Raw genomic sequence first — 72,089 nt, forward strand, 5'->3', positions numbered from 1 at the left:
ATCCTGCAACGCAATGCTAATACACATTCCAGTATATTATCATGTGAATGAACGCAAATAATAGAGTGGGTTCATACAGGGACAAGTTACCAAATCAAGACACATTGAATTTTATGAATAAGCATGTTAAAGAATTCCAGCCAAACTCTAAGCCGAGCAATTAACTTTTGACTGCCTATATTTGCACTGAGATTTGAAATGGATAGAGAATTCTTTATTTCATGGGCTAAACCTTTTCTTGGCTGTGAATTTGACATTCATGAAACGTGTCAGATTAATGACCTGGAGACTAAAATCCCCTTTATGCACAAGCAAAGTACCTATGGGCAGGAGCAAGTTCCCTGCATTCGTCCAGTTACACACTACATACCTGACATGGACAACTTTTTTTTTTTAAAGGTTATAGGGTATCTCAAGACACATTGGATTAGAAAACAGTACATACGAAATAAACACAATGTTAAATATGAATCAGGCTCAGACTTGAGGACTATTATTTAAACACTATGGCAGCTTGAGGCTAACCTAAACACTGTAAGATTAGGAATGATCAGCTGACACAAGGTTAAGTGGTCCTTATCTATACCAATGTTTATTTCTCTGAATCACCTTATTTATAGGTGTTCTTTGCTGATATGCTTTTGTTCTTTTCCCAAAACCCTAAGTATCTTTTAAAATAATAGATTCTGCTGAAATATTGACCAGCATGCTCTTTCAATGAATATAAATCAAACACCAAGGAATAAAAATAACTGATAAGGGAAGCTAAAAGTATGAATAAAATTCCATGATCAATAGGTGGTTAATTGCAAAAATAAATACTTCTTGTTCCACCAAGTATATAAATCAGGTAGAAAAGGAACATTAACAATATATCAGTTTAAATTCTATTCATAGTTTTTCTGTCAGCAGTAATGAGAAGAAAAGGCAAATGGGTATGATAAATATTTCTCTTCTGTATTTTTCCACAGGAAAGAAAATGTGAAGATGAATCTATGTTTTATAATGGATTACCTTCTATTGCAGAAATAACTTTAGAGGTTATTTTCCAGAGTCTATTTGTGTTAACCATCTCTAGGTCTCACGCTTTTTCTTCAAGCACTTTGAAGGAGTTGGCTTCAGTGCTCTTTTATCCTACAAATATTGTTTTTTAATATTTGTAAAATAAAGGAAATTTTCAGATTATTAGGAAAAGAAAAAGACCTAGTTTTATTACAGTCTGTCTATTTCTTAAAGGTTCTAGAAATTCAAGCTTTTCCTCTGTTTAAAACATGTATGTAGGGTGAGAACTGCTTTACGCTAGACATTGAACCAGGGCAAAATAACTGCTTTTATAAACCTTCAGTTAAAAAACCAAACAAACAAACAAACTAATACAGTCCACTAGATTTCATGGAATACCATCTAATAACTGGAATGCAGAAGACACTTAAGAGGGTTTATACCTAAGTAACAGCGGGTTCGTAAACATAACTATTCATGAGGAATTGCTTAAAAAAAATTTGTTTCAGTGAATCTTCTAGTGCCACTGTGTTATTTAGTATAGTGATCTGAATACACAATATGGAATAGATTATTAAATCATCACTGTCAAGAGCTGAAAGTAATATAAGTTTGGCACAATGGCAATTAGTACAATAACGGCAGATCATTTATACAGAGTGCTCATTTGAAAGTGATCTATACACATGATCTGTCTTATGTGGTGATCCAGCTTGAAAAGTGCTGTTCAAATGCACGCTGGATGTCGTAGTAGAGTAGAGAGTAGTGCTATACATCTTGGAACAAAGAATGAATATATGCTGTATCCACGGGATGTGGTGTTTTATGCTGCGCGGGTAGGAAGAAGACATGTTACATAAGCCAAACGAGCAAAACTTTTTACTTGGTTTTGTAAAGGAGTAAGAAACTAGTGTTGCTTTAGTACAGATTTTTACACTTCAATTTTTTTTTTCTAAAACAATATTAAGTTTCCATTTTGATGATAGCTTACAAAGCCCCTCATGAAAAGAAGGTATCAGATAATAAAAGCATCTCTATCTAACTAGCAGACAAAGGCATGTCAAAGTAGAGTGACTGGAAGCTAAAGTTAGCTAAATTTAAACAGGAATAAACATATACCTTACTACTAAAAATGGCAATTAATCACTCAAGTAATTTACTAAGGGTTGCTTCTCTTTCTCCATTTCTTTTATCCAGATTCAACAAATCAGGTTCATGAGAATTTAGGAACTTGGAATGTTGTTGAACCTGGTCCTTAGGATCACTGTTATCGAGAGTGGATATAGTTGTAAAAGCTAGTGTCTAGTCACATTGCAGAGGTGACAATGCAGATACCACTGAGTAAAATTTTCTACATCTGCAGTAGAAGGTGAAACTGGATCATATGGTGCTAAATCTATGCTTTTGTATGAGATTTTTGATATATATGATTTTTGTATGCGATTGTGATGAGATTGTGAGGAACTCCCTAGTTTATGTGGAATAGTGCAGAGACCATGGTAATTGTATCATCTAAGTTCAAACAGCACAAAGCTGAGGAGATGGAAATGACTGTTGACTGTAGCCAGCATGGTTTAAGCTTCACAAATTAAGTAAAAAGTAAGTTTTGCCATTGATTGTGATATAAATGAAATCAGATCTTCAGAGAAAGAAATGGAAACATCCGTGTCAGATTTCTAAGCGTTCTGTAGAAATTCTCCTACCTGTACGTTTTACATTTCTGCCTCATCCTTCCCCTTCATGCAGCCATAGCCACTTTTTCTCTCTTTCCTCTGTGGTTCTGTCTCTGATATGACTAACTCAAAAGTCCTGCCATTTTTTTTCCTTCTCTGGTGTGTATGCGTTGCTTGCCTTATTAAAAACAAACAAATGAACAACAACAACAAAAAAAAACCCTTCTCCCTCACTGTCTAATTTCTTCTCAGCTACCCTTCTCTTGATGTAAGAAGGTACCTTTTAGCCTCAAAATCAGTGACATATGTAATTAAAAGTGCAAGATAGACACTGTTTCCTCCTTTGTCTTAGAAACCATGCATTAAGGTCAACAAGACTGGAAACATATGGGATTATTAGCAAATCACAATTTAACAATTCATCTAAAATGAACAACAACAAAAATGCCTTTGAAATAAGGCACACATTCTTTTTTATATAGCTAGAGGGACAGACAAACATTTTGTCCTATCCGGAACAGTGGCAGAGCAGATAATACCTAGGAATGCACCTACACTGAACGCAAAAGCATTTCAATATATCATACTGTGGAACTTGGTGTTTTCACTACAGTAAATATCACTAATGTTTTATATGACGAGTGATGTCATCTCAGGAGAGTCCCATGGAAGGTCACAGCTTCCAGTTAAAGATGTTCTCTTTCTTCCCTCTGAATAGATTACCCCTTCAGCAGGTTTTTGAAATAGGCAGAGGCTTGATGCCTCATATAAGAAGGAAAAAGAGGATGATGGGTTAGATATGGAAAGTGAGACCTGGCAATTATTTTTGTATGACACACAAGAGATGTTATAGTAAAGCTGACTAAAGCCAAGCATGAGTTAGTCCTCTTGAACAATGATCATCATTCACTCCCTTTTTGCTTTCTCCAAAGTTATGATTAATAAAAGAGAAGGATTATTACAGTAACTTACTCTTAGTGGGCATAGGGTGACATCAACAGCAGCTGAGCAAACTGACCAAACTTAGTTGTGTGTTGAGTTTTTTTCTTCAGTAATGACTAGCAAGGGGCTAACATCATCTCACAATACAAAGAGCCCTTGAAATTGGAAGGATGCTTCTGCTTTTGAATAGGAGCCACCATTTTAATTCTTCTGCTTAATTTTACAGTTGAAAGATGTTTTGGTTGGCCTAGAACGTGCTCTTGCCTTTCTCTGTTCATGAAACATACTCAAACAGGTCAAAAACCCTTGAAACTACCCTTGAAACATATGGCTGTATGATCTCCATTTTCTGCCTCATCTGCTGACATTGTAATAACTTTTCTTTGCAAGAGGAACTTATGCGTCTCTGGAGCATGGATTATAATAACAACAATACTAAAAAGTTAGACATGGAATGCAGAATGCTGAGCCCCCAGTTAATCTCTGGAAGAATGCTGCATTTAATTACATTTTCTTTTTCCAAACTGATAGAGAGACTTACAGAAATCCTGCCTGCTATTTAACCTTTGCGAATTTGCCCTCCCTAAAATTAGAGCTGACCACCTGGAAATATTTACCAACTGAACTGAAATGCTCTTGTGAAAGCATTGCCAGTGTAAATTGAATTCTTACCCCTGTACAGTAACAGCACTTGCATTGTGCAGTCCGCAATATATAACTATGAGGTGCCCTGAGAGAAGGTCAGATACTTTGGACTCTTTCTATCAGATTAACTTTTTTCACGTGAGGTGGACAGCATTTGCACTGATAATAAAAAGGGCATATGGCACTACTTCCAACCCCTCCTCTGTCCTGCAAGCTCTGCTAAGAAAACATTTCCAAATGGAAGCTACAGAGATTTGATGTTACATTACTAAAAAGTTATGTGAGCTGGTGCTATTCAGGAGATGTCTTTTCTGAACCTGAATCAAACACAAGATGGAGTGCACAAGCTAACCATTTACTTGTCCAAACACTAATAACATTATGCTTCTTATTTTCACAAAGGCATCTTGTGAGGGAAAGAAAAAGAATTTTCTGAGCTGAATCAGTGAATAATGGTCCCGATGGTAATATCTGGATACTCAGCCAGAAGATGAGATGAAGAGTACTACAGATACTGAAATGTTCAGTCACAGACCAGCTAACTGTATCCTAAAGATTTTCTGTTGTAGGCTTTGTGCAGCTTGGAACAGTTTTCCTGTTCATGAGCAGGCAGCAATGTGTTCTCTCAAGTAGTGACAAAAAGCTTGGGAACGACGACAGGTTCCTATTTCCATTCTCACACTGACTCCTTGGGTAGCCCTAGACAGCTGATCAAGTCTTGTGTGCAAAATCTCACCTTATGTCTTCCAACCTGAATGAGGAAGACCCACAGTTAACTCACAGGGATACAGCAAAGATGAATCATGTCATTTCTGAATAGGTTTTTACCTGTCAAGCACTGTCCAAGTACCAAGTATTCATGCTAGCAGTGATCACTCTTTTTATCCCTTGTACTTAACATTACGGCCAGCTCACTTTTAAAAGATTAATTTGTATTCTGTGTAGTTCTTAGCGTATTTTAGCCCATTCATTATTCTCAGAATATGCTTATGAAGTGTTTTTTTTTTTTTTTCCTAGAAGGACTAGATTTTCAGCAGATGCCTAGAAATGTCTTGCAACATTTGTAAATCTAGCATAACTTATGTTCAAAAACACCTAAATCTGCACATCTAAATATTTCACTGTATGTGTAGATCAGGCAGCAAAACACCAAACACTCACCTATGCAGTTACTTCATTCCCAGAAGCTGCAATGGTCAGAGGAAGCTACTGGCAGAGTTTCATGTTAAAGAGTCACCTTCTAACTGTCATCCTTCTTTCAGAGCCATTCTGTCATTCTGCAATACCAGCCCTACAGCCCGTTTCTATTTCCAGCCTGTGACATGCAACAGACTTCCCATAATCAGTAGGACACCGAGCCATACCTGGATAACTCAGGACTGCTTTGCAGCTAGACAGTCTTTCCCAGTGATTCAGCTCTGAGACTATGAGAAAGCCGTCTAACATATACAAAGGCAGTTTTCTTAACTTTTCATCTTAACCAGAGCTTGACGTCCTTCTTCAACATTGCTAGCTGAGGAAATGTTTCCAATTGCTTGTAATGAAAATTAACCAGTGATCATTCCAATAATACTGAGCTCCGATAGAAATGCTTTCCATTGCAAAAACTCACCAAAATGACTGGTGTGCAGGTGAGGTGGCAGGGGGAAATGAGTTTTTGTACATGACCCTTTTTTTTCTCTCAGTTTTAGACCAGCCATTCAACCCCAACTTGTGCCAGTTGTGACTAACGTGGTTATTCACAAGGCTAACCTTCGTCTGGGGAAGATTTGCAACTGATGGCGAGAGATAGGCTTTTCCAAGGGGTGATTCAGGGCAGGAACAGTTGGGTCCTGTTCTGAATCACCTTCAGGAGGCTTCTCCCTCCTTCCACAGAGCACCCAGGGGTCCGTGGAATGGGATTGTGGCCACCACAAAGGGACATGACCAAGGCCATGTGGGGCCTGGCTGTTGGCCCCTACAACTCCAAATTCTTGCACCGACAGAAGCAATGGCAGATGCTGTTTAGAGAGAAAATGTGAGCCTGGCCACTTTCCACAGGCCATTCCCTTCAAACTCCCTAGCATCTGCAATTGTTATATTAAGGATGTCAAAGGATATGTCCCTGCCTATTCCCTCTGGTAGTTATTAATGGACCTTTTTGAGTCTGCTGATACTGTCTGTCTCCACAGCCTCCTGTGGCAACAAATCCCAGAAGTTCAGTCTCCATTGTGTAAGCCCTGTATCTGTTTTAAATCTTCCCCTACTAGTTTCAACGAGTTCCCCCTGGTTTTAGTGTTGAAGAATTTGGTGAATAACAGTTCTGTATTCATCTTATCTACCATTTTTATGATTTTCTAAACCCCAAGTGCATCTTCTTTTTGCCTTCTCCTATCAAAACTGAAGAGTCCCTGCCCTTTAATCTCTTCCATCACTTCCACCACCTGCATCATTCCAGTAGTTCTCTAACTCCCCTAAGTCCTTCTGGAGATGCGAGAACTGCACACAACACCCAAGCTGTGGGTGCACCACTGGCAAATTGCCTTGTTCCCAGCACCCTTGCTAATAATGCCCAACAATTTATTGCCTTCTTTGACTGCTGGTGCACACTAAACTGCTAATTTTGGAGACCTCTTCACGATGCCTCCAAGACTCTATCTCCCACTGGCCTCCTGAAGGGTACTTCAGGAACACTTCCCTGAACATCACTTTTAGGTTGGCTTTTTGCTGACTTGTAGGAAATGCCTCCCTTCTCTCAGTTCATCTCCCAAAGAGCAGGTGTTCATATCAAGAAGTCATGACACGCAGCTATGCTCACTGAACTGAGGGGATGAACTAGCGTTTCACATCCTCAAGAAGACGGGTGAGGAAGTCTGTCCTGTGGCTGTCCCTGCTGTACCTCTCTTGGGAGCAAGCAGATTACATTAGTTTCAAAGCTGTCAATTTGGCTCTGATCACAGGAACTAAATTCAATTTAAGGAGGAAAAAAAAAAAAAAAGAATCAGAACTTACTCCCCACTCCCCAAAAAAACCTGCTTCATGAAAAAACCTCTGAACACTTCTTTGTTGGTTTTATACAGCCTAGATGCTTCGTTACTGTTCCTGAATGGGCAGTTTCAAAGAAGCAATTAAAAAATGTGTGCATGGGTACACAGATGAGCCCTGTTTGCACACAGAAACTTTATTCTGAGCTACCTTATGTCACCCCTTTCAGCAGGAGTCATCACGAGGGCATGACACCAATAAGCAGACAATGAATAAAGAAAATAACTGTTTATAAGTTCATAGTTGGCATACAAAAGTTATTGAAGAGGAACTGATATGCTAGGCAACTGGCCATCATTGCTGTGTACCAACCCTCTCTTCCTCAACTGTTATAGGGCATTTTAAAAGCTGATTTTAAAAGGACTTCTACAAGACCTTTGAGCTTGGCAGATAGAATTTTGCCCTCACTGGTAAACATGTTTACACCCTCTTGAGGATGCACACTGTCTTTAGGCAAAGGCAAAAGACAAGTAGATATTTAATCTACTTCTTGCACCTCTCACCTGCACTGAACTACAAGTATAACATTTCAACCATAAAATGTGAAGTCACTTGAGAAAAATTAGTGGAAGAGGATTACCGAATTAAATCCAGATTTGAGGACCATATATCCATGCTGAAGGCTTAACCACAGCACTACCAAGTAAAATCTCAACTGTTACAACCCCAGATTTGAGAAAAAAATCTGAGGTGAATTCTCAAAACTTTGTCAGGTTTAAATTTGACACTGGAAACTCAGGGTCATTTTCAGTGTCTACTAGAAACTGTGTGTGCAGGAAGCACCTTCCTCACATACACAAATAGTGACTCAACTGCCTTTTTTTTTTTTTTTTTTAACTATCTTCACCTCCCCAGCACAAAGTGCTCTCAGAAGTCTCATGTTCCCCTGAAAACAGTTACTGAACCGCAAACCATCCTTCATGTAGCATGAAGAAGCTTCTGCACTGAGTGGATAATGGCAAGAAGGGGTTGGCTTTTCAGTGGAGACCCAGGTAGTAGTTGTGTGTTTGTGTCTGGGGAGCCCTGGCATGCTCCTCCTGTGTGACACAAAGCTGGATGGACAGAGAAGGCAATTTTAAACGGGAGGAGGAGCATTTCCAAAGGCTTCCTCTGCCATTTGTTGAATGTATTCAATTGAAAACATATGAAATAATGGATTAATAGAATTAGTAAAGGAGCTGAAGGAATATAACAATAGTAATTTGCAGTGCATTGAGATGTCAGAACTCGAGTATCACAGCAAAATTGCTCTTTGGCTAGAATTTGACTCTACTAGAAGATCACTGGTGTCTCAGAAAGCAATATTGATGGATACTTCAAAAAGAACCAAGCAAAGGCCAAAAAAGAAAGAAAAAAATAAAAGAAAATAAAAGAAGAAGAAACCCCTTTGTCTGACGCTTTATTCTGCATCAGACAAGCTGTAACTGGTCGTTACATGCCCTTCCCCACACCTTCCCTCTGTTTACGATGTCTTTACTTCAGACCCCAAAAGGCAATGAGAAACTAAACAACTTCCTACTCATTGTTTCTGATCCACAGACCTCAGCATTTCTTTAAATCTTTTCAATTTCAGTGTTTCCATTTTACTTATGAGGAAACAAGGTACCCAGTAATCGGAGCAGAGCCAAGGAATCCAGAGACTTGGATTTCCCAAGTCTCTACTATTCTATTCAGTCGGCAGCAGTAATCAGACAAGCTTCCCCAGACCGTTTGCATTGTGGGATATATTTACTTTTCCTCAGTGATTTGTTCCACAGGGAATTCACAATGGACAAAGCCGCAGTGATGCACTAAATCAACATATCCTTTGTAAGCCACTTGTTGGTGTCCTCAGTATTTCATTTATGCCAATTCTTGGCTGGCCACTCTCACAGAGAGGGAATATCCGTCAATGCGTGACACTGCAGCTTGTCCCAATGGCCTGTGCATGATGACTACCTTGGAAGGTTTGCCAGCGTAACCTCTCGTTGAGTTCAGCTCAAAGAAAGTGGCAAGCTTACGAGCTTCATTCAATTCCCTCCCACACGTCAGCAGATTTAGAAGTACTCAAGACATAATAGACAAAATGTATCCCCATCATCAGGGGAGCTCAAGCAAGATGAAATTGGACCTTTCTTAAAATATGAGAACAGGGACCTATTTTTAAAAGGAAAAGCCAAAAAAATAGACAATAGTGCTTAAAAGTTACATAAAAAATAGACTTCATACCAGATCTTCTGCTGATGTAACCTGGTTTCTGAAGTCAGGAGAGCTACACCAATTTATAACAACAAATGTTCCATTCCCTCTCTACAAATAGTCATAAGTCTTTTTAAAATCCGCAAGCGTTATTACTTTAGGAAGTGCATCAGTGAATAATCTGAACAGTTTTTATGTAAGACCTTATTTCTCGTTGCTCTTTCCATACACTGTTGGTTAATATTAACCTTCAGAGTCAAAGCTGGACTCAACTGAATTCTGGTCCCACAAACAGCACAAACTTTAGTGGCACTATGAACTGGCCCTAAAAGCTAAAATATAGCAGAAGCCTGTTCTTAATTGTTGTATATGCTGTGATTTGATTAACTGTAGTAAAAGAAACACAAAACAGAGAACTCTGGACTTGCCAGAGAAATAAAGCCATTACCCATTATTTTGCAGCTGGCCTAAATGTATCCTTGATAAAGCTCTACTGAGCTAGGTACAATTACATGAGGAATGATTTTGATGTATGCTTTGTGCAACAGCTAAAATTTTAAACAGCATGCAAATTAATTTAGTGTAATCCTCTCTTTTTCAATAACAGCTTTAATTCCCCTATAAATGTTAAGCACCGCTCCAACTTTGGCTATAAATTATTCATCCAACTTGGAACCAAATAGGATCTGTAGTCTGGGGCTCCCTCCTTGTGTGGTTTAAATCATTTGACATGACTGTAATCACAACCTCTGGAAATATCTTTGAAGCTGTTATCACTCAAGACATTTTGCACACTGAAGAGCTATTTCTCGAGAAAAAAAAAAAAAAAAAAAGTCCAGTACTGTAATGAAAATCTTCCTGCCATACAAAAAGCAAAGAAGGACACCAGTTTGCACGAATGCCTTTAGTCCTTCAGACTACCCTCTACAGTCTATAATATACCTTCTACTATAATATACTTTCTATAAATTCAAGAAAATTGCCTTTGTACATAGAGTTGCCTGCACATTCAATGTTTCAGGCAAGCACTGATTATAAAACACATTTATGTCATTTCATCTCATGCTAGTAACATCATCTGTATCACCTGGCTTATGCATTTGTATCTCCTGTTTTCTATTTTTAAGTGGAAAACAGCAATGCACATACTACTGTAACATGAACATAAAAATATTCCTTTTAAAGAAGCAGGTCATTGTACAGTGCATTGGAAAAAAGAAGATCAATGAATAGCACAGCAGATGGAGGTATAGTTTGGGAAGGAGAAGAGCATACTTTCATTTATTAGTCAGACTGGCTTCATATGAGGACAGATCCTCCTGAAACAGAACATTTATACTTAACCTGCCCCCTTGAGAAAAGTGTCATCCATTAATGTAAAAAAAGGCAAGAACTTGAAAGCTATTCTTTACCCCACCCTCCAGACAGAGTTCTTATCCTTAGACGAACTTTATTTTTTGACCAGTTCACTAATTCTGGTTGAAAACAGTGCTCCCCCACCAGACAACTCTAAACTCTAGGTTTTAGAGTTAGCAGTAGGAGAAAGACTGGCCCTAATTATACCATTTACATAAAAAGGGGAAACACAGAACTTCTAAATATAAGTTTCTGGTACATCCTTTTTTTTTTCTTTTCTCTTTTTTTTTTTTTCTCCTCTTAAAGTAAACAGAGCAAGAGTCCGGCTGATTTGCACAGTAACCTGTGTCAATGTGTTTTCTAGTGGCTGCTCCTCAAAGCAAGAATGAAGACACAAAAAAAGCGCTGTGCACCACACCAGATTCCAAAATAGCCAGTAAATCATACAGCCTCCACTAAGTGAATAGTGAGGTGGCAATGGGCCATTTCTAAATGGTTTGTAAGATAAAATCCACAAACAGGAGAAAGAGACAAGTGGCTGCTCTATTACCCTCACAGTCCCTTTCTTTTCATTATTTTTGATCCAGCGGGGAGCTTACATATGCCTGCAAGCCAACTCAACGGGCTTAGCATCACTCTGAAGTTTTATGAGGCCTCAATCACTGGCATCAGAATTTAAGTTATAAATCCCTACTTCACTAAATGAACAATGATTATCTGAAACTGCCAGGAAAAAAAAAAAAAAAAAAAAAAAAGGAGAAGGAGGAGCAAAAAAAAAAAAAAAGAAAGAAAAAAAAGAAAAGAAAAAACAAAAAACAGGCTACAGTCTTTCCCAAGAGCAATTGCCCTTTCTGGCAGGAAGGGGTAAAAATAGAGGCAGCTCATTAATATGGCTTGGCAGTGCTTAATGGCAGCTGGTCTGAAGAGTGAGATCCGTGGGTCTTTCCAGCAGTACTCCCGGACCACTGCCAGCAGGTGTTGCTGTGTTCAACAAAATGAAAAGGAGCTCCGGGGTGGGGAGAAAAATATTTATAAAGAGAGAAATAGGTGTGAAAAAAAAATTAGTCACTGAGTACAGCTTTCATTAGGCCTTTGGTAAAGCTATACACAAATTCCCCGAGGCAATAAGGAGCATGCTCTGAAATGAATAATGCTTTTCACTTCTTCTAATCTCCTTTCAGAAATTATTCTGCACTATAAATCATACCCATGTTTGCTGTGCTTCACTCAGTAACCTTCCTTTTCTTGTTACAGACCACACACTTTCTTACCGGGAATGTTGCGACCTGCTAAGGCTGTGGAAGAAGATACTAAAGCGGTGGATGCTGCCTGCAGAAGGTGGTCAGCAGTGGTCCCATGGGGCAGTGGGACGCAGCATCTCACATTTTGACTCCAGGGAAAAGGTAACTGCTCCTTTCAGGGCAAATCCTCTGCTCTCTGCAAAAAAAGCAGTGTAGTACAAGATCTCTTGCTGAGCACATGGCTGCTGCCAAATTACAGTAACCACTGCACTACCAGTATGTAACTAATTGGAAAGAGTTTTAGGATGCCAGTTAAAACCAAGCGCAGTTTGGTCCCAGGAACACAAAATTCACCGCTGGAAACATGCTTTGCTGAAACTTGGTTTTAGGATCCCAGTTAAAGATAGCGTCCTGCAAGGAACTAAGTATGTGTGTGCTCCTCTGGAATGGAATTATTTGTTTCTCTCAGTCTGTCTCTCACTGTCCCTGAAGAAAAGGAAAAAAAGGAAAGAAAAAAAAAAAAAAAAAAAAGAAGCAGCCAAAACTATTCTTTGTAACAACTGGAATTGTGAATGTCAGATTGCAGGGAAGCTACTGAAACCTGTTTCAAATGACTTCAATCTACAGCATGTCACAGCCTGAAAACTTATTATATGCACGTTGGACCCACAAACAAAACAACCTATCTGGTCATATGTTTCCCATTAACTCTTAATTTTTTGCTCATTTTACCAAAGTTGCTGTGTGAATTCAGCACATACTTCAGCTGCAATCAGTGCTGCTAAAAGCACTGCCTGGTACCCCTGCAAGTTGAAAATTTAAAATCCTTCTTTCCTGATTCAGAGCAGCCATATTCCAAGACTGATTAGATTTACGTTACCAGCAGGACATAAAAATATAATCAGAAGTACGATTCAGGCCAAAAAAAAAAAAAATCTGAAGGATGGGGATTTTCTGGTAATCAGTGGGTGTTCTGAATGAGTAAAGACTGCATGATCATGCCATTTGTCATAAATGATGCCAAATAAATCCAGTTATTATGTGTGTTTAAGAAAGGAGATGAATTTTGGATGTATTTTGACCATATATATATATATATACATACCTATACACATATATATATTACTTTATACTGTCTAATTGACACAGAATTAATTCAGATTTTCAATAATGTAAACTGAAATCGAAAATGGATTATATTCAATTTCATATGTGTTAATATCATACTTGCAAAAAAGATGATGTGTCATTCATTTTAACTTATTTTTAGAAATCCTTTAAAAATCTGATGCACTCTGCACGTAAAGAAGCCATGCGGCTTGGACAACAGCAGTATGATTCACTTTTGAAGAGCTTTAAAGATAGTCTGAAGTTAAGAGAAAGAGACTCTAAGAGCTCATACAAAGACTGAATTAAGAACTGTATTCTCCACAAAAAGGATTCTGAACCAAATACATTCTCCTAAATGTGAAAAAAAAATAAAATTTGCACATAGATTATCTGATACACCCTTGGTAGGAAAGAAGGGTAAAACAATTTGCTAACTAGTAATTAAATATCTGGCAAACAGTGAATATCTGAACTAAATCAGAGATATCTACATCTAATAATATATATATATATAGCTATGCAATAAAACAAGTTGGAGTGTGTCTTCCTGACTCACAATGTTTACTTTCAGTCTGATTTGAAGCTCTGTTCTTTAAATGGCTACAGAGAGCACCACCAAAAGTTGAATCCACAGTATTTTGACATGCTAGACAATTAGGAGTTTCCATTAGATAATTACCAGAAGTATGCCTCATACAGGAAAAACAGTCAATTGCTGATGTAACTGGAGTAACCAATCCAGCTCACTGATCCGGCCCCCTTACTTTCGACAGGCATAATTTTGTGACTGTAGACTTGAGAAGTACAGTATAAAGCTTCGCATTATGAATACCACAAAGAGGAACTTGAGCAGTTCTTAATGCACAATACAGCAGTCTCCTTCTGAGAGTGAGGACTGGAGAGGTAAAAACTTTAAATCATTTTTTTTCTTTTAAAACTAAAACTTGTAATTAAAGTGCATGTTGTTGCATATTGTTATGGATGTATTGAACGAATGCATATACAGAGCTTGGCAGCTCATGAAATTTTATAGAAAGAGTCTGAACCATCATTTCTATATTTTTAAGCATGAACATATATATATGTGTACCCATGTAAGTATGAGCGAACTATATATAGGTACGTTCAGTAGACATGCTTTTATAAGATGATGTATTATAGAAAGTTCTGCTTTAATGTTAAATCTATAATCATAATGGCATGCAAGTACAATGTGCTATATCTGTAAGCAATAGAGATTATGTATAATAAGGGTACCTAGTATACATGGCAAGCAATGCATACCCCGCATCAAGAAACCAAATATACATATCTATATTTTATGTTGCTATACGCCTATCCCTTACTTTTCATCAGACACTACTGGATAGGTGCTATATGAGAACTATAAATAACCACTCTAATTATGTCATCTGTTAATACATCTAATCACGAATGCATATTTCCATCTGAAATTATTTTTTCATCCAATTAAACTTTTACTTCTATTTCAAGCTTTCAGACTTCATATAATTACACCAGACTTTGGGGCTGTTCATGAGATCCAAGAAATTGAGATGTATTATAGTGAGGTTTGTGTTACAAAGATGTGTTTATAAGAATGGCTGCAGGGTTTATAACGCTGACAGACCCATAAGTGAAACAGTATATAACAGTATAGTAACAGGTCAGTAAAACACAGATGACGGTGTACTGTAGATGCCTTATAACAGTGAAAGACTTATAAAAGAGCTTAATTGAAAAGGACTTGCAATACATAACATTTGTAAAACTTTGGTTGATTGTTCAATTACTTCTGTATGTTTCATTTACTATAATTCCTTGCCTGTCTCTCAGTCCATGTTCCTGTAGTCATCTCACGGAAACTGGAGAACTCAAAATTCGTATATTTATAAATTACTCCTTTCCACTAAAATACGGTGGTTGTCAGCAGTACAGTGAAAGTGCAGTATTTGCTGGGTAGGAGGTAAGCACACCTGGGAAGACAGACGTGTGCAAGAGAGAGACCGAGAGAAAGGAAAAGGAAGAGGGTGAATACTAAAAAAAAAACAGAAGCTGCTCTAAGAAAATCTTTAAAAGTTCAAGTGCAGCAGGGAAAAAAAGTCAGGAGTTTGGCTCCGCAAGCCGTGGCTCTCTCCTTCTTCATTACCAAGTTGAAACCTAAGGGAATCTGCTGACTTTGTCCTTGCTAGATAAGGTCGGGAAGGGAGGCAGGAGGCAAAATAAAGTCATGGCAGGAACACAGGGAATGCCTTCGTGGTGCAGGGGCAAATCCTTTGCTGGCATAAACCGGCATGGATGCAGCCACACTTGCTGAAGCTCTGGCTCCTGGTGCTATTTTAGATCACTTTCCATTTGCGATGCCTTATTCTAATGCTAGGATTGCCCCGTGCGGTTTCAATGAGTGAAGCGAAAGGTGCCTCTGAATAACAGTGGGCCAAATGTAGAAAGTCTTACTCAGCCCTCACTCAGACAAAATTATTATTGGCATCGATGAGGGATTCGCCTGAGTCAGGAGCAAGTATGGTTTGGCCAGATGACACGCTATACTTTTCATCTTCAAAGCATTTTTCAGATATTACTTGATTAGCCCCAAACCTAAATATATCTGCTTGAGAAAGCCTGGGCACTGGCTGGGGTGGACGCAGGGATATTCCCGGTGAGAATCCCAGCCCCTTCGCACGGCACAGCCACCTCGCAGTCCGGTTTCCGTGCCTCGCTGCGTCCTGCAGCTGCCGAGGGCACCCGGTCTTTCACAGCAGCAGTATTTTGTGCCCATCAGGTCTCTTGACAGTGTTGATAACCTCCAGCATTCAAAAGTGAGCAAAAAAGCTGTTTTTTTTTTCCTCTGTCTTGAGGCAGAATATCGTTCTGCTACAAATGTATCCAGCTTCTGCCCCCTCTCACTCACAAGCTCCTTAACATCCCTTGCCATCTCCAGCAACACCGGGCAGGACCCAGAGCAAGGTGTTCATTAATAAAAGGTTTCACTGCTTTCATTCATTCATGTTCCCTCTGCTTAGTTAAGCCAGGGATACTGTTGAAGGAATAAAGCAAACAAAACAAAACAAAACAAAAAAGAAAGAAAAAGAAAAAGGGGGGGGCAGGGGGGACCGACAGCCAGGAGTGAAATGGGGGGAAGGAGTAAATTCATGGGAAAGAAAAGCGATTTTACAATGGGGGGAGGGCAGCAAACACGAGTAGTGATATTTGAAGAGAGGTGTGTGTTAGGGGAGCAATGAGCATAAGGAAGCCAGCCTGCCTGTTCCTCCCCCTTCCTAATCATAGCCTTTACTCACAGACAAAACTCCCTCCCTCTCTCATTCACTCACTCACTTTAGGCCAATCCGTCCTCTCTCTCTCTCTCCCTCTCTCCCTGTGTCTCTCTCCTACTCTGAGACAGAGTCAGAACTCTTCTCCCTGACAGCCACAAACATCTACAGCACTCATTGCATGCAGAGAGGGGACCTGCAAACAAAACTTCACAGAAAACTTTTGGTTCTTTTTTTTTTTTTTTTTTTTCTCCAGAGAATTATCGGAAGAGAAGGAAAAAGAAAACAAACAAACAAACAAAACAAAACAGCCCCCCCCAAAAAAAAGAAAAAAGAAAAAAAGACAACAAAAAAAACAAAAAAAAACCAAAAACAAAAAGCAAAAACAAAACTGTGCGTGAAGGGGGAGGAAAAGCAGGGCCTTTTAAAAAGGGAATCACAACAACTTTTGCTGCCAGGATGCCTTTGCTTTTGAAGAGAGGATTTCTGTTGGTGCTTTGCTGGATTATAGTGAGGAGTTCCCCAACCCCAGGATCCGAAGGGCACAGTTCAGTCACTGACTGTCCATCATGTGCCCTTGCCACGCTCTCCAAGGATGTGCCCAGCTCACAGCCAGAGATGGTGGAAGCAGTAAAGAAGCACATACTGAACATGTTGCACTTGAGGGACAGACCTAACATCACCCAGCCGGTGCCCAAGGCAGCACTTTTAAATGCCATCAAGAAGCTCCACGTGGGAAAGGTGGGAGAGGATGGCTATGTGGAAATAGAGGATGATGTTGGAAGAAGAGCTGAAATGAATGAAGTTGTGGAGCAAACCTCAGAAATCATCACTTTTGCGGAATCAGGTGAGTACTTAAATAACAAAACTGTAAAATAGCTTCTTCTTTTTTTTTTTTCCTTCTTTCCTGCCAGGACTGCACTTAGTTTTTTGTCCTCTCCTCAACATAATGTTTTCTGCCAGGTTACAGGAGGAAGCTTGTGGGGAGGGAGAAGGAAGAATAGCATTGGGGTAGGGGGGAACTCATAAGTAATTTGTTTTCTGCCTTAATCTTGGCTACAGATTACACTTGCTAAACACAGGCACAGTGAGGCAGCTCTCTAACCCATCTCGAGCAGAAAGTACTGCAGGCTGCAGAGGGGTCCTCCAAACCGTGCTTGTGAAGCCAGAGCACTTGCATTAAAGAAGTCCTGCATTGCAGTGAAAGAAAAAGGGCTGAAACCTCTTGGAGAGTTTCTAGAGACAGAGCGAGCTGTGTGCTCTTTGAGGAAACAACGCTTTCATGTAAAAATTATAGTGGAGGCTACAGAATCAGATGAAGCAGCTTTAACTCGTAGGAGGGAGAGGGCAATTCTGCTTTTTAATTTAACACAGCATCTTCATCAGTAAAGAGTTGCAGGGAGTCAGATGACTTCCATAGAACTGGGCAAGTTGCTGTAGCTGATTCAATTTGTAATACAGACTTCTGCATGCTGGGGGGGGGGGGGGGGGGCGGAGGGGGGAGAAGGGGTTCTGTCCCTAAGTTACTCCTGCCAAAAAATGCAACCTTGATAGGGTTTATTTTGAACTATTTCACAGATCTGTTTTCCCTGATTTTTACATAGGAAGAGTTCAGAATATAGCTACTCACTAATAGCTCCAACTCAAATCATCTGCCTATAGGAACTTGCAAGTTCTGCTTTAATGCCTTGCTCCTAAATGAACTCATTTTAAGTCTATGTATATGTTAGTATACATGTGTACACTTATACATGCATCAATACCAACATCTTGCAATAGCTCTGCCACCTAACTACAAGCAACTTTTTATGATGCTGTCTAGCCAAAGCATTTTTCCTGTTGCCAAGACGGTTTTAAAAGAATGTAATTGTTTTGTTTGGTACAGCATATGGTAGGCAAAGTATGCAAAGGAACTCCAAGCATTTTTGTTTAAAAGTTTGCTGCAGCAGTATAAACAATTAAGACAACACTCAGAGTTTCCAGTCCTGAAAACCTGTTGACTCAGATGTTCTGTTTGCAGGAAAGCCATGCACAAGAAGTGTGCATGCTTTTCAGAGCAGACATTCCTGCTGCCTGTTCGGCTTCCAACTGTACAAGGAGCCCTTGCCTTTGGTGTCCTTGTCAAGGCACACGCTATCGGTCTTTTCCCTAGGAAAGCTCAGGCTTTTTCTCACTTTCCTTCCCTCCAGCTCCAAAAGCAGACCGAAGATGTCAGTGCGAGTGATCGTTAGAAAGAGGGGTAGCTCGGCTGTAGCTTAGGAAGGAGTTTCTAAAAGCAATGAAATCTTTAGGCTATCTGCGAGTCGAATTCCCCACCTGGTTTTCAGCAGTTTGCTCTGAGCACAGTGAAACACATATGGCATGAACAGTGGTTTCTCTTCACCGTGTGAGTCCCAATCATTTGTAAACACATTATTGTCTCTCCTGAGCTCTGACACAAAGGAATTTGGAATTTGATATATGCCTCCTCGCTACGACACCCTCCGACAGCAGCTCCCCAAGCCATTGGCTCGCGGGGCCACGTGAGCGGGGAAAATCGTGCCATTGCCCACACGCTGGCCAATAGTCCTGCCACCAGTCCCCCCATCCGCGATCAACCCAACACGAGCACGTCAGGGAGCGGGATTTACATAGCGGTGTCTCACCGCTGCCAGCCAAATTAATGTGCTAAGCCTTATGCTATAGACCTGGGTACGTGCTGCATTCTCATGCCTGTCCTTCCCCGCTGCTCTCTACTTCTTGCTATCCCTTCAGCAGCCCACTCTGGCCCTGGCTGCCCTACCTGCTAAACCTCCATTTGGGAGGAGCAAGGAAAACACCTAGAAACCGAGTCCTAGGTGCCTCGGCTGACGATGGACACATTAACTCCACTCTGTGGAGTTACTGCAAGCTGCTGACATGTATCTTTCATCTGTAACTATTGCTATCTGGCCTCTCTCTAACATCAATCTTCCACCGTGCCTTCCAGGTGCTAATGCTGTGTCGGCAAAAGTAAACTTTACCGGGGATCCCTTCCACTCACATGCCAAGGGGGTTAAGTGTCAAGTATTAAAGCAGTATGATCTGTCCTGCTGAGGAAAATGAGGCAAAGAAAAGCCAAGTGACCTAGGCAAAGACATGTTACCTAGGCAAAACGAGGCAAAAAGACAGGAATAGGTGAGAGCTACGCGGATGGTCCCCACTGCCTGTGAGAACTGAAAGAATTGGGAGAAGTTTTAAGCACCGAGCAGGAGAATAAATGTATAACCTCTTACACTGAGGTTAACATTCTTCCTGTTTGTAATGTGAAACTCTCACCATCTAAAATGAGGGGAATAGGAAATCAATGAAAATGAATGGAAACATCTCACATGGTATCAAATAAACATCTATGGAAAGAGAAATAAGAATTCAGGCTTTTTGTCCCTCTGGGTATGATTTGACACAAGCCAACCATTCGCCTTTCAGGAGCCACATTTACTACTTGCTTTCATTAAAAAAAGAAGAAAAGTATTTCCATCTTTTATCAGCCATATCCTCAGACATACAATGAAATAGAGCAAATTAACAAGCAGTGCCCTATGCGTGTGGCTCTGCCTTGAGAGTACTATTTTCTAAAATGGACTAAAAATCCAAAGAGGATACAGACAACTGCAGGGGAAACTAAATGTGATGAATTTGTGTGAAGCACAGGTGTAGTTATGTTCATGGAATCAGCAAAACAGTTGGCAGGTAGTTTTCACAGCTAACAAATCCAGGCAGACCTTTGCAAAACTAATGACCGCAAGTATTGGGCAAAAGTTTACAAATGCACCCTACTGTCCTTTGGCACTCTTACAAGTAAAACACAAAAATGATTTTCTACTTGCATATCAAACTAAGATTGCTAACCTCGATTAGTTCTGCCATGAGTGTAGCTGTGCCAGAGCTCTGGGGCTTACTTCAAGGTCTTTAAAAGTGCCTTTTCAGGAGAGGGATCATACACACTCTTGACAAGCAAATCCAGCAGGTTCCATAAGTGAGATAGTCAACGCTCATAAAATATAGTTGGCTACTAACTCTTTCATTATTTTAAGCAGAGAGCTTATTAGGCGGACCTGGGCTTTCGCCAAGTGAATTTGATCCTGGCAACTGAGCTGCCGATGAAATGGGTTGCTAACATCAGTCCCTGAGAGGGTGATGGGAGTTACTGGGAGGAAATGCTGAAATCCAAAAGCTTATAATTAAGTGAACTGTCAGGGAAAAAAAAAAGAAAAAGGAAAAAGAAAAAAAAAGAAAGAAGAAGAGAGAAGTGTGACAGCTATATACGCAGCTTCTTCCTTTTTGCATCACTGCATGCTGAATTCACATGGAACAGATTTACTGTTTAATACTTCCACTCCTGTGTGCCTACCTGTGCATGCATGTACCTTCTCCTAGGAAAATCCCTAGTCCCCTATGGCAAAGTTCAGCAGGAGGCAAATGAGGGGTCACTTCTGCCTCATTTCATCGATTCTCTTTCCCAAGGAAACCATCTGTGCTGGGAGAGGATGGCCACGAGAGGGCACACTCCAAAGGCTTTTTGCTCTATGCAAGGCAACGTCCCTGCAAACCCCCCTTCTTTTTTTATACCTGATCGGATCCTGAATCCCAGGGAACTTTCTGCTTATCTGCAGTTTCTCTGACTGGAGCTCTTGTGTCTCCCTTCAGGTTTAGTTAAAAGGTATATTCCCTGGAGGGGAAAACTGCAGGGAAAATAGTGCAGCAGAAGGGAGCAGGCAAAGGGGGCAAAGATGAAGCTGACAAACTGCTGGGTGCTTCAGCTCGGGAAACCTAGAGACATCAAAATGTTTTTTTTTTAATTTTTTTTTTACAAGATATTGAGAAATGTGACCATGAATCATCAGTTGAGCTGATTTTCCCACATCTTTTTTTAATGTAGTCTCCTTGGCTTTTAGCAAACAAGCCTTTTTTTCCCCTTGATTTTGTTTTTCTTGCTCTGGCATACTTTATCGAAGATTCCAAGCTGATCAAATGAAAGTAAGTTACTTCCAGAAGAAGAAAGCCATTCTGCATTAATCTATGTCTTTGTAGCAAAATGTGAGACTCCTCTGAGGTTGGTTGGTCTGGGAAGAACTTGAGAAAGCCCAGACAAATCTGAGAAGGTGGGAACCAGTCTCGAAAAAGACACCTGAGAGAGACACAGAAATACTCTGTGCATGCATCTCTGTGTATAGTCATGCTCTGTATGCGGACGCAGCTGGGTATAGAGGGATATGCATCTGCCCAGATGTGTGTGTAGGTGCATGTACCTCCATATGTATGGGTATGCCAAGGCTTGCACACTTATGTACAGATACATCTGTACTTGCAGTGCTGTAATGTGGAGAGTTTCCTGCATATAAATAGGTGCAATAGGTGCCTGCCTGCCTGCCTGTGTGTGCAAGACATGTTTTTACACAACGTGTGTGTAAATTTGTGCATGGATTCATACTGAGGAAATCTTATATCTCGATAGGTCTGTATGCATAGGAAAAGTCAGTCCTGTTGCATTAAACAGAGCTGTATAAAAGATAGTTAAGTCTACTGGAAGCAATTGCAAGTTCTTGCTATTCAGTTCAGTGTGCTCGGCATTTGGGCCCTACTGCACAGAAATTAGACATTCTGGTGAAAGAGAGTGGCAGCTTCTGATCCACTTTTTGTTAGAATTTAAGAAATGTATTATGAGTTTGCACAAAGAAATTACTTTCTTTTGTGAAAAGCAAAGACTCAATATTACTTTAACCTTTAAATACATTTCTAGTGCAACTGACCCTAAACTTTCTTTGAGCTGTTTTAGATGTAAATGCAGAGGCAAGTAACAAAAAGCCAACCAGACAAACACCTTTTTTGTTTTTAAAATATTTAAAGCCATGTGGGGGAAGGGCTTTCAGTCTGGAAAGCACTCTAAGTTGTGGATGTAAAGTGCTTTCCTCTTGACAAAACACCAGCGGAGAGTCAAGGTTCACCCCAACTGAATTATTTCACATTTTAAATGACCTTGTCATTGCCCCTTTGGTTTCATTTTCCAAGACAAAAAAAAAAAAAAGTATTTAAATAAGGTTGCTGATGCTTTTTTCCTTTTCTCCCCATGGATGTTTTAGGGACTAGTCTTTGTTTGTTTGTTTCTTTTTGCAATTTTTGTCTATTTTTCCTTGCATTAGAAATCCCTTTCTGCTTGCAGCAAAGGGGATAGGAGCATAAAGATTTGCTGTTTGTTATTTGTGCTATAACCACTCCTCCCTTCTGAAGCAGCAACAGTCACCCAGCCAGGCAGGCGAAACAAAACTAGGCAACTTAGATGACCAGTCACATACGAGGGGTAATGAATAGTTAGAATAACTCATTTGTCAGTGGCCCATAGGCTGAAATGCATTCACATAAATGGCCACTGCCTAATCGCAGTAATAACACATTTGTAATAATCAGTCTGCCCAAGGGATAATTGCTAGACGATAAGAGTACTAAATTCACGGAATAAATTCTGCACTGTGAACAATTCATCTAAACTCCAGTGGTCACTCATTAGTAAACATTTTGAGCAATTATCTTTCAATAACCATGCTCTTCTCTTCACTCTCTTTAGAGGAACCTTTCTAGTAACCTTTTTTTTTTTTCTCTGTCTCCTGGGGAACGGAAATGAGAAGTGAAGAGAGGATGCTTTTGAATGTAATTACAGATTGGCACACAGTACAAATTCCCCCAAATCTAAACATAGGCAGTAGTAAAGTTAGCAACTAAAAAAGGAAAAAAAAAAAAAAAAAAAAAAAAAAGCTTGCTTTGTATGGAAAAACAGCTCACTTCTTACAGTATAACGTAAAAACAGCTCAAAATTAAGCAACAGTGAAGAAGGGAAATTTAAAGTAACAGCACCTTCTTATATGGTGAGCATTTTCTATGTGACATTTAAATACTGTGTATTAAGATAAATTAAGAATAACTCATATTATAATGTCAGGAAGCATAACCCACTTTCATTGTGAGAAAAGTGAGAAAAGCAGCCATAACACTTAAAAATATGCTTATGGAGAAAAAAGATTTATCTATCCTAGCATACTATACAAAGAAAGAAAAAAAATCGTCCTCTTAAGTCTTCAGTTCAGGCCCTCCCTAAGGCACCCTCCCTATCAGGTATCAGCCCCCCAAAAGCCACACAAGATCAAAACCGGCACGTGCCAACTCTCATGCTTTAGATACTGATGCCAGGCTGTCCTTCTGTTAAGTAAGCCCTGCTATCATATATGTGTGGCTTCTTATGGCTGGGTATTTTTCATCATTTTTCACAGTATTCACCAGGGCAGCTCCACAGTTCCTGTGCAACCACAGAGCCTCTTCCCTCTCTCATCAGTGTAGCTGAGAGGTGAATTCTCCAAGCTTTTGGGGAGAGTAGGAAAAGCAATCAAACCAGGCCACAATAGTCCCCCGTCTCTTTTCCCAGCTGCTTTCTACTGTGCTAACAATCTGGGATGTCGACGCTGCTGTTTATATGAGTGTGGAAGTGATGAGGGCATTACCACTGTGGGGCTGTGGGTCTTTCCACATGAGTCAGGCAGGAGGAGCAGGATGATTAGAAATGGAAAAAGACCCTTTGCGGAGCTGCTGTGGCAGATGAAAAGTCAGGAGAGAAGGAGAAATAAAGGATAATTATGGGAGGGATGCCATGGCCAACTTTCAGTGTGGCCTCTCTTTTTCTCTCAGGTAGATGAAAACTGTGTTTTTCTAAAGATTAAGACAAGGTCATTAACTTGGACCAAAAAGGAAAGACTGCTAAATCTCTAAAGATCCTGCTCTAGCATGGATGTACGCTCATATTAAGCCAGACCCAGGGGTCTTAATTTGGTTTCAGCACAGCGCAAACTGTGATTTCAAAATGAGCTTGTCTGAGCACAGTGACTGTATAAAGATGTCAGGATTCATACCATTTGTGCTGTACGATTGCAGCGCACAAATTCTGAATGTGGAGAAATTCAGAAAAGCTGCATTATTTTTTCCCAGCCTTGCTCTGTAAGGATCTGAGAAAGGGGCAGATTGTTTTAATTGTTATAAAACCTTTTATTAATTTTGCAAGTTTTAGGACTGAGTATTCTGTTTTGTGCAGAAATATTAGGCTCACATAAGCTTCCTGCATCTTCTTTCTTTAGCATCTGAATCTTTAGCATCTGAATTTGTGTGTGAAAATGTAGCTAACAACATACATGGTGGTTGTTATGCTGGTGAGACATGTCTTACACTAGCTCGGTCAAACTCAGGAGCAGGCAAGGAAAAAGCACTGCAAACATGTTCAGATACTCGCTTCACACTCTTGCAATATTTCTAGTAGCGAGAAAGAATACAGCTTTCACACATACTGGAGCATATGAAAAACTAATTAGCAGAGTTCTTGAGGTCTTGTTTCTTTCATGTAGTATCTGTCAAAAAGAGTGGTTGCACCACTACACTTCTGGGCCAGTGCATAAGGTAATATGAATATTTACTGCTGGAGGTATGTCACTTCACAACTATTTCCAGTTCCCACTAGAATGAGAATAACAGAATGTAAAATATCACGCATTAGCACTTAGCAGCATTAAGCTGCTCTGTAATCCAGGGCTGTCCAACCTGTCCGATGAGACGGGCCACACAGCGTCTTCCCATGCTGAGGAAGGGCAGCACACCCTGGGCTGAGCACACAATCAGGCCTGTTGTGCACGTGGGGTAGCTGGGTCTGAACAAGCTCTTTTTCCCCAAAAGCCACCCTAGGGAAGGAGGGCAAGCAGCAGAGGGCTGGAGGGAGAGTCCTGGTGGCAGCAACCGGCTCCTAGCCAGCACGCTGCCTTTGGAGATGGATACTTCTCCCAGGCCACAAAAGTATTCCACATAGCCTACTCTTTACAACATCTCTCATCATACAGCCAGGCTCTTGAATCAGGCTTCCCTTGTATTTGAAGGCCTTGTTGTATAACTCCTTATGTCCTACGTCCCCGGGAAGGAGGAGGATGGATGTCTGTCACCTACCTTCTGCTCTACAGCAGCCGGCAGCTTTGCCATAGCTATGTTTCCAGCATGGAAACACTGGTGCTAGCCCCAAGGGCTAGGCAGTTGCCTTGGAATCATTGCTTAATGGCTCTCAATTAAGCAGAAATAAGTATCCCCACAGTATGGATCAGCTTGCTCTGCCTCTGCTGTACCTCTCTGTCCTCTTCACAGCCCTACGGGTTCACTTAGCTCCCTGAGAAATTCATACAACCCATGCTGCAGATGGGTATCGGCAAAGCCGGCAAGCAGCAGTTAACACCAACCATGTGTTTCCCTATCTCGGTGACAGTCAAAGCCTACAATTTCACACTCTCACTTGGAGGGAAAACAAAAACAAAATGCTGTGCCCTTTAGCCATGCTAATTTGGAAGTGTCTGCCTCTCTGACCTGAGAGCTGGGGGTTAGCAGGGAAAGCTGAATATGTCCGTGCCAGGACTCACCAGAAGGCAACAGGTAGCTCAAAGGGTAACACGGCCTGCACACTGATTTTAGACACCAGAGATTCCTGAATTCTCAAGTGAATTCAGGAGCCATGTCTCTTGTGACCTTAACCCACTTCTGTGGGCACTTGAAGAGCAGGGGGGAGCCTGGAGACTCTAAGGAAGCTCATACTTTGGGTAGCTCTTACTTGAGGATGCAAGGATGATAGCACTACTGCCACAAAAGTGATTTTTTTTCAGTATGCTTCTACCCCTTCAATTCTGATCTCTACTTGCCCCTACAATGGTGCAAAATTCTGGTTCCGTGAGAAACGAAATTACTGTACAGGGAAACAGATCAGCAGCTATGGGCAGGCTCAATAATGGGATCAATGACAAACTGACAGCTGTGAATATTTCTATCCAATTACGGTCAGATAGGTGTGTATTTCAAATCTGTGACCCCAGGCCATCCTGACCTCCATACTGGGAAAGAAAGATGGCAACAGGATTTTTGCATTCCTTTTTTTTAAAAAAAAAAAAAAGAAAAAAAGTACTTCTCTTATAAAAAGTATTAAAAAAACCCAGCTAATTCATTCTCTCTTAACTTCTTCTTGCTCTAGTGATCAAATCACAGAACAGCCCTTATTATTCATTCCCACTTCTGCCAGGGATATGAGCTCTGTATCAGAGAAACTCCCCCTCACCATCATAATCATCATCATGACATCTCAGCAAGTTGATACAATTATGCCAGAGAACCATCCCCATAATCATACAGTTCTTCTTTAGCTCATTTCTCAGTATGTTCACCATTACTATAATCACAGCGAGTACAGTGTGTTAAATTAAGAACAGGATCTACAGCTAAAATCTCACAGGATGAAGAGGCTGCCTGCTGAAATTCTGCAATTCTTTACAATATAATTCTGCAAACCTCTCAGAACTGAGGCCTATATTTTAGTATTTCTTTGTTTTTGTAACAATTGACATTTATAACTCATTTTAAGACCCACATGAAGAATGAGGCTTTACAGAGGGAGAAAGGACAAATCTTGCTCCCACATCATTCCCAAAGAATTGGTGGGACTGGAACTTGCTCCTCAGCTTTTGCTATTAGGCACAGGTCTGTATGTATATAATATATACTCATGAACTGTCTTCATAGAAGCATTTTTGCCTTTCAGCTAACAGCGATCACAAAGACAGCTCAGGCAAATGAACTCTTAGCAGCTTCTAATGCTTATTTGCCATGAAATGCTTTGCATAAATCAAAACAAAGGTATCATTATTATAACCAAATGCTTCAGTTAAAATTCTGAAAAACAACAGGGAAACACATAATTTCCTGAAGAGGGAATTTTCCCAAAAGGAAAGGTACACTTGGCAGAGAAACTGAGGAAAGGGTGAAGGAGGGTTAGAACAGAAAAATCGGAAAAAAATTGAAAGTAGTCAAGCAGGAAATATAGGGAACTTCACGCCTGCGGTGCCAACCAAATCTCTTTAACAGAATGCAAGCAGACATACTAACTAGTTCTCCCTGTCTATTTCCATTTACCAAATCAGGCACAGCCAAGAAAATGTTGCACTTTGAGATTTCCAAGGAAGGCAGTGAATTATCAGTGGTTGAACACGCCGAAGTGTGGCTCTTCCTGAAGGTCTCCAAGGCCAACCGGAGCAGGACAAAAGTGACCATCCGCCTGTTCCAGCAGCAGCGACAGCCTAAAGGCAACTCTGAAGGAGCAGAAGAGATGGAGGATGGAGGGCTGAAAGGTGAAAGGGGTGAGACTCTTATTTCAGAGAAGGCGGTGGATACCCGTAAGAGCAGTTGGCACATCTTCCCTGTCTCCAGCAGTGTGCAGCGACTCCTGGATCAAGGCAAAAACTCCTTAGATGTGCGGATTGCCTGTGACCTCTGCCAAGAGACTGGAGCCAGCCTGGTGCTTCTGGGCAAGAAGAAGAAAAAGGAAGATGACGGAGAAGGGAAGGAAAGGGAAGCCGGAGAATTCACTGGGGAAGAGGAAAAGGAGCAATCGCATAGGCCCTTCCTGATGATGCTCGCCCGGCATGCTGAGGACCGCCAGCACAGGAGGCGGAGACGAGGCCTCGAGTGTGATGGCAAAGTCAACATCTGCTGCAAGAAGCAGTTCTTTGTCAGCTTCAAAGACATCGGGTGGAGTGACTGGATCATTGCGCCTACAGGATATCATGCCAACTACTGCGAAGGAGAGTGCCCCAGCCACATAGCAGGCACGTCCGGCTCATCATTATCTTTCCACTCCACTGTCATCAACCATTATCGCATGCGGGGCCATAGCCCCTTTGCCAACCTCAAGTCGTGTTGTGTGCCCACCAAGCTGCGGCCCATGTCCATGCTGTACTACGACGACGGCCAGAACATCATTAAGAAAGACATACAGAACATGATTGTGGAGGAGTGTGGCTGCTCATAGACACATGACTCTTCCTTCTCTGCTACATTGAGAAGCAAATGTTGTAAAAGCCCAAGAAAAGGAAAGACCTGACATGGTGTAACCTTTTTGAATGAACCAATCAACTGAAATAAAAGCAAAAACAAAAAAAGAGAGAGAAAAAGAGCGAAGGAAAAATATAAAGCTGACCTGAGGAGGATCAGGAAAGACTAAAGATACACAAAGGAAGAAAAAAGAAAGCTTCCCGACGAGGGCTTGAATGAGATGCATTTGAATGGCGGTATGGGTCGGGGATTTCCCCTTCCTTTCAGTATGCTCCTTATCTTTTTAGGTAGTATATTAAACATTACTTGTAACAAGGGGAGTTATGTTCCCTCCCCTGGTTACCCATCAGTTCAAGCCATGGTAGCAGCTCATCTAATCTGCAGCAATTTGGACTAAGTCCAAACTGTCATTGAAATTCCTTGAAAAGCCATGTGTATGAACACTACATTCACTGGCACTTTCCCCCTGCAATTTACCAAGGAACTGGGTATGTGTGTAGTGTCTGTGTGGATATATATGTGGCTATGTATATGTATTTATGTACATATCACTATACATACACACACTACACACAACCATATACTTACTTATATTGGTAAAGGGACAATATTGTGCAGGTGTATACACCTTCATCTTCTGCACTACATTTACAAAAAAAAGAAAAAAGAAAAAAAAAGAAAGAAAAATGAAGAAAAAAATAAAAAAAAATAAAAGAATGAATGAAAGAATAAAAGTTACATTTTGTAAAGGTGCTTACAATGTTAGAACTATGCAACCTAGTTGGTTTGAAACTGTTTACCTGCGAGAGAAAGAAAAAAAAAAACAAAGACTTTTTTTCAAATGGAAGTAACTTGTTTTAAAACAAAATTCTTCAGTGAGAGATACTTGAAAGGAACATGTTTGTCCAGTTACTGGAGCCAAACATTTCTATATTTTGTAAAAAAAATTTTTAATCGTTTACTATTTGCACTACAATGGTGTCTGACCTGTCTAATCCTTATTTAACAAACATTTGCAAGGGAGGGAGGTTGGGTGAGGGAGGGGTTGAGAGCTGCACTTATTGTGAGCTATACAAGAACTGCTACAGCACACAAAATAGCTATTTTTATTATTATAATAATAATTATTTTTTACCTTAAAAAGAATAGACACGTACACCAAAGACATTTGTGCGAGCCTCTGAAAAGTCTGTTTGTGATTGGTACCATTCACCTGTAATAAGTTAGGGTTGGAATTAATGGTCAGTGGGTTGATTACGATCAGGCTGGTATGTCTGTTAACTAGGTAAATTCCAATACTGCCCTCAACAAAAAGAAAAAAAAAAGCAATTGGAAGCTAGCTCTGGATTTCAAAAAGCTCAGAAAAGCCCTGGGATCTGGATCCAAGGTGCTTGGATCCAGCGCTCACTGAGGCACAAGCATTCTGCACGTACAACACTAAGGCTCGTCCCCACTGCACAGCCCCTGTGCATTGCTGGGAAACGGCTTTATACAAGGGATATACATATATATATATGTATATATTTCCATATGTATATATGTATGTATACGCAAGGTATAAGCACTTCTGACTTCACTTTAATGTTCTTAAAAAGAAAAAAAAAAAGAATGTTTGTGTGCAAAGCACAGTATGTAGAAAGATTGTTTGTCTGTCACTAACTCGCAGCGGTGGGACATGTTGTGTGCGCGAGAGAAATGCCCCATGCAAAACTGCAAGTAGCTTTGGGCCCTGTGCATCCCTTGCCCCAGAAAAACGTGCAGAAAAGTGGGAGCTATGGTGGTGTCTCTGCTTTATGCACAGCTGTGAGTGGTAAAGCAGCAGCCTCTACCACTACCCTCCAACCCCGATCCCCATTTTCAGCACAGCACCTAAGCTGAGGGATCCAACCCATAGGGCGTGGGTAAATAAGTTGTCAACATTTCCTATTGCTGTCGTATTTAAGGGGTACGTTCAAGTGTCTTTGACGTGCTTTTGGCTAGCAGGGGGAGAAGAGAAGAGAGAGCCGGAGAGACATGTTGGCCCTGTTTACACTGAATTGGATAACTCTGGGTCTGAAGCCTCAGGCTCGCACTGGTTTGCAGGACTGAGTGCTTGTTGGTTGTCTTCTGGTGAGGGGTCTTCAAGGTGCCCCTTGGCCAGAGAAGCACTAACACAGCACCCTGCCTTGCCAGTTTGCTAAAAAAGACAAAAAAAAAAAAAAAGTCAAAAGAAACCCCTATAGCACAATTTAACCCAGTCACGCTGGCTAGGAATAGTGTGTTTAGCACCTTCATAGCAAGAACCATGGTTAAAACAGTGTAATTGGGACCTCCGCTTACAGCAGCCAAAACTGCTTGTGTGCACGCGTGCAGACACGTGTGTGTGTGTGTGTGTGTCCATATTTGTATGTATTAATAGAGATTTAAAAAGAAAAGAAAAAAAAGAAAAAAAGGAAAAAAGTGCAGAAAAGAAAAAAATAGCCCTTTCCTCTGTTGAATAAATATCAACATACATGCTTATAGCTAAGTTTTCTATCTAATTTATTCCACAGTATTTAGATTGCATAGTACAGCTAATGGGTTATACCTTTATGTACTTTTTATACGATGCATTTTTTACAGACTTGTTTGCAGTTTGCAAAAAAAACAAAAACAAAAAAAAATTATAAAAATTGTAACAATTGGGTAAACACTAAATTTGTCACTAAAGCATTCTGTAAAATATCAAGGCTTTCTGATTTAAATTATTCGCAGAAGTTTGTTTGGGTTTTCGTATTTTCTTCATGGGGAGAAGGAGGGAGGGATGCCAAATGCTACTAGGGAAAAAAAGAATAAAAAAGAATTTTAAAAGATGCACAATTAATTTATTTCCATAACTCAAACAAACCAAGCTCCTGCCCCTGCTGCTGCACAGGAAGCAAGTGGCAGGATTGCTGTTGATTTTTTGGGAAGCAGAGTCAGGCTGGCATTCTAGAGGCAGGGACATTACCTATGACTCTAGTAGCAAGGGAGGCAGGTGAGGTGGCTCGTGTCTGCACAAATTGTCCTCAGGTTTGACTAGCTACAGACACTTGAAATCCCTGAGCAACAACAGCAAAACTCCCTGGATGGCAAGTAGAGTGAGATGAGGCTCACTGTTTTCCTGGTCAAGAAAACTGAGCCTTTAGAAACGAGTTGGGCACTGATGCTAATTTTGACTGCAACCTTTTATGTGGTGAACAGGGACCAGCCCTGGAGAACATGAAGCTAGCAGGAGACAATTCCCAAGTGAGGAAAGAGGAGAGGAATTTAGATGTTGTGAGCGGGTTACATGATAGATGCAGCAAAAACAAAAGGTTTCCAAATCAGCCAGTAACCATTCCTAAGCTCTGCTCTTTAGCTTTCATTTGTGTGTACACTATTCTCAAATTTTAAAGATTTCTCCCTCCAATCTCCAGATTCAGTCATGGGGTTTTGATTTGTGGTCACAGTTATTTAAAGCAGGGGGAAATGAAAAAGTTTATGATAAAATAAAATAAGAAATCAGGATGTTAATCAAGATTGACTGATTCCAGCAAAACACCCCAGCCCTGATAATTTGGTTTAATTAAGTCTGCATGTATATAAAATAGCATTAGAAATTGTTACCATATTTGACCAGTTCTGCAAGGGCATGCAGTTTCAGAAATAACTTCTCCTTTCAGGTATTAGTACACCCCTTCCCAAAAAGCCTTTAACTACTAACACATTCCTTTCCATAAAACCCATTTCCTGTTTATAGTTAAATATCTATTTTCAGTATATATTTGATCATTGCAATGTATTTGTTCTGTGCCTCCACAATCTTCTTGCTTCATGGTTGACCACATTTGCTCGTCTTTCCCCCTCCCTAGGTCAGACGCTCACTTTATACAAGGCCTAAGGAACTGGCAGAAATGCACACTGAAAAATTGCTTTGGGAGGGCTGAATGTATTTGTATTCTTGGGGTTTTGAAGAAGGAAATGCTTACAGATGCTTACAATTATTCTGCAGTTTTATGTCACAGCAGAATACTGATCTAGGGTCCAAAAGCGTAGAACTGAACAAAATGGGAGTTTTGTCATTGACTTCAATAGAAACAGTCTCTTACCGATCATTGCAAAATAGTACTCTACTGTAAGTACCTGCTTTTTTTTGTATTCAGTTGAGGTTCAAGCCATCAGATTCATTTAACTGTAACACCACAAAGCCAAGGAGAGGCTATCAGCAATATCTCTGAATTAGAGAAATTCAGGCATCTGTAAAGTCTGTGTGCAAAGTGTACATTTTTATGGACTATAGTTACTCATGTGGAATAGTGCCTTACTCTGTAAGCAATGCTGTTGATTTCAGAGAGTCTCCTTTCCTAAAGAGAAGGAACAAAGTGGGCAGAATCTATTTCTGGAGTGTAGGTAAAAGAAATGCGGTGGCAATTATTAAGTTCCTTAAGTTAAACCTCATGTCAAAATTGTGCATCAGTATAAGAAGAAGATGCTAATCACTTTCCTTAAACTGAGAAGAACTTTACTCCCCATATGCTGTTGTTGCATCACATGTGGAGTAAAAAGCTTATCAGTATGAGTAAATAACATAATTTGACCTTTTGTGAACAATTAGAAGCAACATTTTGATGGGCAGAAACAAAACAACACTTCTGGGTTATATAGCTATTTATTTTTCGAGATACAGTGAATTTGTATTAATTCTCTTTTTTTTGTATTTAAATGCTTTCAAAAACAATACATTGACGATGGATTGAAGATATATATGTATATGTATATATACATATTATATATATATCTACAATATATATATATACACACAACAATATATATATGTATATACATATATATATATAAATTATGAAAGCCAAGATATTATGAAGCCTATTTTGTTTTTATCATTTTGTGGTTTATTGTTGATATTATTATTATTATTGTTATTATTATTTTGCATACTACATGCAGTGCTTTAACCAACGTCTGTTCGGCTAATGTAATTAAAGTTGTTAATTTATATGAGTACATTTCAACTATGTCAATGGTTTCTTAATATTTATTGTGTAGAAGGACTGGTATTTTTTTTATTTACATTATGTTTAAAGAGGTAACAGTTTGATATGTTCTCATTTGTTTATATTAGAAGTTATTTATTTTCACAGCATTCCGTCTGATATTTTGATATTTGGAAGGCATGCTACCTATCCTCTGTACAGTTAGTGGGCAGTATTCAGCAGCTCCCGGTAGATTTTTTAGGCCCTTTGTTAAATAAAAGACCTGTTCGGGATTTTTATTTTAGATCTTTCTTATTGGTTTGCCAGGACCACTCAGCACACTTATTGCCAGCTACTCTGCCTGCGTGACCAATCTATTCCTACTGTATTTACCCAGGACAGAGGACCAAAATCACCTCTGGTGTAAGTCCAGTGACTTCAGTGAAGTTATACCAGAGTTGCATTTGGCTCACAGAGAAAATGCTTGTGCAAATCAATGCAAAGAAAAGGCAGAAGGAAAGAAAGAAAGAGAGTCTTTGCATTTGGAAGGGTATTTCAACGCGTTAAAAATGTTTGGGTCAGCTACTATTTTATTTTACTTTGTTCTTTTTTGTTATCTTGCTCTTTCTTATACAACAACAGCAACAACACAAGTGAAATAAAGGGAGTTTCACCAAGCGTTGTGTAATCGTCCCTTAATATGGATTCCTGGTTGGGAAATACAGGGGAGCGGGGGAATTCACAGAAAAATTGCACTGTAGAGGAGAAACACACAGACGCCTCTTAGGATGAACAGCACGATGCCTTTCTCTTTTTATGCCACTCTGTTAAAAGTACATTCACATTCATGGCCCTACACATACTGGAATTCCAAATTGTTCATTTCTCCTGGTGAAATGCATTAAGTATAAAAGATAAAGCCAACTGCATGTTCTTTCTGCTGGCAGACTGTTAGACCTTCAACTACCTTCACCACAATTCCCTTAAATTATCAGGAATTAGATACTCACAGAGATAAAAAGATAATTTGTATTAACAAGTCAAAATTGCAGGGCTGTCAGTTCACATGCATGAGACTACAAGCTGATTAGTTGTCATACGAAGTGATCAAAGTGGCCTATACAGGCGGATGATCCCTGATTTGGGTAAGAAATAATCTGAATACCCGTATTCGAAAGCAAAGTGTACTTACGAGGGGTTTTCACCAGTCATTGCATTCCTCTGGTGATAAATGGGCTCCTGCTACATTCCAGGGGAGGGAGAATCAGGCAACAGGAATTTTGAGGTTGATCTTTAAATGGATTACTTGCACGGCGCTCAGGCAGAGGCCACGACAGCTATTAGCTCCCCTTTCAATAACCAGACTTTGAAAGCCTTTCTGCAAAGGCCGCAGTGATTTGCATTCCGCTTCCCGAGAGTAAGTTTGCAGCAAATCAGTGCTATCGTAGCTGGAGAAAGCCTTTGTCTCTACCAGTTCAGTAGAAACTAAAGACACGACTGCATATTTGCTTTTCTTCCTTTGTTAGGATAACTATTATTATTGCCAAAAAGGACAAATCCAACTGGCTTCGGAAGTTGTGCTAATAAAATAAGATTAGAAGGGCTATTTCATTCAAAACAATGACTGATTAATCTGATGCAAATGAAATTTATACCTCAGGTGTACAATGGCAAGTTCTCTTTCTCTGATGTGTCATTAAGTGTAGCACTGGATAGGGCAATCCATTTTTTTTTCCCCATTTTTTCCAGGTGTTTGGTTTTTCTTTAAGAATGCTATTGAGAGCTGTTGCTATTGGAAAAGGGGGAGTTCACCTTCCTACCAGTTTTACTTAGTCATTGGAAAGTGTCACGATAGCTTATGGGCACAATGGCAAATTAAGCATAAGCACTTCAACTCTGCATTAGGCAGCGATGCAACAGTTATTTTATATGCCTGTTATTTTAACACCTGAATCATCCAGTCTCTATTATATAAGAAATTTACTTTGTCTATGAACAGATAGAAACATATATCTCTAGAGTTATGGCCTCCAGAATTTCCTATAGCAGCAGAAAAAAAACACCATAGCAGCCTTATTCAAACAAGAAAAACATTCAGAGGAAAGTTGGCAGAGGATACTAGCAGAGGTCCCTAGAGGGGCTCTTGAGCAGGCTGCTCCTCCTCAGCTTAGGCAAGCTCAGGAATGCCTCTTATGCTGCATGAGGATGCCGCTTATAGGCCTAAGTTTGAGCTTAACAAAGTCAGAGGGGTGTTACAGAGCTGGGTTAGCTTAACTGAAAATAAAATTAAGTTCTACTTTTTGAAGAAGATTTCTGAATATGAAAGAGCAACAAGTAAGATGGTAGATGATGGGGTCACTTTTACAAACTCTATTTGAAAGTGATCAAGATTGAGTGCCTTTGGAAAATACAAAGATAACCTAAACCAAGGGTGGAGGTAGAAAAATCTCCCTCTTCCAGTATGTAGTTTCCCAGGTCCTTCCACCTACAGAGGCCATTTGAGGGTCTAAATCATTCTAGAGCTGCAGCTGTCCAGGTCAGTGATCCTGTTCTTCCCCTGTCATGTTGTTGTCACCACCCTCTTTCTTGCAAGGCAAAAAGATGACACAACACCAAGTTTGAGCACCAGACACTTACCCTTTAGGCCTCTCTGACAGTGCACCGAGGCCACAACCCTACCTAAAGCTCCAGCAGACAGATTGGTTAACCAGTGACAAATCAAACTATTTCGATTTTCAAAAATCTGTAGCACATGGCACAACCCTCCAAAGCAATGCAATCCTGCCCCAGCACTGGCAAGTTACCTTGGGATGAATCAGGTCTAAATTTGTCATGCTTTCAAATGCATACCTTTCTGTGCAAATCCTACTCCTTTCTCACGCTCACAGTGGACAGTCTGGTCATTTGTACACAGCTGTTGTGGCGAAATTGGCTCCAGGCTTAGGCTTCGAGCTTTGCTTCTCCATTTGTATTTCCATAGCCTAAGAAAAATTCTCTCAGGCCCAGGAGCTTTATACCACCCCCACATGTCTGGGCAGGAAGGAGCGGGATCAGATAAATAAGTTAATTATATCAAGAAATGAGAGAGATCCCCAATAGATAGGAATGCCAGGCCCCAACAGGAAAAGCCCAGCTTTAGGTCTGCCCAGCCAGGGTACCAAGAGCATCCTGGCAAAAGGCAGAGCCACCATGCAATCACTTCAGGCTTCAATTACGTCCAAGCAGTAAATGTTCCGTCAGGACATAATGCAGGGACTAAATTTTTCCTTGTCACCAGAGCAGCCAGGCAGGGAATCCACTCGGGAAGAAGCAAAGTACTATGCAGAAGCTAGCTCAAAAATTTATTGTCAAAATATTATTCTGAAACAGTAACTACATTGTACTTAAGTTTTGTTAGAGTGGCCATAAAAGCTCTAGCTATCCATTCACCTGTCTACCTCCTCTGCAGCAGTCTGATTTCAGAAGGTGACACTGCAACAACGCAAGAAAACTTCAAAGAACTAGAGGACAGATGAAATATTAAAATGTTAAAAGTAAAAATATTAAAAAACATAAAATATTAAAATAATTCAGCAGCAGCAGCTTGCAGACTATTTAAAGGTACTGTAGATGTACAGAGTAGATGCATATTTACCATAAAAAGACCCCAAAAGCCAATATGGCTAAACAAACAGAATAAAGCCTTATGTAAGTAAGAAAAAGAGAAAAGAATAGAAACTCTAGCAAGTTAATTTTAAAACTATAATACAGAAGGTTAAAAATATCTGAGTACCTTGCAAAATCCATAACAACTGAAAACGAGTTGAAAGGTCAAATTACATAAACACAGAAAGAGTCAGTGTGGGTTTTGTAAATGGAAAACCTGTTTCAGAAACTGCCACATTTTTCTTGAAGGAATCAACAAGTATGTGGAAAGGACAACCTATTGATATAGTTAGCTTGGATTTTCCAAGAGGAATATACACGGAACCGCATTAAAGTTTCCAAGCTGTCATGGGATAAAGAAGGCAGCACTCACATATTTAACTAGCAGTCAAAAAGGATGAAAGACATTGAGAGATGTTATCAGTGTGTGGCTCTGCATTACAGCCTATGCTGTGAGCATAAAACATTGAAAAGGGGAATGAAAAGTCAGATTATAAAGTTTCCATACAATATTATGTTAACCAAAATAGTAAAGACAATTAAAGATTGCAAGGAGTTGGAGAAGATAAATGAAGAGTACACATGTAGGAAAAAAACAATCTTAATATCACATGTACACCAGCAAGCTCTGGACCACTGCCTTTCATGAAAAGGGCTCTGGCACTAAAACAGACAGTTTTACAACAGTGTCAGCTAAATGCTCCTCATCAATAAGGAAAGCCAGTAGGACACTAGGAATTGCTGGGTCAGATAAGGTTTGTCATTTATTAGACCAGCTGATATAGCTGGAAAACTTTTAGCTGAGCCTAATTCTGCGCTTTCTCTGGAAGAACATCATGGAGGATCAGGTTAGGAGTGGACACTGATCCCAGGCATAGAGAGAGAATTCCCTGAATACCACAAGACAAAAATAAGGTTCCTCTGCAGCAAATCAGACAGCTTTGTGATCGTTCTGACACAGCCAGATTTTTTTTTTAATATATATGTATATACATTTTTAAGATCTCTTCCTTTTAAATCACAGAACAGTGTAATCCTCCTGGCTGAACAGCTACAGCCTGTGATGATTATCTCCAAGCCTTCTTCAAAGGCTATGCAGTGTTTCCTTCCAGCTCAAGAGCAGATCTTGCTAGCTGTATCTGTGGCAAAAGCCATCTGCATCCTAGGGGAGAGAGCCCTTTGGGTACCGAAGGTAACGAATGGCCAAGTTTGCCCTGCTGCGTTCAAATACCGGCAACAGAGATTATGTTGTTTACATTTTTATTCCCAATATACTCTATCTACAAAGAGAGGAAAAGAGTGGGAAAGCAACAATGCAAATGAAAACATAGATGAGTCCTAAAAAAAAAAAAAATGAAATAAGCCTTGCAATATTTCCACATAAACAAAATTTTGATGACCTTTTTTTTTTTTTTTAATGGGGAAAAAGAGAGAACATAGGCTGAAAAGGAGAAATGGATGTGACTTCAAAGACAGGAACACACCAGTGGGTAATAAATATTGATAAAATAAGACATGCTCAGCCTGCCACATGCCCTTTCTACAAAATACATGGATGACTAAAGTGTGATAAAGAAATGCAAAGCTTTCAAAAGCTGCATATTTAAGTATATTAAAAAAAAAGAGGAGGGAGAAGAAAGATGAAGAGGTTTTTTTTTTTTCAAATGAAACACAACTGTTTCACATCTTCATTTTTTTCTTTGTTTCTTCCCTTTTTTTAATTTCCCTCAACTTCCAGCCTTTGTTCCTTTGTCTTATAACACGTTGTTATTCTCAATATGACAAAAGTTGTACTTTTTCTGCCAAATTGTTTGATACATTTTATAAAAGAAAATGAAAGACAGACCTTTGACTGCAAGGAGAAGTGGAAGTTTGCTTGGTGCCATAATGTGCTGCATCCACCATTTCCATTTAACTCCTTCAGCGGCTGCCTGTGAAAGAGATTTCCTGCCAAACCAGGAACAGATTGTCACTGCTGCAAAAGGGAGAGGTGCTGCTTTAAATTTCAGAGATGATCCTTTGAGATCAAACTAAGGTTTTCCCAGGGCATTTAGCAGAATGGCGACCAGATCTCTGAGCCTACAACTTGGCCTCTGAAGAATGACCTCAAATATGTCTGTATTTGTCTCAGGTAAGAAAAGAGGAGTTTTAACATTATGTATTCTTGTTGCTCCTACTCAACGCGAAGTCCAAACTGCATTTTATCCTTGCATAACTTTGACTGCTTACACCTGTAACTTGCTCATGCAATGCAAAGAGCCCAGCAGTGTCACCGAGGGCATGATCTGGAGGAAATAGGGTAGCAAAAGCAGACAGAGGCTTTAGAGTATAAGATAACCTACACCAGCTGCAGAATCAGATGATGGTATGCCAATAGATCAAACCCTAACACCCTGTGCATTGTACAGGGCTAGGTGGTAGGAAAGACAGCTTTTTAACTTGCAAAATGAGCACTTTTGCAACAGCAGTAATCGGAAGACAAATATAGAACCCTGAAATGTCACTTTTACGCTCTCTTTTCAAAGTAATACTACACTTTCAAGAACAGTAGAACATAATGACAGTTTTAAAGGGAAAAAGAACAGATTTGATTTTAAAGACTAGGTATAGGAGAAATGAGTCAGACCTGATCTCAGTGACACCAGAGGAGATTGGGAGTAACTGTATTAGGATTCTTTCTGATATAGGCAAGTATAACTGAAATCAGGATCCAGCAAACCACAGGATAAACAAAAACAGAAATATCTTTCACTGGAGAACACTTGGAGACAGCAGGAAGGTGGCTGTCTATGTGATTACAGCACTTTGTTACTGCTCAGTGACCTAAAGTCTGTGCAACTGTGCAGCTGAGGGCGCTGGGCACATGACAGAGCACTTTTGGATAAAAAGGGTAGGGGAAGAAGGTTTATTGCCTTAAAGCAATTTCCAGATGGTGCTGTGTCTCCAAAGGATGTGCTAAAAGCCACTGGAAAGCATGCCTACACAGTAGGGTCAGGCCGAAACACCTCAACTCTTGCTCTGAGTCTTGTAAACCATATATGCTGAGTGAGAAGATAAATGAGCATGGGCACAGCACTCCCCCAAAAGCTCTCTGGTCTCTGGATCTGAGCCCAGGTCCCTCCAGCCAGCAGAGGAGAGAGGTACTGGAATTCAGCTCTGTCGGTTGAAGAAATTCCCTAATTTGGGGGTTGCTGAGAGGCTGTTCAGGGTGATACTGAAGAAAACATTGTGACTGAAGGAACACTTAAAGCTACTTCTCAAGCTTGTCTGTACAAGCAAGAGAGGGAAGAGGCAGGACCCAGGAAAGAAATAAAAAACTAAAGAAAGCAGGACAAGAAAGATGTGGATGATCAGCATAACAATTCTGGACTGGATTATTTGGTTAGATGCAAAATTGCATGGGTAGCCCCATGCCTTCGCAGAAAAGGTAATGTGAGAATGCTTCTGTAAAACCGTTACAAACAAGGAGAGAATTGCCTAATGAAGACAACCAATCCAAAGAGAACCCGTGGCGATCAGACCTTAAAAGGAAATACCTGATTTTGTGTAACCGCCTTCCCCTTGTTTTGTATATAAACCCTGAGCGCGACACCAGAGGGGTCCTTAGCGAGATTCCCTGTTTGAGGGTGAGCCGGGGACCCCAGCTAGCTGGTAATAAAGTTGGATCCTGCACATACAGGCCTCTGTGCTTCTGTTATGCTTGAGTGCTGGGGATCCGGACTTAACAGTAACTGTGGTGTTTCTTTCAAAGAAAGTCTTTCCTCCTACTAAGGCAAATTTTGAAAAGTAAAGGATTTTGTGTTTTACTGGTCTAGGCAAATTTGGAAGGACGCAGAACCAAAGTATAGATTGTCATTAAAACAGGGAATAGGTATACCTAGATAAGCAGATCTAAGCAGATGCATACCTGTTCCCTATCTCTTAGACACAATCTATCCTATCCTTTAGGCCAAGCATCTGTTTCAGGAGCATGCTTAACTAAGCTGCAATATAGAAGATAATTAATTAAAAAGTGAAGGCTCAATAAAACCATTGCATAGCGCAACAAGTTCACCGTAACTCCTTACAATTAGGCCTACTCTGCAGAATTTGCTGGGTTTTGGAACACTTTTCTGTGAGTTAGCATAAGTTAGCATAAGTTTGCTATGTGCTGCATGGCCATTCCAAAAAGGAAAGGTAAAGATGTACAGTTTGCTCCTATTTGCTTGCACTGCTTCCATTTCTGATACCATATGACCTTTCAAAAACTGGGCAAGAAAAACTTGTCTGTAGTGATCAGAATCATTTCTTCCATCGCAGTTATTAAAGCTCTTGCAGTTCGTAGGAGGAAAAGTTCTGCTTTCCAGTATGTATACATACATACATTCTGCTTTGTATCCCCGAGCCTGTTTTAAACCACATCTATCAAAATGCATAGCATCTTTTGCCACTGAACTCTCTCTCCATGGAAGCTGATAGTCAGGGCTAACATCTTCCTTTCATCTGTCTGCAATGTACCAATGATCTAAAAGGATCTAGGATGACAGCAGTAATGCAGCAAGCTCACCGAGTATTTGGGGGGCTGGATTTAAACTGAAGGCAAAAAAGAGCACGCTGCCAGTCCCATATAGTTTGGGTGAGGAATACCCAGGAAATGGATCACAATCAACCACAGTCCAGTACATTTTTTGAATACTTTTAAATAGCAAGTGCATCAAGTGTTTTTGCCCTTTTAGTTATGTCACACCTGTGGGGACAGTGGTCATGTTGCAGTTTGGAATCCTTTTTTGCTTGAGTAGGTGCGCTTGACCAAGTGAGGCTTTTGGAAATTACATGGTATTTGCTGTTCTATATTCACTGCTCATCTAACATCTCAGCTATGTGATATGCTATTCACTTTTTGACCTAAATTATTATGCAATCTTACTTTGTGCTATTTAAAAGTTGCCTCATTTCACCTTAAATACCACTAACCAATGACAGCTGAAGTGATTGCTAACATGGTTTGTACTCGGTTTCTGGAGTCTCTTCAGGTAACAGCCCATATAAATGTAAGATTTTATCATACTGACAAAAACCTTTGTGCCTGGAATCAGTCTGACCATCTAGTCCGGACATCTGAAACAATCACACTTCTCAAGAGACAACTAGTGAGCAAACAGTGTTTAAAACAAGTGTAAAAATGTTTTTTCAGTACTGACTAACCTAAGGATTTACAAATGTTACTTACCAAAGATCTAAAGAGTTTTGGATGATCTTATGCAGAGATTTAACAGAAAGCGATGAAAAGTTCATGTTTAATAGTACAGTATCCTAATTGCACCAGAGACTCCAACCATGTAGCTTATTATGGCAAAAAGAGACGCTCTTACAAGGCATTTGAAGTCCACAGACGCAGTGGGATGAACCCTGCTGTCTTGCAGAGTCCTTTTCTTATGAATCTCGTCCGAGTTGGGTTCTCACTGCTGGCTAAGAAAGATCCCCCGGCACTTTCCGCAAAAGTAGGGCTATTAACCTCACTGACCTGACCATATTCACTATTCATTAAGCGCTGTGGGGTGAAGGGCTTATTTAGCACTGACTCAGAAGGAAGAGTGCCACCCACTGAATCAGAAACACCACACTTACAGCAGCCTGCATATATATGTGTATAGACATATGTGTGTTTATAGTATATATACACAGTGTATGTTGAACAGAAACCAAGGAGCGATCTGACATGGTGGTTATAATTCACCGTGTCTTAGATTAATGTTTTACCTCGCATGCTGGCAAAACTGCCAAGATGTTACACGATGACGTTTACTTACACTAGGTATACTGTAAACCATTGTGCACGGTTTTCCCCGGTGCTTATAGTTTCAGCATCCAAGGAGAATTCCCTAAACCATTACTGTGCCCTTAAACGAGTGGATTTATACCAGCAGAAAACCGAATCAGGGAACCATGGCCCACATTTATTTCTCCCATCCCACTGCTTCCTTTCTACGCTGTGGCTGCTAACAATAACTTTCCTGTTTGATATGTTGTTCTTTCTGCCAGCTGCCACCTTAAATTAGGTTCTCTTAGGCTGCCTGGTAGTAAGGATCTTTGGGTTCATGTTAGGAGATGCATTTAACACACTTCAGATACTCAAGCATAAGCAGCTGTGACATGCAGGCAATTCTGAACATCCACAACTATCACCACCAATTACCCCCTTTATTAGTCCAACCTTGTGGTGGATACCCAGGGAGAATTTCACTGTCAGTCTCAGCATTTCACAGCTTCCTGTGTTTCATGAACATACATATATATAAATACATATATAGTACGTGTTTCACATTTCACTTGTTTGCTGCCCTCCCGAACACCAGCCTCTTAATTTTAGCTGTTTTGGTAATAAGGTATAAATCATTGTTTTATGGCTGCTTACCATTTTTCTGCTAACAGCTGTCATACGGCATTAGGCTACATTATACCCGCTGAAAAAAAGAGGGAGAGGTGGAGCACAACATACGCAGCCTAGCAAATTTATTATGCTGTTTGGTTGATAGGCCTATTCGTCTTTCAACACTGAGAGTACAGTAAGTCCTACTAACCCAAACTAACAGCACTCCAGGAAAATGTTAAGAATGTAGATTATATACAAATCAGGAAACTCTGATACTGTGCATTCAGATGGGATAATCTGCTCCTTGATAATGGAGCTGATGTATTTTAGGCATCCATTACCCTTAGGATGTTTTTATAAAAATCAGCTTCCCGGCCCAGTGGAAATCTGCACTGAACAAAGGAATTGTTGAGCTCGCGTTTTTGTTTACACAGCCTAGACACACTCAGGACTTGTCTTCACTGCAGGGTGATGCAGAGATGCCACATTTAGGCAGGCACAGATGGCATTTCATTGCGCCGTGGGGCCATAGCCCTGAACCCCACCTTTAGCAAGCAGGTGGGCACCCACATAGAATAACCCCGGGAGTCTCCAAAGTAATGGCCAAAGTAACACTCCCCCCTTGCCCAAAGAGCCAGATCCCATACCTGTATGTCAAAGCAACGTTAATAACATGCAAATTGCAATTGTAAAGATTCTAATAGTGACCCGTGTAACTAGAGCCCTTGTTGGCCATGTCTGCACTCTATGTGTAATCATATAGCGCTGACTAAAACACCAAAATCCTATCCTGGCAGGTCCTGAACTCTGTGCAAAATTTGGGATGGTCTCCTGAGGAACAAGTTCCTGCTTCGCTGCTTTTCAGAAAGTGTTAACTGTCCCCCTCTTTTCTTTAATAAACTAAAACTGTAAAAGATTCACAAAAAATCTGAATTGCATGAGAAAAACTGATCAAAACAAAAATTCATACAAAAATGCGTACTGGCCTGAGTTTGAAGTGTTTTCAAAGAGTAGCTGAATCAGGCCTTTGGTAGATCTTTTTTTTTGCCAATTTGAATATGAGCACCAGTGCACCCTAATAGGGCCCTTTTATTTACTGGGGAGAGTTGAGAGAGAGATGTAGCTCTTTTAGTCCTTTGCTAATTCAAGGAGGTTTTCTATTAAATAAAAAATAAATTGACTGGTATATGAAGTCATATTTTGCATCCTCAAGTTCTACCATATTTGTTGTAGAGAAAGCCCATGGATTTGGGTCAACCTGGAAATGTCTATTTTAAAATCCAGGATGCACCAAAGTGCAGACTCTATGTTTTCTACCTCTGTTATCAGCTGTCCACAGGTAGCCAAGATTTTACTGCAAAGCATGGGTCCTTTGATATCATTTAAGCACAACCGGGAATAAAAAAGGGTCAATACTGTGTCACCAAAAATTTTTGGACTATCTCAAAGGGCCCTTTCTGGCACATGGGACTTTTTAAATCCTTTGCTAAGATTCAAAAGAGCAATGGACACTGCTATGTCTGGTCAGCTTTGCTGGCTGCAGTGAGCAATAAATGAGACCATATTTTTCATTTTCTTCATCTTTAAAATTAAGTTCATGTGAGCCTTTTTTTTTCCGTACCAGTGTACGTGCTCAGAAAATTTGCAGTTACAGCTTGCCACTAAACAGGGGTGTTATTCCTCACTCATTCAGTGCTCCCAACACAAGTTCTAAGCACATTTTGTTTTGAAGAGGTTAACCATTGCTGAACCTTATGAAATGTTTAGAGTGTTAATGGTCTCTGCTCAACTCTGCATTGCTTTGAAATAGCCTAGCTTATGCATCTGTTTATTTGAACTCCGATTAGCTAATGCAGTTGTTTATTTTTCCTTAGCTAGAGCACTAAAACACTTATTCTATATAATTTTAATCATTAATTCCTACAAAGCACATTTTTTCAGCATAAGAACTTGGAAAAAGTTGTTCACTTTGAGTGGGAAGAGTAAGATCATTTTATCCACATTTGGGTCTTATTGTTTTAAAAGCGGAAGAGGAATGACAGAATGTTGAGACAATTACATATGTGCAAAATTGTTTGTTTATTTGATTTTTTTAACATAGAGAGATGCATGAATTTATTTAAATTTTGTTTGGATAAAAGTTTCCCTTGATACTATAGTCTATATATTTTAATTTGGTTAAATGCCTAGATGCATTCGATAAAGCCAAAAATAAAGAGTATGTTCTCCAGCTATATATATATGTATATATATGTATATATAGATTGCTAGTTAACTATTTTTTAACTTTCACAGTCCTCTGTAAAGAATCATTAGTAACAAAAAGAGTACTCTTATTTCCTTACATAGGACAATATTTATTAGAAAAGAAAAAAATTCTTGAGTCCAAACAAGGACTTTGAAATGTCAAGAAAGTTCAACCCAAAACCTTGCACTTTTCTTTTTGCAATAAGGGTTTCTTTAGAAATTTACCTATATTCAGTTTTAACGAACCTTAAAAAGCCTAACTGAAACGTCTGCTGGCCTGAAATGACATTTCTTTCAAATTTGTGTGTTTGTTGCTGTTTGGCAGGAAAACTGACAAATTTTCATTCTGGGTGGACCAAAAGAAATGTTTTTATTGTTGTTGATTTTTTGGTTTGGCCAGCACACAAGCATAAATAAATAAATTCTTCGCAGAGCTCTAGTCTTTGGATTAGCAAGAACCAACTCGAGTAGCAAAGCTGTGCTTTTAGTTTTACTCACATAACCCCCAAAGTGCCATATTTATTTTGATAGGATTGCTTCACACATATGCAAGAGAAAAAATATCAGCAAGATTTTCCTGTCAAAACCAGGAAATAAGAAGGGGTGGGGGCTGGAAAGAAAAAGCAAGAAAAGAAAAACAAACCGATGAAATAGACCTGCCTGTTGCTGAGGCAAAGCTGACTCAAGACTGTGCAGAAGCGTCTTTGGAAGTGAGCAAAACACATCCAGCCCCCGAGAGTAACTCCCCAAGCCATCATGCTGGGAGGAACCAGAGGCGTTTCGAGGGGCCGTGGGTGGAAAGGAGGATTAGAGAGCCCCGGTGGGACTGAAACAACCTCTGCGCGCTTCCCGGCCGTGGGAACAGCACCTGCCTCTAACAAGGGAAGTCACCGTCATCTTTCACCACTGCCCGTGCCTGAAGCCAGTGTTGAGACTGCTGGGCCATGCCTTCTCACCTGCCGGCCACTGCTACACCAGCAGGATTTCCCTGTGCTGGAGAGCTAAAATCATCAGCTCCTGTGAGCAAACACAATCCAAATAACACAAACAATGTCAGACTGAAGATGATTTCTGTATCACCCTGTATTTCTTACAGCGATGCAAAGGACCACAGCAAATTACATGCATGTATACCTATGCGTTTATGCAATGCATATCCACATGCATCCAGCAGACCAAAAATGCGGTCCTGCGTGGATCTGTGGCTGTACTCACAGCCCATTTCTGCACAAGGAGATTTTCTTGCACGTATTAAATGCAAGATTTTCTTGCATTTGCTTACCTGTGTGTAGTATGAGCATATGTGCAAGGATGCCCGCATGTGCAGTGTACACGCTGTACTTAAATTCCTATTACAGAAGGAGTATTTACCCTACAGTAGCAATAAATCACGTACTTCACACTCTGTCGACACCGTAGCCATAAATGAGCCAATACCAGCATGAAACGCAGGCCTAGCAACGGCTAGGCACACTAGCAATGCACACTAACAACGCACACTGGCAACCGCCTTGGCCCTTCGGGGCTGTTCACAGGCGCAGGGCAAAAGGAGAGGAGATTTCTGTTACAGCACAAACCTCTTCCCTTTCTATTCTGTCTATTAATTCCTCCTTTTTGCCCTTCTCTTCCTCTGCTTTCCTTTGTTCTCCAGCTCACCCTCTCCTTCCCCGGAAGGAGACAACTCATATATTTTTCTAAGTCTGTCATCGTGCTTAATCGAATTAGGGTAACAGTATCAATATACTAACATTACAATAGTTTTATATATCTGTTTCATCTAATGCTTCTGCCATCTTCACTTGTACAGAGGGAATTCGCTTTTTTTTCAACAGGGAACAAGAAGCAAAGAAGACTTGGAAACGTCCAGACACAGAAGAATTAAAAATAACACGTATATATTGCATTATAATACACATACTCATGCATACTTTGTGTATCAAAACACAGCAAAGACACTTTGGTAGGATTAGTTTACAACTTCTTCTAAATAAGGGGTAACACATCTCTGTGCCTGCCTAGCCTACGGAAAGTTAATGTAAAGGCTTATCTTCCTTCCTGGCTCCCTATCTAGCCCAGGTAAAAATCTCTCACCTATAGATCCACCACAGTCACAAGTTATGGCACTTCCCTCTCTCATCATCATTTATGCATAAGCTCAATACACATTGGCACAGCACTATTGAAGAGTAGAATCAAAAATTCCTCAGTCCTTAGAAGCTTTGGGTGCTACAGCCAGGAAGACAAGGTGAGGAACCTAGCTAAACCTCACTTTTGCTCATGGGAAATCTGGATAAACTAGAAAAGAGAAAGCAGACTTCTCTAAATAGAGGCATGCAGGAACACTTCTACCATGAATCTTTATTTTTCATTTTTTTTAATACTATGCTACAGATATACCCCTTTTCTTTTAAAAAGTAGAATTTAATAAATGCAAATGAGACATAGTGACAAATATAGAATTACTATTCAATTCTATGTGCAGGTATTAGAGCCTGAAGTGGAAAATTATTGATGAAGAAAAAAAGCTGGACAGGTTGTTGTCTGCAGGTGAGCACAGGTTTTGAGATAAGCAGTGAAGAAACTCATCGTCTGAAGAATCAGCACAGGGAGGGGAAAGAACTGTCTTTCTGAATATCAGATCTTGGTGGTTACTGCAATCCCTTTTCATTAAATAAGATTTAGATCTGTCTAGAAGTTTACGAGAATCAAGAGGTGGTAAGACCTCCATTCAGATTTTGATCTTGCATCTTGAGACGTGTCCATGTCAAGATGTTTTTCACTTAGTGCTGTTTCTCTGCAAACCTACTGCCCCTTCCCCATCCTTGGAAGAGCAGAAGTTGACCAAGAAGGACACTTGATTACAGTCCTGTCTGCTTGTTGGGCTCATGCCGGCTGAAAGTGCAGCTCATAAAGGCAGCTGCCACTGCTCCAATCGGGGAGTGGTGCTTCCCTCATAGCATAGGAGACCTCAACAGGAAAACAATTTGAGTAGTTCCCAAAGTGAACTGCCCCCAGTGGCAGTTAGGCTAATACCATAAAAGCAAAAGCTCTTTTTATGAGCCTGCAGTGTGAAATAAAACTGCGAGTAAGTTGCTGAGACTGTTTTCAAGAAGGCTGCTCCAATAAGATCCAATGGAACTTTGAGTTCCATTTCAGGCACAATGCAGATTCCTGGTGATTAATTGTAATGTGTTTTTAGAAACTTTGGGATGTTTCAGGTGGCTTCAAATACTGCTGGAGCTTTAAGCAACAAATGCTTGGATGAGCTCAAACATTCCGGGTTTTCCTGTGCTTAATATGTTGCATTGCTATGTTGATATGTAATGTCACAGATGGTAATATTAGTCATGAAAGAACAAAGAAGCCAAGTCCATAGACAAATTTGGGTGATGGTGGGGGGAGAGGGAAAGGAGAGAAAGGAAAGGGAGAAAGGAGTGAATATCTATGGCAAACAAGTTTTTTTCTTTAAAAGCTTTTTTTTTTTTTTTTTTTTTCCATGCACGTTGAACATCATCTAACGATTTATGTGTTGACAAAAGTAGCTATAGGAGGCTGTAAATCTTTAACCTGGCTGGTGTCCACTGTGAGTAGAGCAAGTAAGATGGTGAAAATACTTGGAAATGAATGGATCAATTTAATTTAACAATGGGCAGCCATCCCACAAATTCTCATGCAAACCCATGGTGGCTTCCTCTCTTTTGTTTAATTAACTGCACAACCCTTTTCTGACAAGGGGATTTAGAACATTTGTCTCCATCTTCTTTACACATTTCAAATGTCTTTTTAACCATTTGCATACAGTACATTTCACCTGTTCATAAAGAGGTCAAGGGAAAGCATTTAAAGACATCAAAATAATTCAGGTGAAAAGAATGAACAGAAAGAACATGACAGTCATTGAAGGTGCTGCTTGACAGACAAATTGTACTGCCCGTGAAACTATATATGCTGTGTGGAGTTGTGGGGGAACTTTATCCACTTTAGCAAACAATCTCATCACTAGTGCTTCTGCTTGCTAAGTTATCTCATTTCTATGAACAGGGGAAATGGAGGTGATGTTAATCAAGGTAGCACAAGTCCATAATAGAAAGTCACCTTTTCAACAATTTCTAAAGCTGAATCATCGGTGCTATTGAAATAAAGAATGGAAAAACTGTAGTGAAGAAACTGCCCTTCTCATCTCTGAGTCATCTAAGTGAAGATGGTGAGAAAGATAGCAGTTAGGCCAAAGAGCTATGAACTGATACAATTGAGAAACCTTATAAAAGGAATTTGTTGCTTGACATAAAATGAAAGTTTAAGAGAGAAGAGAAAGATATTTTACTTCTTGTAAATGCAATGCTCTGTCCATAAGTTCTGCTCAGAAACAGATGCCCCACTTTCCTTTTGCACTTTGTAGGGGTTGGAGTAGATACGATGACAATCTAAAAGATTTTGAAAGGTGAACTATCAAGAATGAAGGACATTAGAGGGTGGCTTGCAGGTGTGAATAAGGGTATACAAATGAACAAACCCATTTTTATGCTAAGCAACAGGGAAATTTCCCATCATTGATTATTATTAGGCTATGCAAGAGGCCCTCAAGTGAAGGGATAGAACTTAGACGGAAAATATAGGAGTATACTTTCACAGGCAAGAAAAATCTTGATTTAGTAAGTCTTTCCATCCCTGTGATCCCATAACTTGAGGCTGTTCCAACATTCAAGGTAGAAGAAAAGATATATTGAACTTCTGCCTCTCTTTTACAGCATTTGAGCTATCTTGGCATACACAGGCATACATAGTGAAGCTATTTTGTTTTAAAGATTTTACTATTTGGAAAGAGATTCAATGGTTCTCCAGAGAATGGACAAATATAGTGAAAGCAGAAATAATGGCAAGAGTTACCCTCTGCCTTTAATGCCACCTGGATTCCCTTGACAAAGAAACAGCAAACTAAGTTTGATTGCATATCATGGGTTTGTAATCTTTCTTACATTTGCCATGTGTCACTCTCAAATTCTGCATGCAATGTTTCTGTTTTTACACAATACACAAAGTAGAGGGTCTAATTTCCATTTACCTCTCTAGTTTATCCTATGATTAAGGGGTAGGGCATGAGCCTCCAGGCATGTGTCTGATACGGTAAGAACCTGAGAATACACGGAAAGGTGGGCCCATTCAAAAAGTTAGATTTTTTTCAAAGTGCAGAGTGAGTATACACTTTTGCAAAGACGCAGCATTCTTTTTATTAGCAGCTAGCAGAGACATATTTTCCAAACAATAAATAAAAAAATGTATAAATAATCATAGTAGGCTGATCTGGCAGCAATGCAGATACTATCAGGAGAAAGCAGAGCATTAGAATGACTGTTTCTGAGTGATCTGGAGCAACATAAACAACATCTTAGCCTTGCCACAGAGAATACCAAGAATGCATCTGTGCTCACCAATATATTTCAATTAAAGAACAAAATATACAAACCCATTCCAATTACATGGAAGCATGGGCACAAAATTTGACCTCTCAGACGTTGACATCAGAGAATTCCCTGCGTCCTAAAGTTCCCTCTAGTTGATATAATCCGCACAGCTAGAATCCCAGGTCATGAATCATGTTAACTGTACTTCAAGAATGTGAGGAAAAGCACAAAGAATTGCATCTACTACTGAAGAAACTTCTGGATAACCCCTGGATATTTAATTTCTATTTAGGATTCTATTTGTTTCCAATGAATGTTAATACTTGTGAATCTTATTACTTAGAAGGTCAAAAAGCTGAAATATATCTGGATAAACATTTCAATTCTTCTTCATACTGTGGTGCTCAGATCAATAACAATTGGATTCTCATACATATTCAAGGGTCAAAAAGAGTTTTTTTATGTGGATAAATAAGCAAAGTAGTTTATATGAAAATCTACAGAAAAAAAAAGGAAAAAAAATTCGTACAAAAATAGTCTTGATTTTCTTGAGGAATTTGAAGCATTTAATGAGTTGATGGCCAGCTGACTACCCAGGACATGTCAACTTATGAGACGTGGCTTTCCCAAAGCCCATGATGTTACAGAAGAATGAACTTTGATACTGTTGTAGTGTAAAAGACTGAGCTTGGATGTTTGAATAAAGTCAAGAAATATTTATACTTTAGGTAAAAAAATCATTGTTACAATAGGTTTAAAGATTATCTGAACAAATTAAAAGTACAAGGCAGGGTCTTGTTAAAGAAAGTATTTTTAGACCATATGAAATACAGCACATTCCACTCTGGGTAGTAACGAAGGTTAAAGGTCGTGTTTTGTGACATGGCAGGATACACTACACACAGACAGTGTCCTAAAGTCGTCAGCTTTAATGTTGCAAGTCATAGATAATAGCCTTTTCCTGAGCATGGTAAGAGAATTGTACTACAGGGACTTGACCCTCCTATTCAACCATTCTTGTTCATTCATGGTGAATTCATCTCAGTGCTTTGATTTCAGCAATATAATGCATTAGATAAATAATGACCCTTGAGTCAGCCAGAAAAATAAGCTTCTATTCCTTGAATTTTTCTTTTGGGATCCATAAAGGAATAATTTAAAATCTTTCTGGTCCTGGAGGGAATAGGAGTTGTATTATCTTTTTAGCACCTCTAAAGAGCTTTTCATTCACCTGGCCTGAGGTGCAGAGCCCCAAACACAGCATGGCATAAACAGCATCGCTGCTAGATTTTGTTCCTACTTTAGCATTACCCTGAAGAGCAAAGGAACACATGGACTATGAACTCATAGAACAAGAAACTTGCCCAACTTTGATTATTTATCAACTCACATCTGAGAGCACAACAGGCAGGCAAGTTGCATGACAGCTCTTGTTAACTATTCTGATAGCCAAAGAAGTCAGCCACCAGCCCACAAAGCTGTGCAAGAAAGCTCTCTCTGCATGCAATTCATCAGTGTTAAGTCTTGGTGTTTACCTTCTGTCTCGGCAGACAGTACACATTGAGATGGGACATTTTCTCCAATGAGAGCAGTACACTTCCTTTCATCAATAAGACTGATCATGGTTGTCTGACCTGCTACAAGAACTCTGTCAAACACTGAAAGCATCTGATGAGGGACTAGATCTCTGCGAAAGGGGCAGTACCCCTTAATGAAAGGCACAGATATTAATGAATCATTGCATACGAGCAGTCAGTGAGCTACCCTCTCCTTCTGATACCAAAACAACTGTGCCAAAGGAGCTCCTTTCAGCCAATATTCTTTCCCAATATCAGGGCTTCTGTTCATCTACACATCACAGCTAAAGTGAATAGAGAAGGAGGGGGACAAACTATTGCAACTAGCTATAGAAGTACACTAAGACCAATAACTTGAATACAAGCTCATAGCAGTTTGGAATAACAGCTCTAGACAGGAGTACAGAAGCACATAAACAAGACATTTCTCAACTTTCAAGTGTGTCAGGAACACCCTGCTGTTCCTTCCTATAGAGAAAAAAGAGCCACAGACATCTAAGCTTAGCTCCATAGTTTTCAATATGTTATAGCCCTCTACATTTTTTTTTTAGTGATTTTTTTTTCAAAAGTTAAAATATTTTACTCATCTACAATTTGGACAGCTGGTGTTCTCCTATCATAAGAAAGAACTCCCTTGATCGCATTGGAGAGTTGTCTGTCTACAGGATTCAACACATTTGTGGACTTGTCATTTCCATATTAATCTCTTGCTTTTTTTTCTACAAAATTGGCAAATCATTGTTGACTACATGTTTTTCCCCTCTGTCTGCCATTCAAGGTTGAAGAAGAGAGCAAAAGTAAGCTTAAAAAGTGTTCTAGAAAAAATACTGCTTTCTGGACCTACGTTGCATGTTCCACCAAGCTCTCTTTTTGGACCAATTATGGAAAGAACAATCCTAAAGGGACTAAATAGATAAGGATGGAACTTAACTAGTGGTGACTATAGAGAAGACGGAAGTCAGGCACTTCTCAGAGATATATGACAAAAGGACAAGAGGCAACAGCTGCACATTCCAGCAAGGGAAATTTGGCCTGAATATAAGAAAAAATACCTCACCGTGAGGTGGTGTGCAGGAACCAGGTTCCCAGAGGGGCCAGGGAATCTCCATCCTTGGGGATGTTCAAAGCTCACCTGGACACAGCCTTGAGAACAGGACCTAGTTTGCATTTAAGCCCTGCATTGAGCAGGAGGTCAGATTAGATGATCTCCAGAGGTCCCTTCCAATATAAATTGTTCTGCATTTGTGTGTGATACAAAATAAATAATAATAATAAAGTATTTCATGAACGAAGGGCAAGTCCTTTTTTCCCCTGGAGATGTCAGTCTGAGATTTGATTCACCCAGGGATGTAAGCGGTTACTAGAGGTGACAGCTCCAAGACCCTTGGCAATATGGTCTGACGTTGTCTACCTGCATGTCCCTTGAATGCAGGAGGTGAAAGATGAGGAGAGGTACACTGCAAGGCATGACAGCTGATGCAGGTCCTAGGGGTATTCTCAAATGTGTGACAATGACACTTTCCTGGAGAGCTTAGATATCTCTGCGCTGTGCTGTGATTCATCCATGTTTCAGGCACAATCTTTTGCCCATTCTTTTGACCATCTATGTGAGAGGGGAGCTGGTGGACTCACAGCCGTTGTTTCTAACCCTATTTATGTGTCTCCTTAATGGGAGACGGAGGCCAAGGAAAACCCACCTGGCTGCGACTGTCAGTTGAGGGAACGCTGTTGATGGAATGGGGCTGACCTCCCTGCTGAGCCTTTTGACAGAGGAGGAAGCAGACACACGTGGTTTCATACGCCTTTGGCTTTTCTTGGACTACCTCGATCCCTGAAGCCTGCAGGAAAGCAGAGCCGAGGAGGCAAACTGCTCCAAAAGTAAATGCCACCTGGGGACTTGGCTGGGAATGAGACGGACATGTTAGTGAGCCAAACTGTAAATCTAAAATTTTGAAATAAAGTTTGGAATTTTCCTCAGAAAAGCTCGGTCACCAGGAGGTCTTGCTCTAATGCCAGTGCCAGAAGAGGCAGAAAATACTGACCTGAATTTCAACGAGCAAGATATCCCCTGTTTGCCCATGATGGACAGGCCTGGATTTAGCCCCAGTCCTTAAGCAAAGCAAAGTAGATACCAGAAAGAGGGACCTACTGCAAAAAACACATGGACTTCAGTGGGTAGCACAGGCTGCATTTTGCTCAGACCTCTTAGGAGTTAGTTAGGAGCAGCATAATGATCTCAGTAGCAGAGAGGCTTATGCAGTTGAGAAAACAAAGTTGAAAACAAACAGCTGCATAATGTATTGCAGTAAGGCTTTCACAGCGCGGAGATAGTGGGTCATAAACAAGTCCCCCAGTACCTGGAGGACATCCAACAAGGCACAAGGCCTAAAAAGAACTATTTGTTTTTTTACTCTTCATGAGATGAAATGCACACTGCAGGAAAATCCCGTGCAAATCAGCATAGCGTCATGGAAACCACGAGACCATCAATAAAAGTAATAAATGGAAAGGGTTATAATAATATATACTTAACACTTTACATTTTCAAAGTGCTGACAGGACATTAATCCTCAGAATACCCCAGTGAGGGCAAAGGCAGGTTTAACATTTTGAGGTGCATTTGTGAAACAAGCTTGGGTCTTGAATCTATCTGACCTGACTTCTGTTCACAAGGATCATACTATTTTGAGTTAAATTGGATTAGAGTATTTTCACACTAGATAGATAACATGATGCTTCATTGTTTCTCCTTCTCTGAACATGAGAAGCAGAGCCAGTGTTTGCTAGACCACACACTCATGCCAACACTGTAGAACAGCTTTCTAAGGTCAATTCTTCCTGCTAGCTGGGACCTATAGGCCACTGTGCATGCTATCACTGGAGAGTTTTATTGCATTCAATTACTTAGTCAATGTTTTCTCCAGTTATTTAAGCATGTAAGACATAGTAGCTGGTAATTTATATACCAAAATACACAGACTAACCATTTTCAGTGAACAGAAGGGAGAACTGCCTCAAAGACAGCCAGAAAAGGAAAACAAGTGAGCAGCAGCTATATTTTATAACTTCAAAGGGGTGTGTTTTATCTTCCACAGATTATTTGTTCAACCACAGGTTTGAATTAGCTCTGCTTCTCCTTTTCTAAATGCTCAGTTCGGGGGGAGCCTGGTCACTGGGTTGCTTCATTGCATATTTTGGCTGCCATTTCCAGTTGTTTTATTTGGGCTGTAATTCTTCTATTAGCTCTGTTACCATTCATGATCCCAATAAGTCAAAATATTATAAATGCTAGATACTCCTGTGTGGTTGTACAAGATAGGTTTCATTAAAATAAAATGAAATGAAGTTGAGGGCTATAAATAGAACAACGGTGTCATAAAGGCTGCCATTCAAAAAAATTGGGAAAAAAAAAAAGAAGAAAAGTCCACACATAGGTCTTCAAGAGGAATGCTTAATCAAAAACAAAACTAGGAGAGGCAAACTAGCAGCTGGAGAAAGGAGAAGGAAGGAGAAGGAGCTGAAAAAAATAGAGATCACATAGCAACAACTTCCTATGTATTTCAGAATAATCAGCAGTTCAGTGAATATGATATTGAGTCCAATTATGTGATACTTCACAAACAGCTCATGTAACCTTAAAACTAAGTGAGCATGTACCTGGTGTGTAGGATTTTGTAATAACTGTGAACGGCAGCATCCACTGCTGAAAATCATGCTATGTGTGGTAACAGAGTAAGAATGCTAACCATAAGTAATTGGTAACTAAAAAGCTAAGCAAAACAAACAAAACTTATGCCAAAACTTAAGATTTCATGGCTAATGAAGGAATTGCTTGTGAATATCTTAAGCAGAATTTATTCAGCATGAAAAAAAGCCCTAACTAAGCAATGTTCCCGTTTAGGATCACAACTGTACAATTACTTTCATAAAAATGAGAAGCCATAAGCCACCATTTAGAACAAAAGTTAAACAATACCTTGCTGGCAGAATAGAATCATAGAATCATAGAATGCTTAAGGTTGGAAGGGACCTCTAGAGGTCATCTAGTCCAACCCTCCTGCACACACAGGGTCACCTAGAGCACGTGGCACAGGACTGCATCCAAGCGGGTTTGAAGATCTCCAGAGAAGGAGACTCCACAACATTTCTGGGCAGCCTGTTCCAGTGCTCCATCACCCTCGCTGTTAAGAAATCTTTCCTTAAGTTCCTGTGGAACTTTTGGTGTTTCAGTTTGTGGCCATTACCTCTAGTTCTGTCAGTGGCTACAGGTGAAAAGAGGCCAGTACCATCCTCCACACTCCGTCCCTTGAGGTACTTATAGACACTGATTAATTAGATCCCCTCTCAGCCTTCTCTTCTCCAGGCTGAACAGGCCCAGCTCCCTCAGTCTCTCCTCATAGGGCAGATGTTCCAGGCCCCTGATCATCCTTGTAGCCCTGCGTTGGACTCTCTCCAGCAGCTCCACATCCCTCTTGCATTGTGGGGCCCAGAACTGGACACTCCAGATGCGGCCTCACCAGGGCTGAGTAGAGGGGCAGGATCACCTCCCTTGACCTGCTGGAGGTGCTCTTCTTAATGCACCCCAGGATCCCATTGGCCTTCTTGGCCATGAGGGCACACTGCTGCCTCATGGTCAACTTGTTGTCCACCATGACACCCAGGTCCTTCTCTGCAGAGCTGCTCTCCAGAAGGTCGGTCCCCAGCCTGTCCTGGTGTCTGGGGTTATTCCTCTTCAGGTGCAGGACCTTGCACTTGGCCTTGTTGAATTTCGTAAGTTTTCTCACCACGTAGTTGTCCAGTCTGTCCAGGTCCCTCTGGATGGCAGCGCAGCCCTCTGGGGTATCAGCTACTCCTCCTAGTTTCGTATCATCAGCAAACTTGCTGAGGGAGCACTCTGTGCCTTCATCTAGGTCACTGATGAATAAATTGAACAGGACTGTATCGAGGACTGACCCCTGGGGGCCACTGCTGATCACCACCCTATGAGCTCTGCCATCCAGCCAGTTCCTAATCGACCTCACTGTGCACTCATCTACCCCACACTTCCGGAGCTTGCCCAGGAGGATGTTGTGAGGGACGGTGTCAAAAGCCTTAGTGAAGTCAAGATAGATGACATCCACCGCTCTCCCCTCATCTATCCAGCTGGTCATTTCATCATAGAAGGCTATCAGGTTAGTCAAGCATGATTTCCTCTTGGTGAATGCATGCTGACTACTCTTGAGCACCTTCTTGTCCTCCGTGTGCCAGGAGACAATGGCCAGTATGAGCCGTTCCATCACTTTTCGGGGGACGGAGGTGAGACTCACTGGCCTGTAGTTGCCTGGGTCCTCCTTCTTGCCTTTTTTGAAGACTGGCGTGACATTGGCCTTCTTCCAGTCCTCTGGTACCTCCCCCGTTCTCCAGGATCTCCAGATGATGGAGAGCGGCTTAGCTATGACACCCCAGCTCCCGCAGCACTCTGGGGTGCATCCCATCAGGGCCCATGGATTTGTGGGTATTGAGTTTCCTTAGGTGCTCTCTGACCCAGAAGAAGTTGAGGAATGGGTATGTGCAGGCAAACTGTGGCACAGAGGGATATTTGATACAGGTTCATGGGAAGTCAATTGCAAGGGCACCCACTGGAGGGAGAAATGAGTTCTGCCAATTCATTGCACGCAGGATTCCCAAATGCGTAGGCAACGTCCAGCAGACTATTTCTAGCTGTGGTTTGATTTTGCCTCCTGCTATACTGCTCCATTAAAGAGAAATAGCTCCAAGATACACCACATCTTTTGAAGATAAAGACCTCATAAAGAATGAATCACTTCTTCATTATTAATGATAACAAGAGGACATTAAAAAAGATATGAAATGACAAGCCCCTGCACAACACATGAGGGGAAGTTGCCTGAGTGAACATAATCAACTGACAAAACTGCAATGGCCTAAAATTTCCATTCTGCTCTCTATTGGATCACAGGCGATGGCAATTTCATCTGTACACAGACTGTGGGTACAGGATAGCAGGGATCCAAGAACTCATATGAGCAACAACTAAGGCTCTTTTTTCTTCAAACCACTAATTCAGAAATTTAAGGTCACACTAATAGTGTGTTTTGCCGTTGTTAAGTTCTCTCTTCTACTTATCTTTAGATTTTATGACATACTTATTACAGTGGTATTGCTACTAGGCTATTCTTCCCACAAAACATTCCTGCCAAAGTCTTAATGATCCATTCATCCTGTGTCTTGATATAAAAAACCTCATGCAAGCCATGATAAACATTAAAGCAATTAGCTACACTACCTGCCCCATTCCACCTACTTTCCTCACACTGCAGAAGACACCATGACATTAACAAGAGCTACAGATCTGGATCCAGACCGAGACCAACATGATGTCCTTCCACAAACTTCCAATTATGTTTATTTTTAGCAACTGAATAAGACAAACTTCCTTTTGCATCCTATTAGTTTATCCCAGGAAGCATTTAAAATGGGAAAATAGAAAATAGAAAAGTTTCTCTACAAACCATTAAAGAAAGATAAAAGGAGCAGGGGGGGAAAAAAAGAACAACAAAACACATAAATTGCAGGAAATCGTGTGCACTTTTAACCAGATTGACATAGTGGAAATGCGGACATTTCTTTGGAAAATAGGAGTTATGTTTTATGGCATAAACCGCATACATATAACTCGTGCTTTCTACTAAATAAATCCTAATGACTCTACATAATACATATGCATATTTGAGGTTCTATGTTGGCTGCTGGATGCAAAAATACAACCAAGCAAAAGTAAACATTCCTTGCTCCAAAGATGGAAGTACCTATTTACTGCTCTAAAAGGGATCAGTTAAGGAAGATCTCCTTCCTTGAATCTCTTCCCACAAAAATATATATTAGCACAGTTAAACCAAGTCTTTTGCAAGAGAACTGAGTAAAACAAAAAATGTTCACATTCATATTCAATTCACATACCTACAGTATACATAAGTATGGATCTCCTGATATACCACAGATGGGAAAAAATACTTATTTTTTTATCTTGAGATTTTATATGTTCTTACAGGCACGTGTGGGAATACTTCCACTGCCCAGGTTAGATTCAGCGAAATACTTCAAAGTACAACGCTTTAAGCACTTGCACTGCATAATTCCATTGATTTTGATGGGAACAAGCATGACAAGAAGCAGGCATTCACAGAGCAGCCCTGCTGCCTAGAAGCCATAATGAATTGTTTCTGTAGCTGTAAGTGACTAATAATAATGACTGATGGGTGTACTAGTCAGTGGTTTCTCTACTGTATGGAGCCATTATTTAGATGATTAGATTATTTAGATTATTATTTAGATTATTTAAATCTATGCCAGAAAAAGTTAAACAGTTCTGAAGATGATTACTATGTTATTTAATATAGCACAGGTAACTACTGGGAACACAGTCATGTTACTTATGTCTCCCTCTTCATCCCACTGAAATCATGGAACAACAAAAAAAATACTGTAACAAGTTTTTAGTAAAAATCTCTCTTAAGTGAAATAAAGGAAGATCATCTACTTCCAGAACTTTAGCAGGAAGTATAGGCTGACCACTCAGCATTGTTCATATAAAGATTTTGATCCAACTGCCAGATCTGGCTTGCATTTATTAAAATATAAGAGAAAACAATACAATACATTAAGATTACTGTCAGTTCCTAAGTCAGAAGAAATTTACATGCAACATGCACCCACATTTTCATTTTTTTCCAAAATCATGTTATATCATTAGCTGCTGAAACATGACAAAAAATGAAAAATATATATATATGGCATTATATCTTAGGAATACCCTATAAGTGAACTGGAAGGAGACTATTTCCAAAGCCACTCTTCAGGATATTTTTCACTGTTGCATCATAATTTCTTATTTATTTCCAATGTATTAAAGTTCCTATGTTAACATGAAATGGAGACTACCTCTATCAACATCAATAGAAAATAAGTGAGCTCACACTGAGGCCAAGGCAGCTGGGCAGCCAAAGGAAAGACAGATGTGCCCAGTTTGAGATCACATGGGTTTCTCTTTACACCCAGTCCCTTGGCAGAAGTAATTGAAAGGCTCCTTTTCTCAAATACCTGCATGCACACATTGTATCTATAAGAGCCTAAAACAAAGACACCATTCACTGAGTAATTATTAGCCAGTTCTGAAAAACAGCAGAAATATTTTTAATCCTTGTGGTTTAAACAGCCTGCTCCATTTTGCTTAGGCGAGCCGTCATTGCAGCCTGTTGCACAATTTATGCTAAACGAAGTGTGCTCCAACTCCGAATACATTGTTTCCTAAACACAGAGGAAAAAAATGCAGAAGATAGGCGCCCACCCCTGGGACCAGCTCACTAACAACCCACACTATAGCTTGGCAATACCAGTCCCGAACGCAATCACCAGGCCAACTGTACTAAGAGATTGTGGCTCTTTATAAATATGAATGACTGAAAAGAAAATGTCAACAAAAGCAAAAATTCAAACCCCATGCACTTTCTACAAACTGGCATAATTTTGCAGATGACGTAAATCTTTTGTTCTCCAATGGATTGCAATTATCTAAACAAAAGAGTAGGAGCAGCCAACTGATTTTTGGTTGCAATATTGAAAATCGACACAAGTTTCAGCAAGCACTTTGCCAGTTGGCGCCATAAAGATGGGAAACCACTCCAACAGGCAGCGCATGATGGAGCTCCTCCCTCCCAAACACCCGGGAGCTGCAGCAGTTATTCTGCAACCTTCTTCTCTCCCCATCCTTATGTTCACGCGGCTTCCACGTCCTGCCTTCAGACTGCCAAGCCCTGCTCTTGGTTCCACTGCTATAAACGCCAAATAATTCTGTTTATATGCGCGGGCATCGAAAAGAGAATCTGGCTGAGAGCATGAGCAGAAAATAAACTGCTTTCCTGACTCATGAGCTCATAACTTATCTTAAACCAGTTACTCGAGGCAAAACGCCCCTTGAGTTCCCCTGTGAGCCGCCTGTGCGAGGGCTCCTGCTATGATACGGCCTCGCGGCCAGCTCTGGGAAACTCTCGGGAAGCATTTGGAGCTACATGAGTGGAGTAAAGGGTGGCATGGGTCTGCTTCATTTCAGAAAATGGCAGTGTTGGAATTACAATGTGCTGACAGGACTCATCAGAAGGATTTATTTCCATGCTTTGGGCCAGTGGCCTAATGAATTGGAAAATATTTGCCTATGTCCTCTGCTTAAGCTCTAAATTAGAGTGACATCTCTTATTAAAAATGCCGGTTTTACAAACTGGAATACATGACATGCTGTTGCCCATGTGATAATACAAGCTTCCTTGGAGTCCTACGCTTATTAGTATCTTTTTAATGGAAAACATGTTGCTCTAAGTGCTCCACAGATGAAAGTCTAAGGCTTGAAATATATTTAATGCATTTTTTTATATAATATTCGTATGTAAATCAAAAAAAGTACACTGAAAAATCCTCTTGGGGCCCTAGTACAGAAAATGCTCCCCAAAGTGCCTGTTTTCATGCCCGCTGGAGCTCTCGCAAACACTGCTACCCTTCCACGGCGTGCAGAAATGGTTTGATAGCACTCCCTCTGCAGCTTGGAGAGGTGGCTAAAGGAGGATATAAAGGAGAGTCATGATTTATGGGATTTATTTCAGAGGCTTGCAGTTCTGTTCAGCTAGTGAAACGGTCTGATTTTATTAGCTATTTCTGCTGAAAATATGAAATACGATAAGTCATCTTAACAACATAATCATCATTGGTTTCATGCGTAATATGCATAGTCTCTGAGACTTTGCCTAGAGCTATATGAACTTAAATGGTAAAGTAGTACACTCTGACCAGCTCTGTGCTAGACTGGGCTAAAAGAAAAGTGAAAATAGAAGTGTTACAATTCATGAAAGACTCACTTTTAAATTCCTATTTCCTTAAGTAGTTGCCACTGGAATCCCCCAACAACTGAGCTTACAATACCAAGAGACCACGGAGCGAGTGCTGCTCCCACATGCAACAAAGTGATCCTGTAGCCCTTAAAGCTGCTGAAAGCTTCAAATTCTCAATTTTGAGAAGTGGCTGCCAAATCTCTGCAACCTTCTGAGCAAGTGTTGTGATGAGCGCATGTACTCTTGGTGCTCGAACAGCTTCGCCTGGACATGACACAGCACAGGAATGATAAATCATAGACTGGGAATACTGGCAGTACCTTCATGTATTTGCTAGGTACTAGAGGCAATATATAACAAGAGATGTAGACTGTGCACAGAAGTCCTTGACCCGAGGAGCGTTCCCCTTCTCATGAGCTATGCTCATTCTCCTCTGAGAGCTGCATTCTTTCTTTTGTTTCTTTTCCCCTCAAGTACTTAACATTTTTATTTTCCTTTTTCTCACCTTGCCCACAGCAGTTCCTATGGTTTGCTTTGAAGAGGAAGTTTTTTCCCCTGTGCGCTACACACAGACATACTCATCTGTCGCTCAATGGTGTTTAAGTCGGTGATGTTATACCAGCGTAAAGGTGGTGTGAAAGGGCAATTTGGCTTGGTGCAGTCTTCATCTGTTCAAGCTCATACTAGCACACTCCGTTCCAAATAGTTAGGAGCTCCTCTCCAGCTGGTGTTTTGGTAGAAAAGGTGGTTGAGCAACCCAGTCTGGATTTTCCTACTTCTGAAAGAGCCTGAGGACGCCTTGAACATTACATACACTTTCCTAATATGTTTTCAGTGTCGGCTGTAGCACAAAAGTGGGTGGAATGACAAATGGGTGATCTTTGGGAATGAACTGCCACTGTTAGGGTTCAGAAGAGTTCAGAGCATTGCATTAACATTTACTAGCACTTTCCACTGCTTACCAGGGTTTTTCCCCTGCCTGGTCCATGCAGCTATTGCTCAGAGGAGAATTTGTTCCTGCATCACTGCCGGAGCTCCCTGGATTTTATCACCCACAAGACTTGCACAGCAGTGAAGGAACATAGGGACTTTGAGTGGTATTTTGCACTTTCAGGTTTCCCTCCTAGATCCTGTTATTTTTCTGCCATGCCCACTTTTCTGTGCAGGCTTTTTGGACATCATGTGAAGCACTATGTTAGCTGCATGTGCCTCATATCACAGAATCATAGAATGCTTAAGGTTAGAAGGGACCTCTAGAGATCATCTAATCCAACTCTCCTGCACACGCATATATTAACGTTATTGTCAAGATTACTTTCTATCTGACAGAATTCTGTTTAATGGCTTGTGAAGCAACAAATGGGAAAGGTGTCAAACTCGTCTACTCCCTAATCCCTCCCTAATACTAAAAATACTTTTAAAATGAAAAAGGAGTATGAAGGTTGAGACCCATAGACGGAAAACCTATCGTGACACTATGGAGGCTTCTGGATCTTATAACTCTCTTTCCACTGGACTTTCATCCAGAAATTCAGGTGGTTTCTGTTAATAGCAGGAGCACAATGAAGATTTCTGAGTCATCTGAAAGACTATTTTAACAAATGACTATATTAGCAGGGATTACAAGTTTCCTGCTCAGACTAAGAAGCATTTATTCTTTTCATGCTACTAACTCAAAGAGTTTTTTTTCCCTGTGCTCTGCCTCCTCTCGTCTTCATTCCCTTGGGCTTCACAAATACACAGTAACAATTAATTATGACTCAAACCAAGGAGGCCAACATTGTACTATTAATAAAGCCTTTCTTGGGAGTTATAAACTACTTTTGCATTCACAGAGTATATAGGTAGCAATATTTATTCATGTATTATTCATCAGGAGATGATGAGCTGAACAGAGAAGGTTGTGGATAAAATAAGAACAGATTAATACCTCACCTTAAATCAAGCCGAATGTAGATTTTTTCCCCCTTTTGCAAACTTTAAAGTGTTCTTTCCCTTTCTCCTCTGTGCTCTTACTTATATAAATTTGGGTAACACTCCCTCTATTTCCGAGCTTCATTCAAATACAGCATTATGTGAGAAAAAGTCAAGCTAGAAGTATCACTAAAATGACATTAAGAATGTTGCAGAACAGAGAGGTTACTATGTTTGATTAAAATATTTTCCAGTGTTGTTATTTGCACTTCTAACATTATCCTGAGGGAAAGGTGACTACAGTACAATGTATGTTATTTGGACACAAGGAAATATCAGGAAACTCTCTCCACAAACATATTAGAATATCTCAGCGGAAGTGTCCTAAATTATTACCAATAACTACATTCTAGAGAGACATGGATATCGCATCTTTGAACATAAAGAAAGCACAAACTGCAGATATAATTATATATAAGTACTGAAATGCAGCTCCTAATGTGGCAAAGAACTACTACTAGAATATCACACTGGGACATTACCCAACAGCCTAGTACAGCATAGCTTAGCTGTAGAAGAATTTATTTAAGCATACTGTCTCATTCACAACAGTGACAAAATTTGTATTAATTTAAATAGTGCCGAGATCTCAGCCCCAAAATGCCACTAGCAGTAGTAAAACATGGCCTAAACAGGGGTCTGTGATGATCATACTGAAATCATAAAAGAGAAGAAAAAGAAATCCAGAACATCAAAATCCCAACCAGCTGAGGCAACCCATTAAATAATTTTTAACAACCCATCAAGTAGTCATGAACTTGCCTTTTCATTTCATTTTAAATAAAATAGCATTAGATCTGGTGAAAAGTGGCAACACTTTTCATCAGCACTAAAAATGTCAATGTGAAAAAGGCCCACATTTTCAATAAATATTTCATCGCAGTTGCGACTTTCTGATTCAAATATTTGAAATATTGAGGAGGCTTTGCTATTTAAAATTATGAATTTCAGAAAGGAACTAGGAAAATATCTGAGTGCAACATTTTTCCTCTTTTCCAGACAAGTTTAATTGTCACACAATAAAGATAAGTTTGCTCACTTGTGGAATTATATCTAAAATCTTCTTTTATCTACCAATATCTATTTTGTTTGTTTGGTTTGGTTTTGAGTTGGGAGGAGAATATTTGGGGGGGTTAAGAAAGAATTTGTTCTGCTGTTATTTTGATATCACAAGTTACTGCAAAAGAGACAGGAGCTATTGTCCAATTTTTAATCCTTGTTTTTTTTCCTATCCTTCTCATAAATCAGCTCAGTTCAAGAAGCAATCATGACATCCACTTCAGATGTTCTTTACTAAGCTCTGCAACCTTGCATAATGCCTTTTTTTCTAGTGAAAAGGTATAAAATAACTGTAAGCTTTACAATTTATTTAAAACTGAGATTTTCCAGTACAAATATGTGGGAAAAGTATAGGCTTGATTATTAAAATACATATATATATGTACACACACACACACAAGCACACAGACATACTCCTTTCTGTGGCTTGGAACGATTGCAAAGGACAGATGGACTTGGGAGAGGTTTCACAAGTACTGCAAATGGTCTCATGCAGTGTGCTTGTTTACACTAGCTATTTAAAAATACATGTATCAGCCACTTTAAGGCAAACATAGCAAAAAAAGGAGGTGCAAGTTAACACACATATTTTTAGTTGCAAGCTAAGTGGAAAGCTATAATGCACTGTAGCAAGCTACATTAAAGGGGGAGAATATCATTTGCTGCAGTTTGTGCTGCTCTGCCTTTCAGAGCTATTTAAAATAACTGCTCCTATCAAAGTATCAAAGTTTACTATTGGCCTGTGGTCATCTCAGAAGGGAAAAGATGATTAGTGTTAAGAGCATGGAGCTGATTTGCAGTCAGACAAGGCCACTGGTGGGTAGATCCCTTGCTCCGATCAAGGCTTGACTGTAGTCTGGGATTCAACATAAGGAAAAATGTTCCCAAAATAGCATTGACCCATTGTAGCACATGGAGCTCAGTAAGGATATTATCGTATCTATTAAGAAGCAGAGCTGTGCTGGCGAGTGGGATTGATTGTATCGTATGAGCTACAACGTCTGCAGACAAGAAATCCCTTCAAGGATATTTTCAGGTAATATCTCTTCAGGGCTAGTGCCTTCCCGGCCTGGAAGATGCCATGCTGAAGGACCCAGCCTCTCCCTCCTCCTCAGCAGCCATCCAGCCCTGCCTGGGAAATAGGAAGAGAGGCTGCAATTCCCTATGCTGCAATGCAGGGCCCTCCAGCGCGCCCAGCAGTGCTTGCTGCTCCTTACACCCAGCACTGGCGGCACAAGGATGGTGCCTCTTTCCCGCTGTGGTTTCTTAGGAACAGAAACCTCCTTCTGTGATTTCCTGCATCCCTTCCAATAAACTTACACCTGTGGAAATACATGACTGAGCTCTTACTGTGCTGTTTGAGGAGAAACCAAGGAACGATGAATTTGCAAATCAGTTACCACCCTCTTCCATGGAAGCACAAATGCCCTTCCCTTTCGAAAGCAAGGCCTGGCTCCCATCATCTTGCTCTTTCTTACTCCTCCCTCCCCAGAGGATTTTTTTTTCCTACCTTCCCTTCAGCTTCTGAGTCCTCAGCTCACCTAAGAGCTGTAGCAGCAGCATCCTCCTTCCCGCACAAAGATGACACACTTAACATGTCTATCTGCATCTGCTCAATGGCGTTACACCTCTGGCATAGGCTTGGATGTGTGTGCCATGTGTTACATGTTATAGATAGCAGTTTTTCCATGTAGGCTGATCCAAGAACTTTGTGATGCTCCCCTGTATGAGCATGTATATGCTGCTTTTAGCTTGAAGTCGGCATGGTTTAGGAAGCCACTGAATTCACAGGGAAAGACACTTTCTCATGTTTGACAAAACTTATTAATGGTCAGTCAAATGTTTAAGCCAATAAAATAGTGCAGGGAAGGATCTAATTATCCCAGTCAGTGGCTTTATCCATTCTTCTCTCTTTCTGTGGGGAATAGCTTCCACTGAGTATGAGTTCCCACACTCTGAATAGGAGAGAAGAGGCCTGAAAATTTTGCACTTTCACAGTATACTCACTACTGATGTTGCTCAGAGCTTCTGAATTACAGCTTTCATCTGGAGGATTTTTGGAGACAGGCCTTTTTTCTTTCTATTCATTTCTGGATAGATCATTTGAAATTGTGCAAAATCATATTTCCTCAGGCAGCACAGATAAATCAATATGCTCTCCACTCCCAATATTTTTCTACAGTTCAACGATCCTCCACATTGCTATTGTGTGTTTTCACTTGCGAACATCAAAACACTTTCCAGTAATCACGCTGGTAAGCATTATAGTATAAGGTCTTCAGTGTCACTCACTGTGGCACAGCAAAATTAATGGCACGTTCAGATTCGCAGTGTGTGTTAGGACACATTGGACTTGTGCAACTAATATTGTGCTTGTAGTTCAGCTGAAACAACTGTGTGTGTTGATACTAAGCAGGAGCTTAACTTTGCCTAAGAGGCAAAAGGCAAGCAAAATGTGCATACCATGCTATTCCAACTGATGCATAAAATCTGATAAAAAGTCATGCAGCTTCTGTATTTAGACATGCTCTTAATGGCCAAGCTATTACAAAAATCTGGGACTGTTCACTTCCTCACTCCCTCTTCTCTGAATACAACATTTGCGCTTTCAGCCCAGGCCAAATCTAACAAAAAGGAATAGAAAAGTTTGCACTCCTCCTAGGTTTGATCGATTTGCATAATGCTACAGTATGCTAGACAAAATGATCCATTATTCATTGCAAAGAAATTATCCAGTCACTCAATATATGCCAACACTGAAAGCAAAAATATCAGTATCGAAATTTCCTTAATTCGAATCACTATTAACTTCATTATCTTCTGTCACATCTTGAAAGAACTGCATTTATTTTAATATGCTGTTTCCCTCTCCTAAGTAAAGAAATTTTGCAGCAGAATAACTCTAAGACAATTCAGAAGACCATATAGGAGTGCTTTAAAACACTCATAACAATCCATACCATAATATGGCATTCACTTGTTGCCATATGGTGAATATTTGGGCGGTATGTCAGAGCCATAGAAGACTGCATGCCTGGGATGATGTGCCTGGGATTGTGTGGCCTAGCATTTAAATGGACAACAAGGACATTAACAAGAACAAAAGTGCAATATTCTAGTCTCTTATCGTTTGTCTACTAACATTCTCCCCAGCTTTCTTAACATAATAGCTGCATGGATGCAAATCCATGGGTGGATTTGCTGCATTGCCTTGCTGAGGAAATATAACGTGCTGATCTTTCTTCAGACCTGTAGCTGCTAGCTGCTCTCAGTCTCCTCAGTGGCTTTCTACTCTCAACTTTTCTCCAAGTTTCTTTTTGTTTTTCGCTTTTCTACTTTGTGCTTTCTTTCTTTCCTCTTCCCCATAGCTCTATTTGTTTGACTTAACTGTAATTAAAAGGCATTTGTTTGCTGTTGCTGAGCCCCAAAGCAAGCTATTTGAGAAAACCCTAAGTGAATGCCAGGAAGGTGCTGTTCACCTAATTGCAATCTTGTAGCTTGTCACAGCTGTAGGAGTTCCCTGGCAATGTCTACATCTTACGCAAGTGGTAGAAAGCCTTTAAAATCCTCCCTTTCCAAGACACACACACAGAGTTCTTCATCACTGGGTGTCAGCTGCACTTTTGGTTTCTGACATACACCTTACAGAATTTAGCAACTGATATGCCGAAGCTACTTTCCACAACCAGAAGGCTCGATGTCCTAATTGCACCAGTTCATTCTGATAACACTCTAAATAGGATAATCAAAAGAGTGCTTAGGATCCGAAAGCAGTTGTGATACAGTGACATGCACGCTATAAAAAGGGCCTTATTCACTCCAGGAGAAATGCAGTTGGCTTCATACTCTAAAGTCATTTAAAGCTACAATGGAGGAGCCCTATATTTATCTTCCGTAGCAAATGCTTACTGAGGGAAGCTTTCTGTTGGGTCCAGAGTAATCAGGGTGGGATTCAGGTGCTTAAGGACAGGCGTGCCATGCCAATTTAAATGCATTGGAGACATTTGCAAAGAGCTGGGGGATATGACACACAGGACTTACTTACAGAACACTCCTAAAAATGCACTTACATGCCTTAAATGAGAAGCCTATAAATTCATCTCTGGCTGTGTGGAGCACTTAGCATTTGGAGGCAAGCGGAAAGAGAAAAGTATTTATTTCTTTATTTATTTAAAAAAGGCATTTTAGAGCAAACTGGTACATGTTTAGTTAAGGAATCCCTTCCTCTTTCACCAACTGAGGGCATTGTGGGGCCTGGCAGAACCGGAGCTTCTGCTTAGCAGGTCACTCCCTTGAAATCTCCCAAATTACAAAAAAGGCACAGAAAAGACCCCACCCACACTGTGCTAGGACAACCCAAGCTTTCTTTCAGCTGCCTGAACAAACATTTAAAAGTCACTCATAATAATTTTGTTGCTGTGGTTAAGGTCTGCCAATTGTTTAAAAAAGCCTGTTGATCATCAGACTCGGAAAAAAAAAAAAAAAGAAGGAGGAGGAGAAAAAAAAGAATATTCATATGTCAGAAATTTTAATTCTAGAATAAGTTAGTCCTTGTCATTGCCAGCCTCATCTATTTCTGTTCCTGCTGACCTTCCTCCTTGTGAACCAAACAAACCCAAGCCAGGCATGGAAAGGGCTCATCCCATGGCTGTATGTAATAACATCTTGCAGGAATAAAAGTCTACTTAAGGCTAGAACTGCAGCTTCTAGGAAGACTGGAATAGAATTTTGGAGTCTGGGAAGAAGTTAGTAAGCGAAGAGAATTGTGGGAGTGTTTCACAAGGTAATGGGACCGTGTGGTGGCAAAAAAGGAGGAGGATGGACATGAACCCAAGGAGATGGAAAGCACTGCACTCAAGCGTACGAGTGCTAGGCCCACACTGCAGGGAGACAGCAGGAGGCAGTGAATCATCCAGCCTTTAAATCAACACCCCCTTAAGCAAGATGTGTTCAGCTCGACGTGGGTACCTCCAACCCTGGCAGTGCGTGCCTTGCGTGGCTCACATCACGCCTGCCCGTAGCCCTCTTACTAAGCTACTTGATTCATGGCACAGAGTTTCTGGTGAATCATTAAATGCTCAGCATCGTATTTTAAGGGCTTTCTGTCACCACTGGAGATTTGCTAGAGCTAACTTTCTGTTGAAAAGGGCTTTCAGGGACAGAACCATGCTTGGTGGATGTCAGGGGAAGAGAAGAGGCAGAAAAAGAGAAGGAAGGAATAAATTCAAGAGTCCTGGCAATGGACGAGAAAGTGCCCTAGAAACAGCATGTGTGTTTTCTACATTGCTGGTTTGGGGGTTCTTTTGAAAAGAGGGAATATTGAAGAGACATTAATCAGATTGTTAAAAAACTGTCAGAATAAATGTATTAACAAAACTAATTTTTAACCACATTCTATTAAAACAATTTGAAAGATTTCCATGGAAACAGTAGGCTGTTACAGTGGGAAATACCCAGCATTGCTGAAAATGTCAGTCTTCCCTTCTGCAATGGATTGAGTGCAAACAGAGATTCAGTACAGCAAAACAGGTATCACTTGAAACCAAAATCTCAAGAATGGGAAGTATAGCAACACAGGAACATCTAAAATTCAAGATATAGCAGCCTGTACCACTGAGCTGCAATAACACTAAGTTAATGCTAAAATATTTAATTACCCTATTTTTTATTTTTAAAAGTTTATTTGGATATATTAGGACACAGCTGCTCTCTGATACACCAGAAATCCTGCCCCTAATATTCTTTGCACTTGGAGATCAGTGCTAATCACAGAGCAGGAGGGATAGCTCAGACAGTGCCCATTTTAATTATCTTGCAGCTGATGGCATTCCATGTAACACGCAACTGGCAGCATCGCCTCACTCTTATCTGCTGCCCACTCGTGTCTCCTCTTTCCCCATACAGTGTTCAGTGGCATATTTAACACTTCTGCGTGCCTTTCCCAGCCCCTCGGGTAGGGGATCACACATGGATGCAGAAAAAAACCCCTGAAATTCCACTGTGTTCTTTATAGTCACATAAGCCAAGAAACAGGTCTTCTTGCTCTTTTCCAAAGGCCCTCAGTTCTGCACACCCCGCCTCCTACGTACCTCCCACGCACATGTATCCTATGACTGGAAGAGCTGCTTTCTAAATTATGAAATATTGCAAAGGCTCACGTTAAATTTTAGTTGCATTACTTAAGTATCATTACTTAGACATTTAGCAGATAAGGAGAGAAGAGGAAGGTAAGGTATAAATTCTGGTATAAAGATGTCATGGTTGCATTTTACAATACACATTTCCCCTGCTTTTGACACTGAGAGGATTAGCACTCTTTCAATACTCTTCTTGCTTAGCAATACAGTTGAAGAGTACACAGATCTTGTTATAAACATATAGGCTTTCAGTATCTTTTCTAATAAACCGAGTAGCTTTCAAAACAGAAAAGTAAAGATTGCTTTCATTACAGAAGGTTACAAGGAAACACAGGGATGTTACAAACATACTTTTTAGGAATGTGTCCTAGTTTTCTGCCCCTGAAATTCAGGAAGGCCTCCTCTTGCTGATTTTGCACACAGGCTGGAGTCAAGGGATCCTCTTGGTAGTAGGTATCAATTTGCATAAATTTGAGCAGTGACTCATTGGCAGTGTAT

The 72,089-nt window shown here is 40.3% G+C and overlaps 1 protein-coding gene across 2 annotated transcripts; it reads left to right on the forward strand.

Moving 5' to 3' along the window:
- Positions 1-13,965: 13,965 nt before the first annotated feature.
- On the forward strand, positions 13,966-29,178 carry INHBA (inhibin subunit beta A). Of its 2 annotated transcripts, XM_088520858.1 has the most exons (3): positions 13,966-14,074; positions 16,700-17,290; positions 27,441-29,178. In XM_088520858.1, the coding sequence occupies exons 2-3, from the start codon at positions 16,903-16,905 to the stop codon at positions 28,325-28,327; spliced, it is 1,275 nt and encodes a 424-aa protein (XP_088376984.1). In that variant the 5' UTR covers positions 13,966-14,074; positions 16,700-16,902; the 3' UTR covers positions 28,328-29,178. The 2 variants fall into 2 exon arrangements, with proteins under 2 accessions (XP_088376984.1, XP_010222084.1); XM_010223782.2 differs by lacking the exon at positions 13,966-14,074 and having other exon boundaries at positions 16,582-17,290.
- Positions 29,179-72,089: the final 42,911 nt, after the last annotated feature.

This window comes from Tinamus guttatus, unplaced genomic scaffold (genome assembly GCF_059628265.1).
Source record: "Tinamus guttatus ecotype Peru unplaced genomic scaffold, ASM5962826v1 Tinamus_guttatus_pri_ptg000104l, whole genome shotgun sequence".
Classification (NCBI taxonomy): domain Eukaryota; kingdom Metazoa; phylum Chordata; class Aves; order Tinamiformes; family Tinamidae; genus Tinamus; species Tinamus guttatus.

Coding starts and splice junctions, on each gene's coding strand:
- INHBA (XM_088520858.1), top strand. CDS start 16,903: ATGCCTTTGCTTTTGAAGAGAGGATTTCTGTTGGTGCTTTGCTGGATT. Junction 17,291..27,440: donor CATCACTTTTGCGGAATCAG/GTGAGTACTTAA, acceptor TTACCAAATCAG/GCACAGCCAAGAAAATGTTG.